The sequence below is a fragment of the Bidens hawaiensis genome, unplaced genomic scaffold (assembly GCF_021521415.1).
Source record: "Bidens hawaiensis isolate Kalapana, Puna unplaced genomic scaffold, B.hawaiensis_p1.1 tig00002414_1, whole genome shotgun sequence".
NCBI classification, from domain to species: domain Eukaryota; kingdom Viridiplantae; phylum Streptophyta; class Magnoliopsida; order Asterales; family Asteraceae; genus Bidens; species Bidens hawaiensis.
The window spans coordinates 3,117,651-3,189,739 of NW_027491131.1; the positions used below are offsets into that span (position 1 = coordinate 3,117,651).

The 72,089-nt window shown below is 40.4% G+C and overlaps 1 protein-coding gene across 1 annotated transcript; it reads right to left on the bottom strand.

The window, feature by feature from the left end:
• Positions 1-21,675: 21,675 nt before the first annotated feature.
• LOC143619171 (protein RICE SALT SENSITIVE 3-like) lies at positions 21,676-47,597 on the bottom strand. The gene is made up of 7 exons (XM_077091170.1): positions 47,387-47,597; positions 47,253-47,306; positions 46,914-47,081; positions 46,642-46,747; positions 46,018-46,059; positions 45,864-45,920; positions 21,676-22,137 (listed from the first exon to the last, which is right to left on the bottom strand). The coding sequence occupies exons 1-7, from the start codon at positions 47,521-47,523 to the stop codon at positions 21,676-21,678; spliced, it is 1,026 nt and encodes a 341-aa protein (XP_076947285.1). The 5' UTR covers positions 47,524-47,597.
• Positions 47,598-72,089: the final 24,492 nt, after the last annotated feature.

The following is a 72,089-nucleotide window of genomic DNA, read 5'->3' on the forward strand; positions in this document are numbered from 1 at the left end:
AAGAGGCTGGGTTCGTGTTTTATGACCGAAAAATTGTAATGTTTAGAACATGCAAATATATGCTAATTGTGACGAACCCGAAGACCAAATTTATTTGAAAGTGTGTGAATGGATGACGGGCCAAGACGAGTAGGTTGTGTGGTCGCAGTGTCAATTAACATGTTAGAGATGAAACATAATCCACAAAAACTTATTTGTAGGAAGATATGGTCAAAAAACGGGTTCCTGAACTGCCCTGATACCAAACAAAACCAACATTTAGTATACCAGTTCACACTTTGGAGACTCAAAACTGGTTCAAGACACAATTCGAATTGATTTGATAGGTTTGAACATTTTTCTCAGAGTAAACTGCGGTTTTCGTCCCTGTGGTTTGTCCAAATATGTGGTTTTAGTTAAATAGTTTCAAATTAGCGATTTTTGTCTTTGTAGTTTCATTTCACTTGTAATTAAACCCAACCCCACTAACGTCGTTAAGTCTGGTTGTTAAACCCATCAGTGTGCCCCCTCATGTGAGGGACAGTTTTGTCCTCCCCCCCCCCCCCCCGGATACACCCCAACCTCTCACGTGAGGAAGGCTTGTGAATTAGGGTTGGGTTTATTTGGGGAGAAAAAGGACAAAACTGGCCCCTCATGTGAGGGACACGCTGATGGGTTTAATGACCAGACTTAACGGGGTTAGTGGAGTCGGGAAAAATTGCGAGTGAAATGAAACCACAGAGGCGAAAATTACAAATTTAAAACTATTGGACTAAAACCGTAGATTTAGACAAATAACAGGGACGAAAACCGCAGTTCACTCTTTTCCTCGTAAACCAGTTTATAATCTGGACCGGTTTGAGCCAATCGGTTTAGACCGGTCATTGACTAAACCGGTCCTGTTTATAAGTGAAGCGGTTTGGGCCCGTTAACTGATTTGCACCTGTATTTGTGGGCGCCTATAACCTCGTGACATTCTATAGGTTGGTTCTGGCTTTTGTTTTGTACTTTCTCATCTTCTATGAGCTTTAAAAAGTTTTATAACAAATCTTAAAAGCTCATTAATAGGTGTCGACGTCCCGATCAAAACATATAATTTCTTACGTTTTTCGATTTTAAGTCGTAGACTGTAAGAATATGTGTTTAGATATTAACGTTCGTTAATAAAAAGAACTTTGTAAAGTTGATTAAATGGCGTGTTTTTACACACTTAACCGCATAAATAATAAACTGAATTCATAGAGTTATTTCGATTATTAGAGACTGTAGTCTCGTCTATTGATTTAGCTACATAGAGATAGTCTAGTTTAACTCGCCACTATCCTATAGCATATTCCATGTACTTACGCACCAATCGTCCATCTCTTAACTAAACTAACATTGGGCGTATCAGGTGACAATGTGACACATAATAAATTGTTTACAACTAGTTATAATATCAACAATGAAAATTACAAAAATCGTTATTACAATTGAATAAAAAAATCTTTCATACCGTTGTTACTACGAGAAGATTAGCCGAGCATGACGAAAGAATAAGAATAAGCAAAATCTCATTAACAATAACACAACGCATTGTGAATTGGGTGTTCCCTAAATCTTTGTCACACAATTGGTGACTTCCACTTTTGCCCCCCAAACAACCGAGCCCTCACAAACAGTGTTTTAAAAATCGTTAGTCGAGCGGTGGGGTGGAGACTAGCTATTAATCGAGATTAATCGGAATTTATCAGGGCTAGTCGAGATTAACTAGGATTGATCGACAACTATCGATTAATCAATTAATTAGTTATTAATCAACGTCTAGTCGGAATTTGTACAAGACTGCTCACAAATCTCGTTTAAACCTTATTTTCCTTTTTTCTTGGGTTGCTGGTTTTTGTATTTTGTAAATAACATTTGCATTTCACTAAAATAATTCAGCCCACACCTTTGTTTTTCTAATGGCCCAATTATCATTTTTAATTTATAATATGTTTGGGTTATGCTATTTTTAGTTTAGGTTTTTGTAAAACTAACTATTTTACCCTTTGTGATAGTAAAGATAATATAACTACGGTTTTCCCACGAAGACCACCATCGCCGTGGTTCACCAATTGAAACACAGTGTCGCCTTCGAATTGCACTATTGAACATCCATTAGTCGTTTCAGATATCAAAATGTTGAAACGAGTTTTGAATTTGCAACTTTAGTAACACGACTTCAACCCATTTTATATCATAAGGAGACTAGGAGTGTCGAGTGTGCTCCTCGATCGAATCTCTAACCCTCTCCTTTTTCACTTGTTTTGTGATTCTCCGATAACCGTTCATATACGCCATAACTTCACCTAACAACGATCTTCTGAATTGAAGTTTTCGTTTAGTATACACACGGGTATACGTGTTTTTGGTATGGTAAAACAATTGTAGGCCACAACTAAAATCTTTGATCTACATGTCTCACTTGATCCAATCACATATATATGTTTTGTTTATGGTGTGCTATTGCAATTAAACACATCTTGAACGCATGTGAGACCAATCACATATATATGTTTTGTTTATGGTGTGCTATTGCAATTAAACACATCTTGAACGCATGTAATAAGATTATTGATTGTGGTTTCTTCGTTGAATTTCTAGGTTGCTTGAATGTGGCCTTAATTAACAATAAAATAAAATAAAGAAAAAAGAAAAAAAAGACAAGAAGTGTGATATGGGGGCGAGTTGGATATTTTTTAAATGGAAAATTCTCAAAATAGCCAATTATAGAGAGAGAAACCCTAAAATAGCTTAAAAATCTTAAGTATTTCTAAAATAACCCAAATAATTTAGACTGAGAAGACACATTGGGTAGAAGATATTTAGACAGAATTATAAATTTTGTCCTTTAAAATAAGACGAATTACGGTTCGTGTCCTTTTCTAAGTTTCCTTGCAGGCGGTGTACTTTAAACTTTTTTTTCTACAAGTTATGTCCTTTACGCTAACTGGGTTAGAAAAACTCTGTTAAATCCCATCACGTGAGAAGCATGTGAGGGTAGTTTTGTCTTTTTGCCTACCCTGCAACTTCTTCTTCTGTTTCTGTATCTATTAACACACACACTTTGGATTCAAGATTCCGACCAAAAATCCAGAAAAATGAACCCAGAAAAATGGTGCCAGAAATTAACGATTTGCGGCTGAACCGTCGTCTCCGACGGAAATATCGCCGGAGTTTCAAGATTCCGACCAAAAATCCGGTAAAACATACCCGAAAAGAACCGGGTCCAATGCTTAAGAGTTTTTCACAAGCTTTTATCTTAAAAAGAAGAAAAGAAAACAAAGACAAAGAAGTGTAGACAATTTAGACATTCTTTTACACCATTCACAACCTCCGGTCAACACCCACCTCCCGCCGCCGTCTCCGCCACCACCGCCGCCGCCACCACCACTACCACCACAATCAATCCTCAACAACTTATTCCCATCCAAAAAAGAAAGACGAAAAAAACACCACCGCCGTCGCCTCACCGCCCGTCGATTACGCCCAAAAAATAGTAATATTGCTTTTGAATACCTGTATGGCATAATTTGAATCAAACAAGTTTCTTCTGCAAATACATATTGTAACACGTCATTCATTATATACATCAAATTGGATGAATTAGGAAACACGAAGCAGTTGTTGGAATCTAAATAGAACATAACAAATAATAATAATAATAATAATAATAATAATAATAATAATAATAATAATAATAATAATAATAATAGAAACGTATATAATACCGATCGCCGATATTGCACTGATTGGTTTCGTCGTGTGCCATGAACTTGGAGGTGCGCTTGACATAGCGATTGTAAAGCTTGTTATGGAAGAGCCTGTCGACGGCCACCACCACCGACTTCTGCATTTTGTTCGACACCACCATTCCCACCACCGATTTCATTTTCGTCACCAAAACCCTAACCCCCAATTTCGCAGGCGAACAAAACCCTAACCAGTGGTTTATTATTATAGAGAGAAGTGGTTATGGTGATGGTGTGGTAGAACATAGAGAGAGAAGTGGAAGTTGCAGGGTAGGCAAAAAGACAAAACTACCCTCACATGCTTCTCACGTGATGGGATTTAACAGAGTTTTTCTAACACAGTTAGCGTAAAGGACATAACTTATAGGAAAAAAAAGTTTAAAGTACACCGCCTGCAAGGAAACTTAGAAAAGGACACGAACCGTAATTCGTCTTATTTTAAAGGACAAAATTTGTAATTCTGTCAGATATTTATTATAAGGGAGCATGCCAAACTTTTAAAAATATTAAGGGAGCAAACCAAATATGGAATAATGTTGATGGACACAGCTAAAATTTTGAAGGAGTGGGCTAGGGGTGTTCATCGAATCGAATAACGAATTTTCAAGTTAAATCGAATCGAATAATCCGAATAATTGTTTTTTCTGCCGGTATTCATATTCGATTAAAAGTTGAACTATTCGATTTGTATTCGTATTCGTATTTATTTGAAATTCGAATTCGAATCGAATTCGAATAAATTCGATTTTAATTCGAATAAATACAATCTAACTCAAGTTTACCTATGCCAAAAATTCGAAAACCATAATCATAATTGCAAAAGAAACATATAAATTTAAAGTAGCTACAATACCACATGATAATAAATTCAAAACTAAACTACAAATAGTATAAATTCAAAATATTCAAAACGAGAAATAAATAACACCCATTTTAGTATAGGCTATGAAACAATAATATGGCATATTGGGTTTAATAATTTATAATGGACTATTATTTATGGATTTGACACAAATAAAAAAAAGTATTATATATATATATATATATATATGTACATACATGTATATATAATTTAAATTCAAATTTCAAATCGAACCGAATAATAAATTATAAATTCGTATTCGATTAATATACTCGAATACGAATCGAATTCGAATTTTTTAAAACCGAATTCGAATCAAATGGAATTTCGAATGTTTCGAATACGAATCGAAATCTGAACACCCCTAGAGTGGGCCATATTTCTTTCTTAACTTTTCTTCTTAAAAACCAGTCTCCTCAGACGATATTTTTATGTTTCCTACCTGATCCATACAAATTTTCAAAAATGTTCCTTTTTAATTTCGTCTACAAAGACGCATTTAAGAGAAGTTTGTTCTAAAGAGACGAGATTTTTATTTTCTTCAAAATCCTCATCATCTTCTTCTTCCATTCTTCATGTTATACACACACACGTTAAGTTTATTATTGTTACACGAATCGTTTTGATTGTGTGATTAGTTCTATTTCCGCTCAATGTTTTATTCGAATTATTTTGTTATTCTTGATTTCAATGTTTCATCAATTTGACCAATGTTTTATTTTGATCTTGAAGTTTCAATTATTTATTCTTGATTTCAATGTTTTATCAATTTGAGACGAATGTTTCACTTTGATCTCGAAGCTTCAATTATTTATTTTGTAATTCTTAATCTCAATGTGATCTTTATTCGCATTGATATTTTATTGAAAATTTTGTTTTGTTTAACGAGTTATTATTGACTCCAAGAACTTATAAGAAGAAAGGACGAAGAAGAACGTTGACAATGTTGTGACAGACAAGGGGGAGAGGGGGTCTTCTTAAACCCAAAAATAGACCAATTATTCCGTGCGTCATAAGATGTTTAACCAAACGAAATTCTTGAGGGGAACTTTACCAATTCCAATTCAAGAATTCTGTAAACCAAATGGCCCCTAAGTTTTAACGTGGCTGATAAAAGATGATGATTTTATGACTTAAAACAGTTTTAATATCAGATTCAAAAAGGTAACCAAAAAAATTGTAACAGTATCCAATTATATAAGCTAGCATATGAAAGTCAATTACATCAGCAAACAAAAGATGATAAATAGAATACCAAATTGTCAGTAATTAGTTCATAAGACTCCACAAAGAACATGTTGGTGAATGATCTTGAAACTGGCACATGTCACAACAGCATAGCAAGTTAAAGATGAGACCAGAAGAATAATTTGCTCTGCCAAAAGTTAGATACCATGACAAAGGAAATGAAAGGTTAAATTTAGAATAGTAGCAAAATGCAAATAAAGAATTGCGAAAACATCACAAATGGAAAATTTTCATGGTATGCAAGAAACTCGACAAGTATAGTATAGCTAGCAATGTATTTGCAGGTGCATCAAACATAATATACAAAGTCAAAATAACCTTTCATCTCAGACATAATAGGTTAATAACTATCATTTAATTTCTCAAATTCTGTATCCGCGCTAGATTTATTTGCTTCAGCTGATATAGCGGACGGTGGAGCATCAGCCCAGGGAACATTTGCAATGATCTGTGAATATTGGTAATATTAGCAGTAGCAGGTACACCATATATAATACGTAGGAGCTGAATATGCAGGTTAGCAGAAGATACCCTATGCGTTGCAGGTGGACCCCACAGAACCGGATTACCAGAATACGTTGCAGGCGCAGGTGGATTACCATGCAAGATAACACAACAAATGATGTAATCCGCTTCACGGCTTACTGCTGACCCAACCGCCATAGATTTCTGATACTATAGCTAGGTTGACTGCTAAATATTTCTAAACATATGAATTGATCATTTGATACTGTTGCTGTCAAGTTTTATCACTCGGAATTAGGTTTATTTATCGAAAAGAATATTCAAACCACCCATTTTAATTTATTTCAAAATGACAACAATTTAAGTCTAAAGGGCCCTAGAGTGAGTGGTGGTTGGACTACACGGATTAATGTAGTATTTAAACCTCTGCTTAATTTAGCATTACGAATCTGCCACGACTGTTGACTTTGAACGAATCAGAAGAAGCTTGTGGTTGACTACTCTCCTGTTAACTATGTCCTAGTTGGTAAAACATTTGTTCGTTAGTTGTACACCCCGGCAAAGGGGACTAGACGTAATGATGATTGATATCAAACTTAAAGCGATGAATACAAACTTTAGTTAAATAATATATTAATTCACCAGTAATGGGTGAAACAACAACAGTATCAGACACTGCAGCGCTTTTCTCGAACCTCTCATGACTCTCCAGGATCAATTCAATAAGGAATTTGCGCATTCCTGCATTTCTCAAGATTTTCTTCTTGCTATCCCTATAGATGGGTTAGGCCAGCATATGTCTCCTGTGGAGTATCGTAGTATCCTTAAGTATCGCTTTATGATTCCTCTATTTCCGGTTGATGAGATATGTCCTGTTTGTCGTAAGGCGTGTTTAGACTCATATGGGGAGCACGCGGTGCACTGTAAAGAGCTCCCGGGGTTCAAGTACCGACACGATCTGGTTAGAGATGTGCTCTTTGATATATTCAGGCGAGCTGGAATTTCTGTTAAGAAAGAAGCACCTGTGAATTTCCTGACTGACCCGTCGGAGGGAAGATCATCTCTTCGACCGGTTGACATTTTGGTGTTTGGATGGATAGGAGGAAAACACGTGTGTGTGGATTTAACAGGGGTTTCTCCTTTGGTGGGCTTAGGGAGTAGTGGTTTCGCGGTCGGTCAAACCGCATTAAAAGCTGCTTCAGGTAAGGTGGCAAAACATGAAAAGGCGTGTCTTGACAACCAACATGTATTTATTCCTTTTGCTTTTGACACTTTTGGTTTCCTCGCGCCTGAAGCTGTGGAGCTACTTACCCGTGTTCAGCGGGTCATGCATAGTAATGTTATGACTCCAAGATCAGCAAATATAGTTTTTAAAAGATTGGGTTTTGCGATTCAAAAAGGGGTAGTGGCGCAGCTTGTTGCCCGCTTGCCTTCTGTTTCGATGTAATCCAAAAGACATGATTTATGATCGTTTAATTTGTGACAAACATTTCTCAAGGCGAGGTTTGATAATGACACTTGTAAATATATGTGGTCTAAATGAATGCCGATAAAGGTAAATCTTTTTTATTCAAGGGCTGTCATTCAAGTCCCAATCAAAACTATATTAACACTCATAACCTTAATCATAACTTTCATCAGGCTATATAGTCATCATAACTCGGTTACAATCGAATTCCAACTCCTAATAAAGGAATTGGGAATGATTTGATGAAGGATTTCAATTCTTTCTTTTATAACACCAACTATACAATGAATGAAATTCAAATTATAATTCCCTCAACATTAATACATTTCATTATTGGAAACGAACGCACCCTAAGTTTTTTATAAACCGGCAATCCAAGCACACAATACAATTGACAGAAAGTAAATGTGTAGAGAGTTGTTGGCTAATATTCAAATAAACTGACGAATTACATGAATATAAAATACTAAAAACAACTAGCAAATAGGAGATTAACTTAGAAGCATAAACCCACTACCAACTTACTTTTTACTGAGTCTAACATATTTATTTTACTAAATAAAAATAACACCAAATAACTAAAAAGAAAACCTGAGATTAGCATGTAGCTCAGGTGCACTTCCACTTACTTCAACATTTGATATTGCAATTTAATAGTATTTTTAACAACAAAATAAGCATAAATTGTTTAAGTATATGAGTCCTAGTCAATATATTTACTTTCTGGCCATATTTTGTAGGCTACATAACCATGAGTGCATGCAATCATCATCATCATCATCATCATCATCATCATCATCATCATCCATGAGTGCGTGTAATCATCATCATCATCATTATTATTATTATTATTATTATTATTGTTATTATAAGAGCAAACAAGCTGTTAATTATCTCGTTACAACTCAAAACAATAATGAATCAAGTTTACCGTCCTAGTACGTACAATATCAAAACACTAGTAAGTAATGGTTTTATATCATAAGGTTGCCTATATATCCTTCTGATCATCATCATCATGTATGTTTCTGCTGCATCAAGATTTTTCAGCTTCACTATCTCCCTCATCTTCATCTAGATTTTCAATCTTTTCCTTTGTATCCATTTCATCTTTAGACAATTTTACGCACCTTTTAAGTATCCGACTTAGCTCCTCCGTCCATGGTGTGAATCTTTATTCTTCTTCAGAACTCATACCCGGTTTCTGGATCGTTGTTAGGTCGTCCACCAAACAAACACATAAACTGCTACTTGATATCTCTGATTGGTAGAGGACGTTGCATGCTTCCTTATATCTGTATATCGTGTCTTTCCAGTCACAATAACGTCTGGTATGTCTTCTTCTTGTCTCCGAAATACTCAAGCGATCCACTTCCTCTATAATCCTCTCTCTTGATCTAACTTTAGTAGTAGAGTTGAAAAATCTTTGCTTCAAGGCTTCTAACCTTTGATCTTTATCGTTTATTTCTTCCGTAATACCTTGATGGTATCCTCCGATCTCTGCAATTTTTGTCTCGCGTGATAATTTTAGTTGGCTTTATATTCCTTGTATAAAGTTGAGGACAACTCTCCATGTGGCACCATGCGTTCAATCTCAGCTAGACATTCAAAGTAGTGCTGATTTTGTCAGAATTTCCTTGTTTTGCTTTCGGGTTCTCGCGTGTGCTCATGTCTTCTCGTTTAATGCTCGTTTCTTGCACATTTTGGACATTATTACCTACAAACACACACGAACATTAAGTACAATCAAACACAACAATAACACAAACACAAAGACTTAATATTTATACAAAAATTGGAATATAAACGTGGGATATTTATCCACGCATCAGTAGGCGCTTAACTGGTCAACAGATTGATTCAAACACTGTACCTATGGGGTAGAGGAAGAGGAAAAAACCGAATATTTCAGACAGTGCTTTTAATCAATCTGATTTATTCCGTACCCTTCTCTCAATGAGAAAATGAGTCAAATTCTAAGGGATCAAACCTATGGAACTTAAGGGATAATATAAAAAAAGATAGGGAAAATTTTCATATTAAATAAATCAAAATCAATAAAATAAGTAAATAAAAATGAGGTAGAGGAAGTCAGATTCCAAATGAACAAATTCAAACTTGAAAAGGATCTTTCTGAAGATAGACACGAGATAATAAATGAAACGTTGATAATGGAAAACTAAGTTGTGCTCTTGATTGACAAAAGTGCTTGATTGACAACTGCGCGATTGACAAAAGTGCGAGATTGACTATTGCGCGATTGGCGTACTCGATTGACCAATCACGTATAACTGTGCAGATCTGACGCAACAGATCGTATTTTTTTTTGTTTGACAAAAATTGATCCAAATTTGATGTTTTGACCCAAAAAAATGATAGATCTAAGTAGTAAAACACTAGATGATCATAGATCTAAGGTTTCCTAAGTTTTGGACCGTTAAAACCACGTTTTTGACACAAAACGTGGTGATTTTTGGATGAAAAGTAAATTTTGAAGATTTTTTTTGAACGTTTTTGTAAGATTTGGACTTGAAAAATACAGAATCGGTGAACGATTATTTAATGAAAAATGTACCAAATGTTGAGATCTACTTGGTTTTGTGCTCGGTTTTAAAATGCGACACTTTCTCTTTCTAAGCGGTTTCTCTCTCTAGAAGGGTGGAGGTGAAGATGATGAAAAGTAAGGCTGGGTTTATATAGTGAGAGAAATTTGGGTTTGGGCTTCTATTAGGCTCTAGGCTTGAGTCCATAAATATTTTTTAATAAAAACTAACATTTTAAACACTCAAGTTTTGTAAAATCATTTTAAATAAATATTTTGCACCAGAATAAAATAGAATAAATTTTCATAAAATATTTTGAGATGAAAATAAGATATTTTGGAGAATTGCTAATGCACGATGTCGTGGTCGGGTAAAAACAATTGCAGTTTGTGAAAATATTGTGGTATAGATAGCTCATTTTTGATTCATCGACAACAACTCATTTTCAAGCAATTGCAGTTTTGTATCATTCTTTTTGGAAAACAAAACCGTAAGAACTGTTGGGTTCGTAGGCCTTGTTGGCCCGGTTTATTATATGAAGTCAAAAGAGGAGACGGGTGTGGGCGGTCGGGCCCAAGCCCGGCCCGGTTTAGATTTCTTGCATAATAATTTACTAACCCTAGTTCAGTCTCTATATAAACAACATTATGTACTTGTAATATTCGGTCACTCAATAAAGATATACCTAGTTGCCACCCGTGGACGTAGGTCAGTTTAGACCGAACCACGTTAAATCCTCGTGTTCGTTTATTGCTTTCGTGTCGTGTTCAGTTTCGTGTGTGCGTTTAATCCTAACAAGTGGTATCTAGAGCTTAGGTTCGGATCACGCGAAGAACACGTTGAACCAGCCGAGTCGCCGCCAAACCATCCAGCCGCCGCCACCCTACTGCGCTAGGGTTCCGCCGCCGCTACGGTTCTCCGATTGTCGTTAGGGTTTACGCCGCCGCTGTTTCGCCGCCACTAAACCCAGCCCGACGATCGCGACTAGGGTTCAGTCCACCGCCATACACCACCGTAAGCCAACGCTTGTTGTTTTTTGAGTTGCAGAAGATAGGGTTGATCTAGGGTTTCGTTTTTTGGCAGCCGCCAAATTAACCCAGCGGTCACCGGGTTCGTCTTGTTGGTCATCAGTTCGATTAGGGTTTGCCGGCAGTAGTGCCACCCTATTACCGATTTGTTCGATCGTCATTCAAGAAGCATCAACCGCTAAAAGTCGTGTCGAGCAGTCTAGCCGACATAACTGAGTAACCAGCTGCCGTTACGGGTTTGTGGTCGAAGTATAAGTGTGGTAGCCGAGCAGTGAAGCCGGCCTGATTACCTGTTATCGCTGATCAGCCTAACCAAACCAAGAACAAGTTGAATCAGGATTCTATTTTTCATTGAAGAATCGTTGTCAAGTCAGAAGAAGCGTTAAAGAAACGGAGAACCAGTGCCAACCGCGTTTGTCAGGTTTTATCGTTTCAGTTTAAAGTTTCAGTTTTCTGATTTTTAGTTCGTTATTCCGCTGCACGTTTAAAATAGGTTGATTTTTTTTAACAGAGTTCAGTAGAACAGTCGTTAAGTTCAGGCTCGTGTTGCTGTGTCTGTCTCTGTTTTTTTATCTAGTTTTTCGTTTTAGTCATTGTTATGGCAGAAGACGGAAAGGTTTCGATACAGAAGTTTGACGGACAGAAGTTCGGTTGGTGGAAGATGCAGATTGAGGCACTACTTTGTCAGAAAGACTTGGATGTAGTGTTTGAGGATGAAAAACCAGAAAAGTTGTCAGAAGCAGATTGGAAGAAGTTAGACAAGAAAGCTAGGGCTTGTATTACTTTGTCGTTGTCGGAAGATGTAGCGTTTAACATCATGAAAGAAACCACAGCCCGTGGTATGATGGACGCACTATCCAACATGTATGAGAAGCCTTCGGCAGCGAATAAAGTCTATCTTATCCGAGAGCTAGTGACAACAAGAATGAAAGAGGGTGGGTCAGTTACAACTCATATCAATAATCTTAATTCGATCTTGTCCCGCTTAGTGTCAGTTGACATTAAGTTTGATGATGAAGTTCAAGGCCTCTTGTTATTATCCTCTTTGCCCGACAGTTGGTCGCAAACAGTGACTGCAGTTTGTAGTTCGTCTACAAATATTACTTTCGATGGGATTCGAGATCTGATTCTGGGAGAAGATTCAAGACGCAGAAGTTCAGGTGAATCATCAGGCAATATGCTAGTCACAGAAGGTAGAGGTAGGGGAAAACAGCGAGGCAGTGGGAGCAGGAAGAGGAGTCAGTCTAAGACTCGTAAGGATATTGAATGTTGGGGTTGTAAAGAGAAAGGACACTTCAGGAATCAGTGTCCGAATGGTAAGAAAGAGGTGAACGTTACAGAAGACGACACAGATGACGGGGTCAGTAGTGATGAGGCTTTGGTTTGTAGTGTTGAGAGTAGCGTTGATGCTTGGGTGATGGATTCTGGTGCATCGTTTCATGCCACTCACTGTAGTGAAACGATGAAGAATCTTAAATTTGGGGATTTTGGAAAGGTTCGACTAGCGAATGATGATATTTTAGAGGTTACGGGTATGGGAGACGTTGATTTGATAACTTCAGCCGGTACTTCTTGGACTTTGAAAGACGTGAGGGTTATTCCAAGTTTGAAGAAACGTTTGATTTCAGTTGGGCAGTTGGATGACCAGGGGCACGATGTTAAGTTCGGGAATGGGCAGTGGAAAGTAGTCAAAGGGAATCTCGTTGTTGCTCGTGGCAAGAAAATGGGTTCGTTGTATATGGTCGATATGTCATCGAAAGGAGTGGATCCAGTTTTGGTGAAAGACAAAATTCGGTTCACAGAATCTCGTGGGCAGAAGAAGGTTCGTTTTGCAAGTAACAAACCCAGAGCCAAAGTGAAGATTCAGGATGAACGAGCTAGGAAGGTTAAATCAGTTGGGGGACATCGTGACAGTGGGAGCACAGGTCGTGTTTCAGTTACAGTTCCAGGTCGACAGTGGATTAAGAAAACCAGTATTCCAGCTGTAAAAGTCTCTCCAGTGAATTACTTGCTGAATATGGAGAGTGTTTGTTCTCAGAGTATCTCGGGATCCGGTAGTTTGTTTCAGTGGGAGCCGGTAGGGACAGAGAACGGGTCAGGGGCAGTTTTAGCCGTGACTGACGTGTTGGAGCTCCGGGGAGCTTCAACGGGCCTTCAGGTTAATTGATGAGAAGGCGGTGGCAACTAGAAGAAGTTTAATGTTCAGATTACAGAAGTACAATCAGGAGTGCAGACGAGAGTACTCAAGGCCTCCGAGTGGGAGATTGTTGGGTTCGTAGGCCTTGTTGGCCCAGTTTATTATATGAAGTCAAAAGAGGAGACGGGTGTGGGCGGTCGGGCCCAAGCCCGGCCCGGTTTAGATTTCTTGCATAATAATTTACTAACCCTAGTTCAGTCTCTATATAAACAACATTATGTACTTGTAATATTCGGTCACTCAATAAAGATATACCTAGTTGCCACCCGTGGACGTAGGTCAGTTTAGACCGAACCACGTTAAATCCTCGTGTTCGTTTATTGCTTTCGTGTCGTGTTCAGTTTCGTGTGTGCGTTTAATCCTAACAAGAACATCCCATGCTTCCTTTGGGTTTGTTGAGTCGCGTATGTGTTCGAGCATCTCGTCTTCTATGGTTGTCTTCAAAATGAACATTGCCTTTCTAGCCTTGATGTTCCATTTCCTTAGGGTCCCTTGAGCATCTTCCCTTTCCGGTTGTGTTGTCTCAGAACCATTTACAACCTCCCACAGATCTTGCCACTGCAGATACGAACTTATACAGGTAGCCTAAGTGTTGTAATTCTGATGGTTGAGTTTCTTCACACAGCCTACTAGTTGGAGATCACTCATTGTGGCTTTGATACCAATTGATAAACTGGCAATGGATCAAAACCAAGCACACAATACAATTGACAGAAAGTAAATGTGTAAAGAGTTTGGCTAATATTCAATGAAGAATTACATGAATATAAACTACTAAAAACAACTAACAAATAGGAGATTAACTTGGAAGCATAAACCCACCACCAACTTTCTTTTTACCAATTCTAACATATTTATTTTACTAAATAAAAATAACACCAAATAACTAAAAAGAAAACTTGAGATTAGCATGTAGCTCACAAACCACATAGCCCGTAGTTGATCGCTTAGTAACGGGATCTCGGGCATAATCGGCGTCACAAAATTCCACCAACTTGACATATCCGGCTCCCTCTTGAACATTACCCCATAACCAATAGTGGACTTTATATAGTACCTTAACACTCTTCGAGCGACGTCAAGGTGCGGTTTTCTTGGGCTTTGCATAAACTGGCTAAGCACACCCACCTTCCGGCCTTGTTAATGTGAGATAGATGAGACTTCTAACAAGCTTTCTATACATGATAGCATCAGCAAGAAATTGCGCATCCACTTCCATAGGAGTTGCAGTTGGCTTACAATCTGACATCCCAAACCTTTGCAAAAGTTTTAGTGAATAATTGTGTTGGTGTAACATTATACCTTCCTGCTTGTATTCCAACTCAAGACCAAGGAAGTGCTTCAACACACCTAAATCCTTCATGTGAAAACGTGTGCTCAAATTGATCTTCAACTGCTCAATAACACACTCGAGGTCACCGGTTATGATTAGATCGATCGTCAACATAAACGAGCACTATTGCCACCTTTTCTTCCATAACTTGAACAAAAACACTGGCATCAGCTTCGGTCATTAAACAACCATTGTGTTCAATAAACTCACCTATTTTACCATACCATGCCCGCTACGATTGCTTCAAACCATATAATGCCTTTTTTAATTTACACACATGATTCGAATACACCGGATTTTCAAAGCGTTTGTCCTTTGGTCCTAACCCATTTAGTTTTTCTCGTTAACTAGTAATATATGTCTATTTAATTATTTTGCATAATGTTGGGTCGTATTTTGTGGTTTATGCTTGTAGTTTTGGGTTTAGTTTTGGGCTTTTGATTGTAAACCGAGATCTGTTGATCTCGGTGGGCTTTTGGATGGTGTTGGGCTTAGATGGTAGAATATATATAGAACATATGTTAACGGTTTAGGGTTGTTCGTTCATTGTCATTATTTTCCACCCGTGTAAGTTATTAAGAGCTTAAGCACCCAACGTATAATATAAGTGTGTTTTGAAGCTTCTTTATTGTGTTTGGTGTGTTCTTGGTTGTTTTACACAGAATCAACATAGTGGTTAGTTTCCGCCTAACTATTAAGTATATTGATATCACATTGAAAGATCCATCACGGGACTTACAATTGGTATCAGAGCCTATAGACCTATTCTAGGCTTGGTTATTGGTGATATCAAGGATTCTGACGTTGATCTAAGAAGGTTTATTGTGTTGAAGGTTTCTGGATCTCGAAGAAGGGTGTTCTTCGGCTGGTGAAAGCTGTGTTTGGAATAGATTTTGGTATATCTCATATTTAATTTAAATCTCATCATTCTCGGGATTTAGTTAAATATTCAAGATTTACCATATCTTGAACTATCTTTAGTTCTCTGGTTGATTTTGAAGTTCTCGGGAAGATTTCAAGATTCACAGCCAGCATTAGAAGTTCTCGGGAAGATTTCAAGATTCACAGCCAGCATTCAAGGTTTTCGGGAAGATTTACAAGTTTTCAGGGTGATTTCATCATTCTCGGGCAACTTCGTGTGTCTTCGGATACTGTTGACAGTTCCTTGGTCAACATTCCGTGTTCTCGGGCGAAATTTGTAGTTTTCGGTCCTTCCATTTAGTTTTCGGTCAAGGATACTATGGATCAATCAGGTGTCAGTACGTCTTCAAATGCAACGCTCCATCATGAGCTTGATTCCATCATGGGAACTACTACTAGTGTGCCTCGTTTACTGACATCAGACGGGTTTGCTGAGTGGAAGTTTAGGTTTGAGAAGTATGTGAAAGTGAAGGATGCCAAAATGTGGAGAAGCATAATCAGAGGTCCTCGGTAATTACCTATCAATGAGAAGGCTCAGAAGAAATTGAGACAAAGCCAGTTGAGTTATATACAAATGCTGACTTTGACCTTGTTGAGGAAGATGAGAAGGCTTTAGCTACCTTGACCATGGCACTTTCACCTGAAATTGCCTTGGGATTTAGAGAGTTGAACTCTGCCAAAGTACTCTGGGAGGCTCTCATTGAAGTGTTTGAGGGTAATGAGGACATGAGGAGAAGTAGGCAAGATCTTTTAAGACAACAGTTTAACATGTTCAATCATGTGTTAGGAGAATCTTTGGAGAAACAGCTTCACCGGTTCATCTCGTTGATCACGAAGATTAGATCTGCAAATATAAATCTCACTTCTGCCGAGATCAACAACAAGCTGGTTAACTCACTACCTCAGAGCTGGGACTTGAATGTGGCTGTCATTAAGGAGACCAAGGATCTGTCCAAATTGACTCTGTCGGAGGTTATGGCTATCATCGAGGCTTGTGACATGGATGACAAGCAACGTTCCATTAATCATGTTAGTACTTACAACATTGCAGGTTATGGCACTCAAGCAAATAATGCACTGGTCTCTCAAGAGAACTTCTCTCTATTCAAGAGTCAGCCACCTCAACCACAGCGGCCTCAATAGACTTTTTCCATGTTTAGATCTTCACAAAGTCAACCCTCTCCTCATTTTACACCAGCTATGTAACATTTCGGTTTTTATCATATTTGTTTATCATTGTCTGAGCGTTATTCGGATCTTTATATTTTATAAAACCTTGCATTATGAGTTATTAAGTTTCCTTATGTTCACATCTAACCCTCCATGTTTTAATTATTGTATATTTCTAAATATATCCAAAATAATTCATAAAATTATCAATGTTCAAACTAGAGGGACCAAAACTACCAATACATGAAAGCTGCCCTTGCTGGTCGCCGGAGCGCTGCGCGGCGGCCCTAGGCCCGCTGTCGCGCGACGCGGTGGGATAGCTGCACAGTCAGCTCGTTTATATTGTTTTCTCAGTTCGTTTTTGGCATAAAATCGGTTATTTTCTGCATGAATCGCGAGAATTAAGGGCCAATGAATCGTTTTATAACTGATATACATGTTATACCTCGTTTCTTATTCACCAAGATTAGATCTTTATGATATATGCTGTGATTCTTTCATTAATTACGTAATTTCTTGCTTAACGGGCCAAAACGACTATAATTGGCTCGGTTTAGATTTTGCTATATAAACTAAACTTAAATCACTTGTCACAACTTTACCTAAACCCTAATATTCATCCCTAAGCCGTCACCCTCTCTGCCTCTCTCAAAAATCTCTTCGGTTTTTGGTGTTTCGTTGAAGAACCATTCATTAAACGGTTGACTTTGCATGCTTAACGACCTTTGACTCGTTATAACTCCTCATTCGTGCACTTTTCGGGTAAGTTGTAAACTGAGTTTTCGTTCATAAACATTCACTAGTTGATAACCTTCAATCAATTTCTGAGATTGAAGGGTATTGACTGGTCAATTGCTTTAAAACCCGATAAAGGGTAAAACAGTCAACATCTTTGACTTCTCATTTTCTCACACTTCTGGTCGGATTCAATGTTCGGTCCAGAAGACTTTTCTTCTCGTAATTAAATTTTAAGGGTTTTGACCAAAACCCGACTCCCGAATCGAAGTTCGGATTCTGGTCAGACTCGACTCGTTTAAACGTTAAAATTGACATAACTTGAGTTCTACTCATCCATTTGGATTGATTCCAGCGACGTTAAGTTCGTTTTTACTTATACTTTCACACCGTTAAGTTTTAGGTTCTGTTTATTATCTTCATTCGGCGCGTTAATCGGAAGACTCGTTGTTTATTTCTTAATATCATATTAACTCGCTTATTATAAGGTGAGTTTTATCATTCCCCCGTTTTCACATATTTTCAAACATTTTGGGGGCGTATACGTACTTATAGTATTTCGTATTATACATATCTTAATCATTAGCAAACGTTGTATTGTGTGTGAATTGCTAGACTTATTTGCTAATTGATTACTTGTTTAATTTATGCATTCGGAGAGGTCTACCATGTTCTCATTATAGTATGATCATACGACCGTCTAGTTTTAACCGGCGCCTGATTCGCTTGGCAATGGTTTACTTGACACTTATTTGCTCATTGGTTTGGTTTATTTACCGCTTTACTTACGTTTTGCTACTTTTCATATTATGTATTATTGCAAAACTTAGTGACTTGCTCACTCAACAATATTTTTGACAAACCTATTGTATGTTCTACGTATATGCAGGTTTTTGCATGAACTAAGGACTTGAAGTATTGGATTGCTAGTCGAGACTTTAGGAAAATATAAAGACAATTTACTTAAATTTTAACCTGGATTATTTCTTTATTTGTTATGGATTATTGTTGGAATTTATTTGCTATTTTTGGATATTACTGTTTTATTTGGAATAAAATAAATTATTAGATATTGTCACCATTATAGTATGATAGTTACCTCGAGCTATGAGCAATCATGCTCATGCCACGGCATTTCCGCCTTAGGTTGGGGTGTGACAGATTGGTATTAGAGCCGGAGGTTTAAGATAAGTGGTTAGAAATTGTCCTAGTCATATGTTAGGAACCCCATATGTGCCTATCTGAACTGTTTAATTGCTCCCTAATTGTTTATAGTTTATTTAGGTAATTATCGAGTGAATCTTTTATCTTTGGTAGAAATTGCTATATCTTTTTATTTTTAATTAGATATTATAGATCTTTTATTCTTAGTAACTATTTGCTATATCTTCTATTTTAGGAAATAATCTTTTATTTTTAGTAAGTATTGTACACACCAAATCTGAGGCCTTCCTTACTTTCAAAGATATTTTTTAAATCTTTAAAAATCTTTAAAAATCCTTAGAAATATTTTAAAAACTTTAGTAGATTTACTTTTTACTTTTAGGAAATTCCTTAAGAATTCCCAAGATTTGTTTTAATCCTTCCTTAGGGCAGGGGGGTGTGACATGTTCGGTAGTAACTGTAAGGGGTACGATAACTGTGAGTCGGGCCTTGGCAAACCGGTTCCGAGAACCCAAGGTAAGACGTTATTCCTTACCTGGAGGATAACCTGACCACAGTATTCGAGCCCCTAGACCAAAACTGGACAGTATGTCATACCATCGGACCTTAAGTGAATCCAACGTGACCGATCAACGGTCGCATTCCTTTAAATAAAAACCAAATTCACCATGGTTCGTGGCTAAATTCGGAAACTTTCCAAAATTGTGTTTTAATTATTTTAAATGTTTAGTTGGGTGAAAATTCCATGACAATCCATGGGCACTCCAACTATTCATTTCACAACCCGTTTTAATTCGATATTTGGTTGGGGATATCATCGTGGTGGTTCACGAGATATTCCGGCTACTTTCTTTTTGTTCGTTTATTCGATATTTGGTGGGGTCAGTTAAAATGCCATGTAACGCTCATGGGCCGACCCACTCCATTGAATTGATAATTCGTTAATTAGTTGGGTCAGTTAGAATGCCATGTAACGCTCATGGGCTGACCAACTCAAATTGTTTGTTAATCATTATTTAATTGGGCCAATAAAATACCATGGAACGCTCATGGGAAGCCCAGTTCTCAATATTTAAGTCCCGTTATGTAATTGGGGTCATTTAAACTACCATGGAACGCTCAATGGAGGCCCAATTCCCGAAGCTAATTTTATGATTTAGTTGAGCCATTCAAATTGCTATGGAAAACTCATGGGAGGCCAATATTAGTGTTGGTTTTAACAACGATAAGTTCCAATATTAGTGTTGGTTTTAATAAAATAAAGATATACATACATACATACATACATACATACATACATACATACATATATATATATTTATATATACATATATGTATACACGAAAACTAGTAGTGAAACTAGTTGACACGAAACGTTTAACTTTAAGATGTCGGTTGAGATAAAATATTGTTTATTTAATAGTTAATATTAATTATAATATATTATATATCATTAAAATAAATTAAAACATTAAAGACCATAAATAACCAAAAAGACACAGCCGGCCGAACTCGAACCCGCGACCTCAGCCAGAAACAGAATGGAACACACACACACCAGCCAACTGAGCTGGTGTGTCAGTTGATTAAGGATTGTAAACACTTTGATATATGCTGAAACTAATAATACCCAACTTAATCATAAACCCTAATTCTATAATTGATCAAACCGTTCTATGTTTGTTTAATTAAGGTTAGGGTTATTGTTTACAGATATTAGACGAGTAATATGCATAATTTAATTACCTTAAATGATAACGAAACCACAGAGAACAACCACCCCATCTTGACGACCAGAAACAGAGATCGAATGGAGGTTTACAGCTAATTTAAATGCAATTAGGTTTAGGGGTTTAGGTTGCCGGATCATAAGGAAGGTGCAGATGAGAGCAATTGAGTTATAATCAAGTCTAAGTTATATAGATGGATTTTAGTTCAAGTCGGTTTAGTTAATGAATCAATACACGTTATAACGGATCTCGTTTCCTAATTAACTTAGTCAATTAGACCGATAATAGTAAAAGGAATCAAAGACTGGATTCAATTCCTAACTTAGATCGTTAATTTAGGCTCAAGTAATCTATACGGGTCAAGGTTTCGGGTTAATGGGTTACGGATTTCGGATCTGGTAAATGGGTTAGGAAGATAATAATTAAAAGTTGCATTTTAGTCCCTGAAGAATTGATGTGGATACAATAAGGGTTAAAGTTTTAGTTTTGGGCTATAAGTGTATATTTTCCAAAGTTTTATATATATATTAAATAATTTTAACAAACAAATATAAAATTTCTCGATAAACGCGATATTTTTCAGTGTTAAAACTTCCCGAACATAAAACGGGTCGGGTAATAAGTATAAGGTTGTATGTGGAAAACCCGAGTTGCTATAGTCTCCCCTACTTTAGGGAATTTCGTCCCGAAATTAAGAAAAACTACAACATCATCGTTTTGAAAACAATTATACTTGTAACGAAAATATCATAACATAGAACTTATAATAACCGAAGCAACGCTTCAAATGACAATCTGATAAGGGCACTTATATAGTTGCCTCAACCTACGTAGAATCTAAACAGTTACAAACTTTAATCATTTTCAAGTCAAACATCAAATGGAATTGAACTCAATTCCCATGCATTATTTTTGTTATTTAGATTTAAGAAAAAAAATAAATCACTCAAGCAAAAGTTATGATCTATATAAAAAGCACACACTAATATATGATTAAAACTAACACATAAGATTAGATTCTAATTAGTTACTTATTATTAACTACTAATAAGTAACTAACTAGTACCTATTATTGGTCATGCAACTGCTTACATTTAAATCATGATGTAGATAATGCTGATGGTGATGACCATAAGAAGACATAGAGCTACTACACTCTCCCACATCCTTAATCTCCTCGTCTTCCTCCTCCACCGCCTCCTTCTCTGGTGACACTGTCACAAAATGTGACTGTGTCGCCTCACAATATGGTGGAGCCGATACTGATGAAGAAACTGGCACCACTGATGGGAGTTTAGATAGGAGAGCCTCAAGGCTAGTCATTGAAGGAGTTATGTTCGTTGGTTGAATGTAAACCGATGGTGAATCGTTGTGGAAGGGCAATGCTTCAGGCATGGTGCACCCTTCGGGTTTATAGGGATACAATGAGGATGATGGGTGTGGTAGTAGTACCCCTGGGATGCTCTCTATGTAGCTTAATTTCTTTCTTAGCATCACCACATAGTTCAAATCTTCAATCACCTTTTAATTAGTGACATAAAGAAAATGAATAACATTTAGACAAGTAACATAAAAAGGCAAGAAAAGAATATATTAAGGTATGCACTAAAACGAATATCACCGACGTTATACAATATATTGTATGTTGATAATTTGTTGGTGAAGAAACGTGTATCGACTTACTTGTATACGATCAACATTCATCGGGTACGAGTGTGCTATATCACCGATGGTTTTCCGAGATACAAGTTCTTCCACCTACAAAATGAACAACACCGTGAGCTTACCCCTCAGAAAGGGACAGAGGGGTCCTCTTTGGGGTAACACTCCGGTGTGAGAATCAGGTATTGTAGGAGAAAATAATCAGGATGTAAAAATGAGTAAAGGACTTAGAATATATTTTCTTGCCTCCCCTTGCACTGTTGAGGTGGTGTGGTATTTATAGTATTAGGGTTTCCAATGATTGGGCTCAGACCCAATTAGGGCCTTTTTGGCCTCCTCCTATTGCTTCGCGCCACGTGTACTTAGGACACCTGGTGCTTTTTCATTGATTATTCTCTGACCAAGGTATTTCACCTGACCCATGTGCCATCACGTGGTGGCACATGGGCTTTGCTGAGTTGTCCACCCTTCATTGGCAGCTGTCAACATCAGCACATTCTTTATTCCTTAAAAGATACCTTCTGGAAGGTTGCCTGATGAGTACAATCATGGTTGTCCTTATCCTGATTTGGATTAGACTATTGTCTCATTTGTTGTGTGTCGCTTACGCGCGGCCTTTATGCGCCTATCCCGGGGATGCGCAAGGTCTTCTCTTTATTCTCACAGATGTTTCATGCGCTTGAGCGTACGTCATATGCGCCACGCGCAGATGTTTCATGCGCTTGCGCATAGGTTTTGGCTTTGTGTCTTCATGACATCCTGATTTCAAGCCTCTTGTCTATATCTTGTGGGTTGACCCGCCCCGCTCGATGTTAAGGCGGGTGCATACCCCTTCAAGCCCCCCCAGTCTAATGTGTGTCTTGTCTCGCGCGAGCGAGGTAAGATAGATATTAGACTTAATAGTTTGCTTTTTCAATAGGGCTTGTTTTTTCTTTTTCTTTTCTTGTACGCGCGTTGCGCGAAATTCCATCCCTTTGGTTAAAATGCATCGTCAATGCACGTGGTTGGTTGGTGTTGACATGCATCAGAGATAGAGACGTTATGTGTCAGACCTTTCGTGTGCTCGAGGTGCTACAGTGGCCTTTCACGTCTCCTCATGCAGTGTCAGGAACACGTGTCGCGCTTATGTTGACCTACGCCTGCGAGTGGGGGCGCGTGAGCGTAGATCTGATTATTACTTGTTTCTCTCTCTCTCTCCTGGGCCTATAAAACCAAACCTTTTGAACGGTTTTTTCTTCATCTCCATTGTAATTTTCAGAGCTTTTGCCTATCATTTATATTTCGATTAAGAGCTTTCGTCTTTGTCCCTGAATTCCGTGCTTAATTTAACCATATTGTTCGATTCGCAATTGTATGTCTGATAACCCAGACACCACAATTTCCCCTAGTAAAGGCCGTGTAAAATCAGTGGTTATGTCTACTTTGAAGAAAACCGGCAACAGTACTTGGGTTGCCGAGGCCTCGTCGGAGGAGGGAGGGAAGAACAAGGCGGTGAAGAGATGGGATGAGATTCCCTGCAAGTTGAAACAACCTGATTTTGATAATCTCGTCGCCTCTCAGGGTTTTCTCCCTGAGTATGGTTGTCTGCTCCCGGCGACCGGGCAAACGGCGACGGATCCTCCCGCCTGCTATATCTCTGTATATTCTCACTTTTTCACCCACTGTAATCTTCGTCTTCCGATGACGAGGTTTATAGGTGCGCTCCTCCAATTTTACGGGATTCATATATCTCAAGTCCATCCCTGTGGATTAGTGCGCATGACTTAAACAAAATATATAAGAGGTTATTGGTTTAACGATTGGTTTTTATGTCTTGAATATATGCAAGTCACTTAAACAAAATATATATTTACCGAGATTTCTGGGCAGAAAAGAAGAGAAGACGGATTGCAAAGAGGGGAGTGGAGGCGTCGCTGAGGATCTTCGGCTGAGAGTAAGGGAGAAAGATTTTGGGGAGTGTTTAAGTGTTTGAGTGTAGTGTTTAATTATCCAAGAAATTAGTTTTATTTATAGGAAAACCCTAGGGAACACATCCCTTGAATTGGGGAAAAAGATCTTATCAAATCAAAGCAAAAGATATCACAAGCAAAAGATATGGTGGCAGCTGCAGGGGATGGGGAAGGCTGACAGGTTACTGTTCATAGCATGGGAGGGGTCAGTCAAAGTACTGTTCAAGACATGGAAAAGAAGATTTTAAAAGATTATGCCAGTTACTTTTTCTGACAACCAAGAGGGTTGGTAAGCAAGCTGCGCCGAAAGTGACATTTCAGACAGATGTCAGATCTGGCCTACTGTGCCCATACCTTGGCAGGTATAGCACAGAAGATAAGATATTTCAAAAGCATACAGGCTGGCTTAAACTGGAGAAAAGACTTAAGTGTCTAGCGCGAGAAGGCTTGAGTGCGCGAGGGCGAAGGCAGACAGAACAATCCTTAGCGCGCCGCGGGAAGAACTACAATCCTTTGCGCGCCGCGGGAAGAACTACAATCCTTTGCGCGCCGCGGGAAGAACTACAATCCTTTGCGCGCCACGGGAACAGTTCGCCTCGCGTATCGCAGGAATAGCTGGTCTTCACGCAGGCTTCCTTGTAAGGAGTCTGGCGCGTGGAGCTGCGCAGACATCCTTAGGCGGGAAGAACCAAAGGACAAGCAAAGAGTTAAGAGAAAAAGGGGTTCAAGGCTTAAGGGTTAAGCAGAGGGGCGGGACGGCGAAAAGGAATTATTATTATTATCATTATTATTATTAGTAATATAAATATATATATATATATTTGATAAATTTATAAAGATTATAATCAAATTTTAAATCTTAAAATCGGATCCGAAAACGGGTACCTGGGTCGGGTCGGATTTGGGCAGTTGTCAAAGTCTTCCCTACTTTAAGAAATTTCGTCCCGAAATTTATCTCGAAGTAGGAGGCGCAGAGAAAAGGTGCGGGTATTTGATCTTCAATTGATCTTCCCTTTCCCAAGTGAACTCGGCTCCGCGCTTGGACTCCCAGCGAACTTTGACAATAGGGATGCGACTGCGCTTGGTTTGCTTCACCTCGCGATCCATAATCTCAACAGGCTTCTCAACGAAATGCATAGACTCATCAACTTTAACTTCATCAAGTGGTATGTGGAGGTTCTCGTCAGCTAAACATTTCTTGAGATTGGATACATGGAACGTTGGATGCACATTGCTGAGCGCGGGCGGCAGGTCCAGTTTGTAGGCAACCTTTCCCACTCTCGCAAGAATCTTGAACGGACCAACATAACGAGGTGCAAGCTTACCTTTCTTCCCAAAGCGGACAACACCCTTCCAGGGCGACACTTTGAGGAGAACAAGATCACCAACTAGAAATTCGAGAGGCTTCCGCCTGCGATCTGCGTAACTCTTCTGTCGGCTTCTGGCAGTCAGCAGATGATCACGGACCTTGGCGATTTTATCGGTTGTCTCTTGAACTAGTTCGGGTCCTGTGATTTGAGCTTCACCCACTTCGTTCCAACAAATCGGTGAGCGGCACTTTCGACCGTAAAGTGCTTCAAATGGGGCCATACCGATGCTGGAATGATAGCTGTTATTATAAGAGAACTCGATCAGAGGTAGGTGTGAATCCCAATTACCTCCAAAATCAAGAACACAAGATCAAAGCATATCCTCAAGGGTTTGGATGGTTCGCTCAGACTGTCCGTCAGTCTGAGGATGATATGCAGTACTCATGTCCAAACGAGTTCCTAACGCAGATTGGAGAGATCTCCAAAAGCGAGATATAAAACGGCCATCGCGATCGGATATTATGCTCAAGGGAGTACCATGACGGCAGACAATTTCTTTGACATATAGATGCGCAAGTTGTTCAACACGGTAGGTTTCACGAATGGGCAGAAAGTGGGCAGACTTGGTCAATCGATCCACTATTACCCAAATGCTATCATGTTTGCTTGCGGTCAAGGGTAACTTGGTAATAAAGTCCATTGCTATACTTTCCCATTTCCACGTAGGAATTTCTGGTTGTTCGAGCAAACCAGATGGGCGTTGATGTTCAGCTTTTACCTTAGAACAAGTTAGGCATTTAGCTACGAACACAGCAATATCCTTTTTCATACCGGGCCACCAAAAAGTAAGGCGCAAATCTTTGTACATTTTGTCAGCGCCAGGATGAATGGAATACCGAGTTTTGTGCGCTTCACTCAGTATGTCAGTGCGAAGAATCTCATCATTGGGAATCCAGATGCGATTGAGATAACAGAGAGTTCCATTCAGGTTAGGGACTAGATGCGCTTCCGCACCACACGCTAACTCAGCGCGTAGGTTGCCTTTGCTGATCGATGCGCGCTGCGCGTCGCGAATGCGCGATTCAAGATTGCTTTGGATCGGCGCGAAGTGAAGCTGCGTGCGCGGCAAAATACAGTTGAGTTGACTGGGTTTGCGGCTGAGCGCATCGGCTACCACATTAGCCTTTCCAGGGTGATATCGGATCTCACAATCGTAATCGCTGATGAGTTCGCTCAATCGGCGTTGTCTCATGTTAAGTTCCTTTTGATCAAAAATGTGCTGAAGGCTTTTATGGTCGGTGTAAATGATGCACTTAGTACCATAGAGGTAGTGTCTCCAGATTTTTAAGGCAAATACAACTGCGCCAAGTTCGAGGTCGTGAGTCGTATAATTCTTTTCATGAATTTTGAGTTGCCTTGACGCGTAAGCGATAACCTTGCCTCGTTGCATAAGTACACAACCGAGACCTTGTGTAGGACCGGTGACGATCCGAGCAGGTTCGGGACGGAAGGTTTCAACCACAGATCAAAGATAAAAACAAACACTTTATTGATAAACGCGAACGGTTACATGCTTGTTTAAACAGAGAAATCACGATCTATGGCAGGGGGAGGTCGAGCATGGCCTCCCCCCTCATCCGGACAGCACCTGGGCTCCGGGCACGCAAATCCTTAAACTCTTACCTGTTCACGACTGAAAGCTGGTATTTATACCCGCTGCCATTCGGTCAGGACTCATTCGATCGAATGAGTCCTATTCGATCGAATGGCAGACTCATTCGATCGAATCAGAAACTCATTCGATCGAATGAGTATCCATTTGAAAATGCTCTTTCAAATGGATCACTTTCAGCGTGAACCACTACCTAGGTGTACAGCATACAACATAAACATTCTAAACTATTCGCCAAGCGACGGCCACAAAATGTGCACCAACAAATTCCCCCTTGGACGTTGCTTGCGAATTGCTGTAGACACCTCTTGCAATCTTCAGTCAAATCTTCTGCTTTATCTTGATAATCACGTTGAAGAATACCATCATTGCAGCAAGATTCCCCCTTAGACTGAACTCTCGGTTAATGATGCAAAGTGTTCTCCATTGCTGACATCTTCAGACTAAATAATCTGTTTAAAACAACCAACTGTAGAAATTCCCCCTCAGACGTTGACGTGTATCCCAATATATAGACATGACAATACATGCACGCTTCCGCTGCGCGACTTACTATCAGCGAATCTTCACCCACACGGTTACTTCACCAACATGTATTGGACAAATGACAGAGGCTTCCAATCCACAGCTACTCCCCCTAAACAGATTAGTTTGTATGCAGATTCATCATCGGAGACAAAGACACATCATTAACTTCGTGATTGCGAATCACCAATTTTCAACAGAATTCCCTCCACAAAGCGGAATTCTCACATGCGGAAAATAAATATTTAACATGATTGGCCCATAAATAGTCAGATGCTCCTGACTACCCCACAATAACTCAAACTCAGATTCTCTCCACAAAGCAGAATCTTCAGAATGCGGACAATAAATTAAACTTGGTTGGCCCATAAATAGTCAGATGCTCCTGACTACCCCACAATAACATCATACCTCATCAGTAATCACTTTTCTCTGTTCTTCTGTGTTCTTATAACAATCACCACTGTAGAAGCTCAATGAACAAGGGGTTATCCATTAAACTTGTAGACGATAATTCCTTCAGGTAATTGTGCTTTGTTCATCTTCAAATTTGCCGCTTTAACCGTTAAACATTTAAACGCTCTGACTTTGCCGGCAAATATCAGTGAAAATTTCACTGTCACCAAACTTTTTCTGGATAGTAATCAACTTGTATAGGATGTCCAGAAAAATCTTCATCACTGACCCGAAAATTAACCGAAAATTTCCCGGAAATTTTGTCGAAAAAATTTTATTTTTGCCAAACTTTTTCAGAAGGCTTCCTGACTGATAAAAATGGCTTGGGCAAATTTTCGTGTAAGCGGGCGTTCCAGACTCCTTTTTTTTTTTTTTTTTTTTTTTTTTTTTTTTTTTTTTTTGGTCTGGAACACGTTCGATCGAATGAGAACTGGTTCGGTCGAATGAAGCACAGATTCGATCGGATGAAGAACTGGTTCGATCAGCTATTTGAATTTGACACTTTGAGCGGGAAAACCAGTTCGATCGAATACAATCTGATTCGATCGAATGAAGAACTGGTTCGATCAGCTATTTGAATTTGACACTTTGAGCGGGAAAACCAGTTCGATCGAATACAAACTGATTCGATCGAATGAAGACATCTGGTTCGATCGAATGAACAGGCTGTCTGGGCGGGAAAACTTGCGTTTGAATTTGACACTTTTGAGCTGGAAGACTGATTCGATCGAATCAGTCAATCGAATAGGCCTATTCGATCGAATGGGGAACTCGTTCGATCGAATGTACTGATTCGACTCCTTCAACGCCAGCCCAGAAAACGCGAAGAACACGAAGAACACACCAACAGTTTAACGTCCAGAACGCAGAAAATCAAGAGCTCGGCTTGCTAGATCGGTTGTTAGACCTTTCTAGCGGTAACCGTGGCTCTGATACCAATTGTAGGACCGGTGACGATCCGAGCAGGTTCGGGACGGAAGGTTTCAACCACAGATCAAAGATAAAAACAAACACTTTATTGATAAACGCGAACGGTTACATGCTTGTTTAAACAGAGAAATCACGATCTATGGCAGGGGGAGGTCGAGCATGGCCTCCCCCCTCATCCGGACAGCACCTGGGCTCCGGGCACGCAAATCCTTAAACTCTTACCTGTTCACGACTGAAAGCTGGTATTTATACCCGCTGCCATTCGGTCAGGACTCATTCGATCGAATGAGTCCTATTCGATCGAATGGCAGACTCATTCGATCGAATCAGAAACTCATTCGATCGAATGAGTATCCATTTGAAAATGCTCTTTCAAATGGATCACTTTCAGCGTGAACCACTACCTAGGTGTACAGCATACAACATAAACATTCTAAACTATTCGCCAAGCGACGGCCACAAAATGTGCACCAACACCTTGGTTGGAGGCATCACAATAAACGACAAGGTCGTCAGTACCCTCTGGTAACGTTAGAACAGGAGCTTCGCACAACTTTCGCTTGAGCGTTTGAAAGGCTTCTTCTTGCTTCGAGCCCCAAATATACGGTTTGCCTTTGTGCGTTAATGCTGTTAAAGGCAAGGCGATTTTTGAGAAGTTCGAAATGAATCGCCGGTAGTAACCAGCTAAGCCCAAAAAGGAACGGATTTCGGTAGGAGTGGTCGGTGAAATCCAGTGCTTGATCGCTTCAATTTTGGATGGGTCGACATGAATACCCATCTTGTTTACAACATGACCAAGAAACTGTACTTCGTCAGACCAAAACTCACACTTGGAGAGTTTGGCATAGAGTTGTTCGGTTCGAAGCTTTTGCAACACCAACAGAAGATGTTGTTCATGCTCGGCCTTGGTTTTGGAATATATCAGAACGTCATCGATAAACACGATCACGAATTGGTCCAAGAAAGGCCTACACACCCGGTTCATTAGATCCATGAAGACAGCGGGTGCGTTGGTTAAACCGAAGGGCATGACCAAGAATTCAAAATGACCGTAGCGGGTTCGAAAGGCAGTTTTGGGAATATCTTCTTCGCGGATACGCAACTGGTGATAGCCAGAACGGAGATCGATTTTGGAGAAACAAGAGGCACCTTGGAGTTGGTCAAAGAGGTCGTCAATACGCGGTAAGGGGTACCGGTTCTTAATGGTGAGCTTGTTCAGCTCGCGGTAATCGGTACACATGCGAAACGAACCGTCTTTCTTTTTAACGAACAAAACCGGAGCACCCCACGGCGAAGAGCTAGGGCGAATGAATCCTTTATCGGTCAACTCTTGAAGTTGACTTGCTAATTCTTGCATTTCAGTGGGTGCAAGTCGATAAGGAGATTTGGCTACGGGGGATGGACCAGGAACAAGATCAACACGAAACTCGACTTCCCGAGCGGGAGGTAAACCAGAAAGATCTTCGGGAAAGACTTCAGGAAAGTCACGCACGATGGGGATTTCATGAAGTTTCTTCTTTCCTTCATCGGGTTTGACCACATGAGCTAAGAACGCGACACATTTCTTTCGTAAAAGTCTTCGGGCTTCAGTGCATGACATAAGTTTAAGACCGTTAGATGGTTTCTCGCCGTAGATATGAAGATCTTGACCATTTTCCCGAGGAATGCGAATCAATTTCTTGGCGCAGATTACTTCGGCGCGATTTTGCGAGAGCCAGTCCATACCAATAATAACATCAAAACTTCCAAGAGGCATGGGAATGAGGTTGATTAGAAAATCGTGTTCATTAAGGTTAAGCGTGCAATCTTTGATCACGGAGTTTATTATAATTGTTTCACCGTTAGCCATTTCAACTGTAAAGTTTCCGTTTAAGTTTATTCGCGGTCGCGCAAGTTTTTGTTCAAATGCGCGAGAAATAAAACTCCTATCGGCGCCAGTATCAAAAAGTATAGATGCATATTGTCCGTTAAGTAAAAATGTACCATTAACCACGTCATTATTCGCTTGCGCTTGGTGCGCGGTTATATTAAAAGCTCGTCCGCGCGCCACTTGGTTTGAAATTTGGTTAACCGGATTAGCTTGCGTAATTTGTACTTGCAGTCTCGGGCACGCGTTCCGGAAATGACTGGGGTCACCGCAGTTATAGCACGACCTGGGTCGTGGATTATGGTATGTTGATTGTGGGTTTTGCGGGTAGGTTGGTGGTGTTTGCGCGATTGGGTTGGAGGGAAGGACTCTACAGTACTCAGCAGTGTGACCAATACGGCCACATCGGTTGCATTGTCGACACGGGGCTTGAGTTGGGTGATGAAGTTTACAGGTTGGGCAAAAGGGTTGGTTTCCTGTGTAAGGTTTCTTAGTTGACGAGGCAGGAAGCGCGGAATTGGTTAAGGCATAGTTATGGACTACAGGGGGTGTTGGGTAGGTTGACAGTGGGTTAGGAGCGTGTACTGGAGGTTGGTAGGCGGGTTGCTGGACAATGAGCGGGTTGGTAAGCGCGTAGGCTTGATGATTGGGTTTGTGCCTGCGTTTGAGGTTGTTACGGTTTGAGGGTTCTGGCTTGGTTTCTGTTGGTTCTGGGACAGTCTTGGTGAGTTTGGTCTTCTCGGCTCCCCGCAGGAACAGGGTTCCTGCCCTGACATGGTTGTCGCTGAGCACAGCGGCCAACTCGATGGCGTCAGAGAGGGTTACTGGGTTCCTGGCCCATACAGAATCTTGAATTTCCATGGGGAGACCCCCAAGAAACTTTTCGATGGCGCGGCGGGAAGGGGTAACTAGGTGCGGGACAAGCAAACTTAGTTCGTGAAAGCGCGTAGCGTACTCGCGCGCTTCGCCACTGTACTGTTTCAAGTTCCAAAATTCCTCCTCAAGTCGCTTTACTTCGTTGGGAGGGCAGAATTCTCGAGTCAAAAGATCCTTGAATTCCTCCCAGAGCATGCTAGAAGCAGCCTCTGCGCCACACGCGTGAGCTACTCCGTTCCACCATGTAAGCGCCCTTGATTCCAGGACACTTGAGGCGTATAAGGTTCGTCGGTCTGGAGGGCAATGGGTATGGAGGAAGGTGTTCTCAATTTTCTCGAGCCATTGGAGCATTACGGTGGCTCCTTCGAGCCCTGTGAATTTCGGAGGGTTACCCGCATTAAAGGACTTAATATTGTATCCGGAGGGGTTGGTATTATTTTGATTTAAGGCTTGGGCTATTGCGGCGGCCATTTCCTGGGAACGACGCTGCATACGTCTGCGCGAGGCTTCTCTCCTCTGATGACGGCGAGCTGATAGCGGAGGCATTCTATAAAAGTTTTAGTTTTTGTTAATATCTTGGTATGGGAAATCGTTTTAGTGCAAAGTATATCATTGTAAAGCTTGTTTCGCGGAGTTAAATGCTATCAAATTTTGAAGTAAAATATGAATTTAAATGCAAACTTAATACAGGTAATGAATTCGAATTGAAAATCGACAATTCATGCATCACCATGACTTTTCAAATCTTCAATTTAAAATATACGAGTAAATGAGTATTGGAGGTTGACAATTCATGTATCACCATGACTTTTCAAATCTTCAATTTTAGAACATAAAGTTAATGGGGATTGAAAATCAACTATTCATGTATCACCATGACTTTTCGGATTTTCAATGTTAAGTCCCAACAACAAACGAATATGTAAGTAAAGAAACGAATTGAAATTTAACAATAAAAATCGAAAGATCGCGGATAAAACATGAAATCATGTGCTGCGTATGCGCAAGCATAATTTATAAATATCGAGTAATTAACAATTAGCGCGCAATCATGAGATTTTTCTCATGCGCGAGAAGGGACTCTTAGGTATTCTAGGTCATTACGTCTAACCACCTAATCCTAGAGTCACGGAGCTCTGATACAAATCTGTAACACCCCGACCGATGGCGGATTATACATCGGGGCGCTACGAATTGTTTCATTACTCGTGACACTATTTGGGTGTCAATATTTAATAAATACATTTCATTGCGCATGCGCATAACACACCATAAAGTAACATAAATCACATATCATAACTCATAATATTCAAATACATAAATTTGTCTTGTTATATTTTAAACTAGGTCCAAAGTAAAAGAAAACATCCTACGTGTCCTCGAGTTTCCAAAAGCAGCTACAGCAAACCTGAACAATGTGTTAAAATAAAACGTCAACACTTGCGTGTCGGTGAGAAATCAAGTTTAATAGATATAAATAGATAATAACAAAGCACTGCGCGCAACATGTGTATAACTGGTGTTCAACATAGTGTGTAAACAGATTGTTATCAAGCCTAAATAGATCATAGCTCATAGTTCATAGCGTGCTCCAAATCGAGCAAAAACAAATAATCATTCGTGTATGTGCAAACAAACCAAGAAAAATCGTAACAATAGGTCTCCCGTGTTTATCTAATGGATCCATGAAAACTTCGGAATAGGCCGATCAAAGCGGTTAATGATCAACACATACAAATATACAACACTAGTAAACGTCCATAACACATGGGTTTTGCGCACATAATTTCATAAACAAGTTTAAGACTCAAGTTGTACGAACACATGAACATCCCAAAACGTTAAAAATAAAAGGGGATTAGGTACGAGATTACTCACTTGTAAAAGGTGCGTTGAAAGATAACGTAAGAACCAACTTTTTAAACAAGCGAAAGTTAACCTATAAATAAGAGGTTATTGGTTTAACGATTGGTTTTTATGTCTTGAATATATGCAAGTCACTTAAACAAAATATATATTTACCGAGATTTATGGGCAGAAAAGAAGAGAAGACGGATTGCAAAGAGGGGAGTGGAGGCGTCGCTGAGGATCTTCGGCTGAGAGTAAGGGAGAAAGATTTTGGGGAGTGTTTAAGTGTTTGAGTGTAGTGTTTAATTATCCAAGAAATTAGTTTTATTTATAGGAAAACCCTAGGGAACACATCCATTGAATTGGGGAAAAAGATCTTATCAAATCAAAGCAAAAGATATCAAAAGCAAAAGATATCACAAGCAAAAGATATGGTGGCAACTGCAGGGGATGGGGAAGGCTGACAGGTTACTGTTCATAGCATGGGAGGGGTCAGTCAAAGTACTGTTCAAGACATGGAAAAGAAGATTTTAAAAGATTATGCCAGTTACTTTTTCTGACAACCAAGAGGGTTGGTAAGCAAGCTGCGCCGAAAGTGACATTTCGGACAGATGTCAGATCTGGCCTACTGTGCCCATACCTTGGCAGGTATAGCACAGAAGATAAGATATTTCAAAAGCATACAGGCTGGCTTAAACTGGAGAAAAGACTTAAGTGTCTAGCGCGAGAAGGCTTGAGTGCGCGAGGGCGAAGGCAGACAGAACAATCCTTAGCGCGCCGCGGGAAGAACTACAATCCTTTGCGCGCCGCGGGAAGAACTACAATCCTTTGCGCGCCGCGGGAAGAACTACAATCCTTTGCGCGCCGCGGGAACAGTTCGCCTCGCGTATCGCAGGAACAGCTGGTCTTCACGCAGGCTTCCTTGTAAGGAGTCTGGCGCGTGGAGCTGCGCAGACATCCTTAGGCGGGAAGAACCAAAGGACAAGCAAAGAGTTAAGAGAAAAAGGGGTTCAAGGCTTAAGGGTTAAGCAGAGGGGCGGGACGGCGAAAAGGAATTATTATTATTATTATCATTATTATTATTAGTAATATAAATATATATATATATATATTTGATAAATTTATAAAGATTATAATCAAATTTTAAATCTTAAAATCGGATCCGAAAACGGGTACCTGGGTCGGGTCGGATTTGGGCAGTTGTCACAGCGAGTGGGTTAAAAAATTAACTGCTGAACCATCCCCCGCCAAGAATATTTGCGAGGAAGCGTTGGTGGGGGTTGGTATGAGCAAGAGGTGGACTGACAGCGAGACTGAGCCTGTCATCCATGTTGATGGCTCAGGTGGGTTGTTTGTTCATTGCATTAATTTTGCGCGAGTATAATTCGTTTTGCTGATATCACTTGTCTTGTTTTATGCAGAAAGCAAGGAATACATCCACGCCACCTATGACGAGCATACAGAAGGTGGCTCTGTCGCCCTGAACGCTGGGGAAGTTGCTTTTCCTGATCGCTTCAATGATATGTTCATCCCTGTCGACTTAGAATTTTGCTTTGACAGTGATGCGCCTGGTAAGCCCTTGTATTTGTGTTTAGGCCCTTAGAATACCAAATTTGGTTTTAACATTTCTGTTGCGCGTATTGTAGATGCGCTCGCTAATTATGAGTTGGAGCCTATGGAAGAGGAAAGGGAGGAGGAAAAAGCTGAAGCGCGAAAACTCAAGCGCAAGGCTAAAGGCAAGACTGGCGCAGGGGCCAGTAAAAAACAAAAAAAAAGATGATGCCTCTGTTGCCCAGAATCTTCCTCCTACTCAAGTGAAGGGACTTGAGAAAACCAAGGGTTTTACTTCCAAGTTTTCCTCGTCTTCTTTGCCTCAAGGTGTGGGCAGTCCTCCAGTCCACACGAAGTATGGTGTTGCCACCTCATCTCTGCGCGCGGCGGACAAGGGAAGCGGTGCTGTGCCTGCTGTTTCGTCTTCTCCAACAGGTATACTTTGTTTATATTTTGTGGTTTTATGAGCGTGATTCCGATAGAGTTATTAATGAAGCTTTGTTCACTCAAATGTTTGTAGAGCCGGCAACGTTGGTGGCTCAACCTCGGGCGCAGCAAGGTGCCAAGGCTATGCCGAAGGTTGTTTTGAAGTCCTCTGTTTTGCCCTCAAAAAGGGGGAAAATGGACTTCATGGCGATGCTTAATTCGCGGACTGCGGTGCGCCAAGGTATTTATTGCGCTTTGATTGTCTGATTTTTTCCTTTAGTTCAAGTCATGAATCATTTCTCCTTGTTGGTTTTTTCATAGGAATTATAGTTGGCACACAAGCTGCTGGTGGTACTGCTAGCGCTGGCGCCGTTAGTTCTGCTCCTGCTCCAACAAGTACTGAATCTCCCCTCATTGGGATCACTAAGGAGCAGGAGACTATTTTTCGCGCTGCTCTAACAGCGTCAAGACCTCCCTCACCTCCTCCTGCGCGCAGCCCTCCTCGTGAGACTATTTTTGATTCTTCCAAGTCGCAGGAGAAGAGACCTGTTATAGAGGATGATGAGGAGGTTAATTTTGAAAATTCTGATGGTGGCCGAGTAAGCCCTATAGCGCCACGAGATTTCATGGCGCAGCCTTTTTCTCATGGGGCAGGCAGGAGCTCATCAGCTGGCGCTAATCTTTCTACCGGTTCTCCTCAGGTATAAGTTTATTTTGCTCCGCTGTGCAGACTTCCAAGTTAGTGTTTAGATAACTAAAACGTTTCTTTGCGTTGCTTTTGTGTTTGTAGGGAGCCGATCACATATACCGCCCGAGCTGGAGTATCACTGAAGAGAGCTCATTCCAATCCTTGGGCGTATGTGAAGACTTTTGGGCTCACTCTGTTCCTCCAGCTGAAAGGAGGTTTCAAGAGGACCGCGCTCGCGTGGATTTGCTTAATGACCACCTTTTTGCTGGGTCTGCGTTTTTTGCTGCCTCCCAAGAGCTTCGCAATGATTATATAAAGGTACGTGATGCCCTTGCGGAGGCCAAGCAAGAGGCTAAGATTTCTGCTTGGAATCTTTCTGATGCCCGAGAGAAAGCTGAGAAACTCCAAGCAGAACTTAGCGAGAACCGGGAAAGTTCCAACGCTGCTTTTGTGAAGCGCGGGCTTGAGCTACAAGCTGCGCGGGAGAAACTGCAAGTAGTAGAGGCAGATGGGGCCAAGTACGAGCGTCAAGCGCGTGACCTGGAGTTGGCAGTGGAGGCGCGTGACCAAACTATTGCGCAGGTTAATACTGAAAAATCTTTATTGGAGACTGAGGTTGCGCGCCTGAAGAAAGAGCTCGATGCTGCGCGAGCGAAAAAGAATGAAGCCTTGGCGGCAGCAGCGTCTGACAAAGAAGAGCTAGAACAAGTCAAGGAAACTGTTAAGTTATTAAACTCTCAAATCCCTGCTCTTGAGACGTCTGTTTCTTCCCTCGCGCAGGACCGTCAATGGCTGATTTCACAGGGTGTGACTCGTTGCGCTTATGCCATGAAATACTCAGACGAGTTTCAGACCCTTGTGATGGACTATAATGCGGCGTCGCGCTTGGTGGGTCGGGCTGAGGGGTTTAAGGATGGTTATGAATATGGCATGCTAAAGAAGAATCCATCCGACTTCCCTTATCAGCTCGACGCTGTCTGCGCTGACATGGCTGAGGTGGGGGAGAAGTACTTGAATACTCCAATTCCCATCCTTGAGCAGGTATTTTAACCTTAATGAGTTTACTTGACTTATTTTCATAATCTTTGGTACTTATACTGTTCCTTGTGACTTGCAGATAGCCGCGCTTGCTGACCAGCCCGATCTTGGCGCTTTAAAGAATTACTTGATGAATGTGAAGGGACTGGTGGCAATGATGATGGCGCGGGCAATGCTACCTATGCCAGCGGCTCTGGCGTGGCCAAAGGACCTACTCCTGACGCTATCATGACAGAAGACGACTATATTCAAGACGAACAGCTTGATTATGGTAAGTTTGGAGATGACGAGGAGCGGGTTGCACCAGATGCTGAGGGAGGAAATAATGATGAGGAGGATGAAGAGGCTGATATTAACATAGAGACTTGAAAAGCCCTTCTTGTTGTTGTTTTTTTTTTTTTTTTTGTGTTTGTAGTTTCTACCTCATCATTTGTAAATTTGTAAACTTCTATGTTTCGGAATGAAATTTTGTTTTTCCCTTATTCGCATCTTGCGCATTCCCAATTCATCTCTTTATATTGCATGTGTGTGCTTGTTGAATATAAGGTATGCTTACACATTGAAACTTGAACAACGTTGTAAGGAAATTATTTTTACTTAATCCTTAACAGTTGTCATATTTCAAGTTATTTTGCGATATTCTGAATATGCTGACACGTGCCTTGGCATTTCATTATTCCTCTTTTGCGCGACGTTATCGTGCATTTATTATAGGGAATTATGAATGAGTTTTTTTAGCCTTTACGTGTCAGTATGTGTTACTCTGCCTATATCCATTATAATCCCATGCGCGGCCCCGACCTGAGAACTTAACAACTATGCTTTGGCATGTGCTTTGCCTTAGTTGTGCTTAGGTATTTTTATGGTCCAGCTGCGCAATACGTAGGATGGATGCTATGAGTAATTTGAGCTAAGGCTCATATTATTGGGCTAAGGCCCTGACGTTTTAGAGTTAAAACTCGTTAACGCATCTGAGCTTGAAGCTCGCGCATGTATGCTTTACTTCGTTTTATTTTTAGTTGATGTCAATACAATGTTGTCATATTGCTCAAAATTAATAAAGGGAAGTGTGAAACATGTATGCAAAAGGTAATAGAACGCATATTAAGAAAAAGTAGAGCGTATCATTATTCGTAATGGCTTAAAAAGCCTTGATTACAAACTTGACAACTTTTACATGAAACATTTTCTAAGTTGTGCTGCGTTCCATGTGCGCGGGATCTTCTTTCCATTTAAATCTTTTAAAGCGTATGCGCCTTTTCCCAATTCTTCCGAGACTTGATAAGGTCCCTCCCAGTTGGGAGACATCTTTCCCGGGGGTATTGCGCGACTAGCTTCATTGTTCCGAAGGACAAAATCATTCTTCTTGAAGTGGCATTCTTTCACGCGCTGATTGTAGTATTTTTCTAGCTTTTTCTTGTATTTGGCTTCACATATGATAGCCGCCTCTCTGCGTCCCTCAAGTAAATTGAGATCCAACCTCCTTTCTTACTCGTTATCCGTCTTACTCATCATGAGCACTCTATAGGATGGGCATCCAATCTCTGCTGGAATCATAGCCTCTGTTCCATAGGTTAGGCTGAACGGGGACTCGCCATTGCTAGTTTTGCTTAATGTCCTGTGCGCCCACAGGACATTAGGTAACTCCTCGACCCATGCATGGGACTCTCCCTCCAACCTTTTCTTCAGCCCATTCAGCAAGCTTTGGTTCGCGCGTTCCACTTGACCATTCCCTTGAGGGTGGTATACTGAAGTGAAGACCTGATTGATGTGCAATTCCTTGAACCAACTGGATATCTTCCTGTCAGTGAATTGTTTGCCATTGTCGCTCACGATTTCCATGGGCAGGCCAAAACGGCATACGATGTGGCTCCAAATAAATTGCTTCATTGCCTCGGCTGTGATTTTTGCCAGTAGCTTGGCTTCAACCCATTTTGTGAAATAGTCTACTGCCACTACCAAAAACTTTACTCGCCCTGGCGCTTGTGGTAAGGGGACCCACAATATCGATTGCCCACTTGTGGAAAGGCCATGCAGAGGTCACCGGGATCAAGTTGTTCTTTGGCCGCATGGTATTTGGCGCATAGCTCTGACACGCTTTGCATTTTTGGATCTCTTTTAACGCGTCCAAGTACATGCCTGGCCAATAGTAACCTGCGTTCATTGCCTTGGCGACCACCATGCGCGGGCCAGCATGTATTCCACAGATTCCTTCGTGTATCTCTCTGATCACATAGCTTGCTTCCTCAGCGTCTAGGCATTTCATGAGGGGTCCAAGATAAGAGTGTCGATATAGCGTACCATCGAGCATTTCGTAGTTCTGCGACTTGTGTCTTATCTTCCTCGTCTGTGCGCGATCGTCTGGTACCTTTCCCTCCTTCAAGAATTCCATTATTGGAGTTATCCATGACGAAGGTGTTGTATGAATTACAAGAACAGACTTCGCTCCCACTGACGGGTTGCTCATTACTTCCACCCTGACATCTTTGCCAAAATGATCGAAGCTGGTTGATGCCATCTTGCTTAGCACGTCGGCAGACTTATTTTCACTGCTCGGAATGTGTATGATTCTGAAAAAGTCAAATTGTTCGGTGAGTTTCTTCGCCTGCTCTAGATACATAGGCATGGTGTTCTCCTTGGCATCATAAAGGCCATTGACTTGTGCTGCTACCAGGTATGAATCTACATGAGCCTCTAGCTTTTTAACTCCGAACTTGTGCGCGATGCGCAAACCAGCCAGCAGGGCTTCATACTCAGCTTCATTGTTGGTGCTCTTGAAATCCAACCTGATTGCGTAAGTATACTCATGATTTTCTGGATCCACCAGTTTGAGGCCTGCGCCGGACCCTTCGTTGTTTGAAGCTCCATCAGTGAATAATCTCCAAACGTTTTCTTCATTATTGGCTTGCGGAGGGTCTACTTCGCGCTGAGCCTCTTCGACTTTTCCTTCAGGGATTTCTGCGATGAAATCAGCTAAGACTTATCCCTTGATTGCTGGACGAGGCTTATAGGTGATCGTGTGCTCCCCTAATTCCAGCGCCATTTTGTCAGCCTTCCTGAGAGCGCGGGACGTCGCAAGACTTGCTGGATGTTGTAATCAGTCAGGACTTCAATAGGATGACCATTGAAATATCTGTGAAGCTTGCGCGACGCATGCGTTAGTGATAAAACTAACTTTTCTATGATGGTGTAGCGCGTCTCAGGATCTTTCAGCACCCGACTTACATAATAAATTGGTGTTTGGATTCCCTTGCGATCCACCAATAATACTGCGCCAATGGTACAACGTTAAAGTTTCACCAGGTAGTGGAGCTGTGAGCGCAGGCAGATTTATCAGACATTCTTTTATCTCACTGAAAGCTTGCTCGGCCTCAGGCGTCCACTTGAATTGGCTTTTCTTTAAGCAATTTCTCAATGTGTTAATGAATGGGGTAGATTTGCTTGCATGGTTTGCTAGGAACCTGTTAATTGATACCAATCTACCATTCAACTTTTGAACTTCCTTCATGGTGGATGGTGAGGGCATGCCGAGGATAGCCTCCACCTTCTCCGGGTTCACCTTGAAACCATCCTTGGTGACCATTACGCTGAGGAAATTTCCCTTCTTCCACGCCGAATGTGCATTTGCTCGGGTTGAGCTTCATGTTTACTTCCTTTAGGCGCCGAAGGGTTTCTTCGATGTCTTTGAGCATTTGTTTTTCCTCCCTGCTTTTAATCACCAAATCATCCACGTAGACTTCTAAGTTTTTTCCAATCTGCTTGTTGAAAATTGCATCCATGAGTCTTTGGTAAGTGGCTCATGCATTCTTCAAACCAAAGGGCATTTTTGTGTAACAGAAAACACCCTTGTCAGTTCTGAAAGCAGTCTTGTCTTCATCCTGTGGTGCCATTTGAATTTGGTGATAGCCCTTATAGGCATCCAGGAAACATTTGAGCTTAAACGGCACCACAGAGTCCACCTTCATGTCAATGTTTGGGAGGGGATAACAATCTTTTGGACACGCCTTGTTGAGGTCATTGAAATCAATGCACATTCTCCATGACCCATTGCTCTTCTTTACCATCACAGGATTGGCTACCCATGTTTGATATCGTATTGGGCGAATGATATTCGCGCGCAGTAGATCTTTTACTTGCTCATTCATGGCCTTTGTCTTCTCGTCTCCCATGACTCTTTTCTTTTGAGCAATTGGCTCCACGGACTTGAATGTGTTGAGAGAGTGCTGCGCCAGGTCTCGCGGAACCCCAGTCATATCAGAATGTTGCCACGCGAAGACTGACATATACGTTGTGAGCAATCTTTTCATTCTCACTCTTGTGTCATCTGATATCGTAGCTCCGATTGTGATTGTTTGTTCTGGGAATTTTGGGTTGAGAATCCATTCCTCTGGCGCGTTGTTTGCCACTGGAAGCTTCATTCTCCCCTCTCGAGGTATACTTATTACTGCGCATAAATGATCTCGGTACACAAATGTTACTCCTGTTGGTGTTGGGAACCCCAACGCGCCATGCGCTGGTGACGGTATGGCGTTGAATTGGGCAATCGTTCCTCTACACAAGATCATACTATGGCATGAAGTGGTGGGCAAGACCAGGAAGTTGACAATTTCAGCTCGCTTATGCTTCTCATCCCCCATAGTTAGTTCGAATTGTATCTGACCTAGGGGGTGAATAATTTCGTTTGAGACACCCGAGATTGGTGCACTCACAACTTCAAGCCTTGCTTGGTCTGCTGGATCCAGCTTCCTGAAACATTGCTCATACATGATGTTTGACTCACTACCGGTGTCCACCGGGACTCTTGACACCTTATAATGAGCGATGTGTGCAGTGATGACTAGAGGGCTGCTGATAGACGGGCCTCATCTGATTCTTGGAAAGATTACTTGTTGCTCGCGCCAATCCCCTTGGATTTGCGCGCTTCTCTTCCTCGATCTTTGCCCTTGCCTTCTTCCTTCAGCTACACAGATTCTTTTGAATTTTTTACTGGCTGAGGCTCCGTCTGGTTGTTCGTTCTCTGGTCTTGGATTTTTTACCAGGTGAGCCAACTTGCCTGATTTCACATCTTTTTCGATCGCATCCTTCAAATGATGGCATGCATCAGTGTTGTGCCCTGTGGATTTGTTAAACTCACAATATTTGCCACTGTTCGGTGGTCCCTTATGGAGTAATGGCCTGGGGTTTTTAAACTGGACATTCTCAGTGCTTAACACTTGCGAAGGCGTTTTGGTGATGGGAGTCCATATTCTTGGTAGAGGTCTGTTAGGCTCTCTGCCGCCTTCCTTCTTGTCACCTTCTCCGCGATTAAGAATGTCTTTTTGGGGTTGGGGTGAACTTTGTTGCGCTTGCTTTTCTGTAGGAGAATAATTGGTTTGTTGCAACCTGGACCATACGGAGTTTTGTTTGCGCCTCTTTTCATTGTTGCGTGGTGCTTCTGTTTGATGCCCTTTATCTCTTGCTCTGTCTTGGGCAATTTGTTTTTCATTTCGCGCGAAGACTCGCGATGCTTCCATAAGCTTAGCCCAAGTGGTTGGCATGCCTTCTCTGCTCACGAGAGCTCTGCGGAGTTGATCACTGCGCGCACCTTGTATAAAGGCCACGCGCAAGAGTTGTTCAGTGATGCCTCCAATTGCAAGAGATTCCTGATTGAAACGAGTTATGTAGTCTTCAATGGTTTAATCATTCCTGCGTACGCAGTGCATGATGTCATCGGGGTCGCGCGTGTGTCTGCGCTGCTGTACAAAGTGAGCCTGGAACTTTTCCAATAGCTCTTCGAACCCATCGATTTGTCCTGTCGACAAGCTTTCGAACCAGACACGCGCTGCGCCCGTGAGGCAGCGAGCAAACATGTGACACCATGTTGGCATCGTCCAGCTTTCTAAGTTTCCAGTGTTATAAAAACCTTGTAAGAAATCATCTGGATCTGTTGTACCATCGTACTTGCCTAAACCACTTGGCATCTTGGTTTTGTGTTGAATGGGAGCCTTCGCAATGCGCTCAGCGAATTTTGAATGTTTTACCAAGATGGCTGGCCTATATGGTGTGGTTACGTCCACTTGCTCTTTCGCTTGTGGGTTGTATGGTGTGTATAAATCCATATCAGCTTTGGCTCCAGGTGCTATGTGCATGTGTGCGCGAAGCTGTGAACCTCCTGCATGAGTATCTCGCGTCTTCTTCATGTTGTGCACCTCTTCCTCATCACTAATATCAGCTTGTTCGGTGTGAACAGAATGACCGTCTTCCAGCGCACGCGTCTTTTTTGTTGTTCCCTGAATGGTTTGTTTATCAAATGCGAGCCTTTGTGTTAAATCGGCTAACTTTTTGTGTTTTACCAATTCATTGTATTTGTCCATTAAACGCCGTTGTTCGTTTATGAGCCATTCTTTAGGGTCATTGGTTTCAACTTCCGGGCCCATTGGTCCTTTTTGTTTTGCACCAGTCAGATTTTGGAACGTGAGATCGTCTGGGGGAGTTTCAGTTTGACTATGAGGTGTTGTGTTGAAGGGATGGTTACTGGTGGTGCGCGCAGTGTCACGCGGCGCCCTCAGAACCTGATGTCCCTCATTAACATCCTCAAGCTCATTATCCTCCAGAACTTGATCATTGTTTCGAACACCGGAAACCATGGTGAAGAGAAAATTGATGAAATAGTAGTTTTGTTGCCGTTGTAACAGGTGATGGCGCCAATGAAGAAACGTGTATCGACTTACTTGTATACGATCAACATTCCTCGGGTACGAGTGTGCTATATCAACGATGGTTTTCCGAGATACAAGTTCTTCCACCTACAAAATGAACAGCACCGTGAGCTTACCCCTCAGAAAGGGACAGAGGGGTCCTCTTTGGGGTAACCCTCCGGTGTGAGAATCAGGTATTGTAGGAGAAGATAATCAGGATGTAAAAATGAGTAAAGGACTTAGAATATATTTTCTTGCCTCCCCTTGTACTATTGAGGTGGTGTGGTATTTATAGTATTAGGGTTTCCAATGATTGGGCTCAGACCCAATTAGGGCCTTTTTGGCCTCCTCCTATTGCTTCGCGCCACGTGTACTTAGGACACCTGGTGCTTTTTCATTGATTATTCTCTGACCAAGGTATTTCACCTGACCCATGTGCCATCACGTGGTGGCACATGGGCTTTGCTGAGTTGTCCACCCTTCATTGGCAGCTGTCAACATCAGCACATTCTTTATTCCTTAAAAGATACCTTCTGGAAGGTTGCCTGATGAGTACAATCATGGTTGTCCTTATCCTGATTTGGATTAGACTATTGTCTCATTTGTTGTGTGTCGCTTACGCGCGGCCTTTATGCGCCTATCCCGGGGATGCGCAAGGTCTTCTCTTTATTCTCACAGATGTTTCATGCGCTTGCGCGTACGTGATATGCGCCACGCGCAGATGTTTCATGCGCTTGCGCATAGGTTTTGGCTTTGTGTCTTCATGACATCCTGATTTCAAGCCTCTTGTCTATATCTTATGGGTTGACCCGCCCCGCTCGATGTTAAGGCGGGTGCATACCCCTTCAGTTGGTGATGTTGACACGATGGTCAACCGATAATTAATATGCATGTGTGATCCATTGATATGATGAAATTTTTATTGGATATGATAGTAACTGCCAGTGATCCGTCAATGAATTCTTTTTTCACAGCGTTTCACTACGGACTACCGATTGAACATACTTCACCATGATAACCAAAATATTATTTATCCCTTAATGAAACTAATCAAATGTGGATTGTAATTTCAAAGATGCAAGGTAGGAAATTGACATATTTCAAGACTTTTTATTGTGCATATTGCAAGGGTATTTTTGTAAATTCACCAAAGTGTTCTAGTAAAATAATATCAATACATGTAATAAATTGGAAAGTAAAATTTGACATAAATGCACTGTTGGTCTGTAAAAAGTTTACAAGTTGTTATTACTGCCTGTTTTAGTAATTACAACTTAATGAAAGTACTATTCATGCTTATCAACATCATATTATAACTACATTTATTATATGTCATGACACGACACATGTGTTGATGATGTTTCAACAATTAATAACTGTGAATTGACGTACGTAGGATACATCAATCATCTTCAGGTGTCCATAAATGTATCATGTTTTTAAACATTCATGTCTTACATATTGCTACAACCTTTCATATTTTTGGTTCATGTTTATTTAAAGTCTTTTAGGGTTTTTGTGAACACTTGTGAAAAATTGAGATTAATACACACACATATATATATAGGAGAAAGTTAGCGTACAAATTAAATTATCGTGTTAAATTTGAGAATCAAGTAGTGTAATTACACTGCGTTATAATTACACTATGTTGTATATATAATTACACTATTTGATTCTTACAGTTAGCATGTTAATTTGATTTATCTTTTATATAATATATATATATATATATATAGATAGATAGAGAGAGAAAGAGAGAGAGAAGCAACCTTATTGATGGATCCTAGTTGAATAACACCTTCTCTAACAGCAACCAAAGCAATAGTCTGAAATTAAATAAGCATTTTATTAAATACCATATATATATGTGTGTGTGTGTGTGTGTGTTGTTGTTGTTGTACATTATGCACATTGTACTTTTACCTTTATACCAGCTTGAAACTGAGCCTCCCATGTCCTAGGATGCTGTTATATATTCAAGCAAATAATTAAGAAGTACCCAAAAATAATGATGTTAAATGTAATCAATTTAAAACCCTAGCTAGAAAAAGTTTGGCTAGTTATATATTTTAATGAACTTAGGTACTTATTAACATCTTGTTAATCTGTAATCACAAATTAGATGTGGGTTCATAACTATTTTAATATATTTATAACTTCCTGTAATGAAAAAATGTTAATTGTTAGAAAATACATCACAATGATTTACTGAGATTAATTGTTAAGCAATCAAACACTTGAAATTCAACATAGTTAAAATACTAGTAACACCCTAGGCAGGTTGTTTATACAATTAAGTTGATCGGGCGAGGTAATTCGGTGATGGATGATAACATCCAGAGAAAAAAAAACAACGAAGATGTGAGCTTTTTGTGGGCAAAAAAGAATAATATTGGTTGATATAAGGTAACATATGTTACAAAACTGTTTAGTTACAAATCATCTAAAGAGTGATTTTATCATAATCTTAATAATCTAGTGGGAGCAACTTAATAGTTATTATTCAAAAAATTTTAGGGGAACTAATATAAAGATATATGAACTTACTGAGTCGGCTGAGTTATTCCAAGTGGTCAAAAAATTAATTTCTTGATCAGTTGGTTCTTTGAAAATCCACTTATGACTGTGATCTGCTGCTACTTTTCCAATTAACCTGTAAATATATATATCTATTAAAAATGTTTTAAATAACCCTTAATAAAGATGTTTTTATCATTACTAATTACCAATATTTAGCATGCACCCAATGTTTAGTCACTCTTGATAGAATAAAACTAAGTACAAAAAAAAGTTAAAAAGTAAGTAAATTCTAAAAATACCCTTCGCCGTAATTATAAATTTCATGAGACATCTTGAAGAAAAGCTCCGGTTGAAGGCCTTGGTTTTGTTGGTATTCGTGGTTTGGATATGCCGTACAGTTTCCCGAGCTTGTCTCGCCGGCTGTTGAGGCTGCAAAGTTACAGAAACCATCTTCCCATGCTAATATCCTATTTATTTAGAAAATCAAACAATTAAATATTTGGTTGAATAAGAAAATTAATAGTTAACTAAAGAATGTTAAGAAAGTGATAATGATACAAATATATTATGATATTAGGTTGGATCAAATTAAAATATTAATTTATTATTGTAATATAAGATTAGATTAGTTAATGTACCAGTTTCTTCTGTTGCCTCTTGACCTATCATATGCTCCACCTTGAGTATCCCATCTATAATTAATTAAGAGAAGATGAATAATTAATTTATTTGAATGAATAACAAATAAAAACTAAATAAATAGATTATTTACTTGGGAGGAGGGTAGTTTCTAGGTAAGATCCTCCAAAAAACAGCATAAACCCATTGTGAGTTTTCATGATTGCAAAAGCTTCTCAATGTGTGTTGAAGAAGATGAGTTATAGTTGATTGACTTAGTTGCTCCTCCATTCTCCTTTCTCTCTCTAAAACACACACATATATCTCTCTTTTTTTCTCTAGAAGGAGATAAATGAAACCAAATTAACACCCTTTTCTCCCTTTATATAATGTCTTTCAAAATCTCTCTTTAAATATATATATATATATATATGTATGTGTGTTTTTTCTCACACAAACATAATCTTTCTAGCCTCTCTTAGCTCATTTATCTTTATAATTGTTAGCTTGATAATTGATATACAATTTCATTTTTCATTATGGATAATATTGGGTAATGCACACACATATAATTTATGTGATTGTATAAATATGTGAAGAGAGAAGGATAAAGAAAAATGATATTTTGAAAAAAATGCATTTGTTTAATATGATATTTTAAATATGCCTATATAGTATTAATACAAGTAGTTATGGATACTTCAATCACATCAATTAGTGAACTAACACTCTCTTAATTCTCTATGAAATAATTTGTCTTTTCTATATTTATATATTTATTCAAAGGATGCCAGTGATAATCCAACACCGATCGACATCATTTTCAGATGGTCATTCGAGGATTTGTCAAACGATCGTTTGAAGGTTAGTGCATCAGACCATAGCCCCATAGTACTTTTAAAGGGTCGTTAAAGGATTTGTCTTATAGAAGTCTGAAAATTAGAGCATCAAATTATAGCCACCCACTATTAACCGGTCATTTAAGGATTCATCAAATAGCCGTGTGAGTTTGGTGGTAGTGTATATTTTTGTTCCAAAATATAAGAATTTTTATAGTTAGAATAGGATGACGGTTTAGCTTTTTTGGAAGTCTAAAACAAACTTTAAAGTTAGAGTCTATAAAAGCGTATATATTCCATAAGGTACTAAATGTAGTGAATAATAATATTGAACAAAATGGAAAGTGACTAATTATATTCAAAAGAAAACGCAACAAAATGTGTGTACCTTAGAATTGTAATGATGATCGTCTGATTTATATGCCTCAATACCGTCATTCAAAAGATCACCTTTTGAGCACATAAAGATTGACACATGGGTTAGAGAACGGGAGTACTTCGTCGTAGAGCACGTGAAGATGAGAGTGACAAACATCAAAAGAAAATTAGAAATAAATTAAAGTTGTCTTCAAATCAAAATCTAGCATTTGAAGACAACTTTTATAATTTTCTTTACTTTCTTTATAGATGAAGAATGAAAAATAGTAGAATGTGAGAACTTGATGAAATGGACCAATCACAATGACAATAAAGTAGTATTTGATTCATAATTATAACAGGTACTTTAGAGTTTTGACCATTCAATTCATCATTTATGTCACCCAGGTACCCTTATTCTGTAAAAAGCTAGAATATTTTTTTTATCTAACTAATATTATTAGAATTGTATTACAGAATTGTAGTGCATAACTTAACTTTGTCATATTAAAACTCCCTAAAACTGTTATAAAAGATTATGAAAAGTCTTTTAACTAATTATAAAGGTCATAAGTTGTAAAAACATTAAAAAGAATTTGTTAACTCTTAATTAAATTGTTTTGTAGGTAACAAGGCATTGTATTAAAAACAATGTGTGCCTACTATATATTTGGATTGTTCTAGCATAGTGCATGGGGTGATGATTAACGCTAGGGATAAAGTTTCACGCTCGAAACCTAACTCGGTTATTGGGTTTTTTCCACAGTGGTATGTTTTCTTCTTGATGGTGTTCTTAGGTGAGTCGTGTTTGGAGCGTCAAAATCAGTATGGATTGTTGACATCTCGTCTTAGAAAGGCTTACTCAGGTAATTTGGGGTAGTTTTAATTGTTATAAAAAACATAGATAAATATAATACAAAAGAATAGAACAAGAAATTTCATCTTTCACTTGTATTTTTGTACTGGCAACATTGTTTTTATCTCTTGGTGAAGCATGCATAAAAATGGTATTGTGGGTTTTGTCTACTTTTTTTAAAAAAAATTGTTGTCACTTTAAAATCACTTCTCCATCTGTATCACTTCAACTTATTTTTTTCTTCTATTATCCTCACTTTTAAACCTTGCTTTGTGCTTCTTCACATTAAATGGTTATTTGATAAAACTTTTAACTTTGTTATGATTTAAATGCATTATTTTTATATAAATTTGTGTGCTTTCAAACATATTATAATTTATGTATGTGTAAAGTGATAAGGAGACAAGAAAGGAGGCAAAAATCTCAGTATCTAACACTTCATCTCCAAAGATTCCAGCATAATCCTCTCATGCTTAGGATTATGGTTTTTTCTTCTTTTTTATTAATTCTAGTCATATAATAATATTTTGGAATGTCTGAAATTGTATTAAATTATTGTCTTCTTCAACTTTATGTAAATCTTAATATAATATGAATATGTAGTTATGTGGGTTCTTCTGATTAAAATCCAAATATATAAAATTCAGTGACTTCTTGGAGTGCTAAAAATCACAACCCCTATAAACATAAGTGATTGGTTTGTTCCTAATTGTTTATTATTTTCTAATATACCAAAAATTGGTCAATTTCCAACATAAGTGGTGTTCCTGCAACTCTTGGCACCTTCTAAAATCATATGGACATAAATGAACACAAAACACACATAGTATATAGATAGCTTGATATATATTTAGTAGATTTTTTATAAACATAAGATACGATTTTTTTAACAAGACGAAAGATTGCTGTAATTTCTTGTTGTAAGTTGGTTTGTAGTACGTTTTAGCTTTTAGCACTTTACTAGTTTATTTAATAAAGTTTGTCATTCTAAAAAAATTTAAAAAACTACTAGCATAATTTTACAACTGATTACCTTCTTTAAACAATTATAGAAGAAATGAAAATTCTAAGCTTCTTATATGTGGTATCAAGAACAAAGACAATAGAAGATTTTAGTTGGGATAATTGGTTGAAGAAACACTAAGTGACCCGGTACAGATTATAGATAATCTGGGGGTTAAGTAATGTTTCCCACGGATGAGGTCTAACTGAGAAGGCTGTTCTTCAGGAGACCTGCAAAACAAACACCGTAAGCTCGTCACTGAGAAGGGGGGAGTTCCTCCTTGTGACCACCCTCCGGCGTGAGAATCAGACTAGGTTGCTCTGAATATAAGTGTATATTAAGAGATTGCTAGATAACTGGATATCAGATGATCTTACCATTCCAAGATATTGGAGTATTTATAGCCGAAGGTAGGTTTCCAAGAAGGTACAGCCGGCTGAATAGTATTCCTGTTCAACCAACAGTGGACTATGCACAGGCCATACTGGTTGGTGGGTAGGTTACGGCCAACAGTAACAAAGTCGGCTGCACTATTCCACCAACTGTAGTTTATGCACGTCCCACTTACTGTGGATTGTACGCAGGCCATGCTGGTTGGTGAATAGGTTACGGCCAACAGTAACACTATTCCACCAACTGTAGGCCGCGCATGCTCCTCAGTAAGGGTTGGTGAGTAGGCAGCGGCTAATAGTGACAAACAGTACTAGAGGGTGCTCCTCCTCGCCCTGTTGTCGATGAGCTGTCACCCTGTGATTGGCTCATGGGCTGTTCTGGTCAGATCGTCTGTCCTGTCCATACCTTGGTAGGCATGGTACAAAAGATCTTTCAGAATCAGACTGGCTCATTTAGGCGGGATTGTTCCCGCCTTGCTCATTTCTTCATGTGACTACTGAAGTAGCTAGTGTCTTGTGCGTGTAGCCCTGCTGTCTGCGGGTAGCCTTCCCTGATGGCTTGTATCCGCAACTGCGGGAACAGGCGGGGTACTTCACCATTGGGAGGCTTTCCCTGCGTGTTCAGCTTGTGTACTGCGCGTAAGATCCTATGAGCATGGTGGGTCCTGCGGGAGCAGATGGCCTTTGCGCAGACGTCCCTGTTCAAGGTGAGTCTTGCGAGACCAACTGATCTCTGCTGGGACCTACCTCTTCAAGTCCCCCCAGTCCAATGTTCTTCTCATGAATGTTTAATAAAGTGAGGTGAACTTTTGGACTAATGTCACTTGCAAAGGGGTTTTGAAAAGGGGTTTCTAGTTTTAAGGTTCTCCGTGGGGATTCTTCCCGCGGGTTTCCTAATGTCACTTGCAAAAATTCCCGATTTTTTTGCTTGATCTTTGGGTATGATGCGGGTAGGTATGTAACTTTCTCGCAAGTCAGGAGCGTTGAGTCTCACTTGTGTGGATTCTCCTTGAGGTTTTAGTGGTTTTGAACATAGTGATCAATTATGTTTAAACCACCAATTCCATCCTGGAGCCTCAAACAATGTATTTCTCGACGTTCCCGCTCTGCGGGGATGTTATTTCCGTTTCCACAAGCATTGCCCAGAAGATCCTTCCTGGTTTCAATTCCCTGCCGGGCGCTAGGTATGTTAAGGGTTTTGCCTTAACACTGTACCCGCGCTCGTCTTACGGTTACTTTACTTTCAAGGTACTCCTGGCGTCAATTCCCTGCGGGTGCTAGATACGTGAAGGGTTTTGCCTTAACACTGTATCCGCACCCGTCTTATAGTTACTTTGTTGCCGGGGTATTCTTGGCTTCAATTCCCTGCGGGTGCTAGGTATGTGGAAGGTTTTGCCTTAACACTGTACCCGCATCCGTCTTATGGTTACTTGGTTGCCAAGGTAAGGGGTATTTTCCCGCTTACCTTTGAATCTTTTTGAATTTTGAATTTTGAAATTCGAAAGGTTGGTGAGGATAAGAACAGTCCAAACATCTGAAACGTCGTGTGACGGTTTCTTCTGACTGTGTCAGGACGTGCAGGAAGTTATGGTGACGTGACAGAACATGGTCATTCCAGTCGCTTTTTCAGGCGCGTGGGCATGATTTTTCGGGCGCGTGGCCGCGAAATTACTGGCACACGTCCTTTCAGCAGCTGTTGCCAGCTTGCTTTTTGCCACGTGTCATAGTTTCATTGCACCCTTGATTTCTCTCTCATCCGCATTAAATTCACCGCATTAATTGCGATTACTATATAAAGGGGGAGAGGGTTATTTGCAATTCACACTTTTCACTCTTCTTCTTCTTAGTGATTTCCGGCAAATACTCCCCTTTTTCAGGCAAGCATTTTCCCGAAATCACTCTTCTCTCTGCAATAATGTCCTCTCGTGATGCTGAAGCTATAGCTGACGACAGGGGTACTGCTGGTGAGTGCCAGTGTGCTCTGCCCGGCGATCAGTACCGGTATGTTGTCAGGAAGTTCATGCTCGATCATCTCGAGCCTGAGTTTCCTGAATCCCACCAGACCGTGTACGATTCCCCCAGTGGCAAGATCGGGGTTTATGCTGCATTTTTTGTCTATGGGAATCTTAGATTCCCATTGACAAAATTTGTTTACCGTGTCCTTGAGAGGCACGGTGTCCATTTGACCGAGCTGCACCCCATGGCGATCGCCAAGATTCGCCATTTTGAGTGGGTGTGCCGGATTTTGGGCATCGATCCCCATGTGGACCGCCTGATGACCTTCTATACCTGGAGGTGCATCCAAGGGTGGTACACCCTGACGACCCGTATTAAGGGTCTGAAGATATGCGACACCGAGCGCAGTCTTCGCGCGTGGAAGCAGGAATTCTTCTACATTTCTGCCCGCGCCATCCCCCTTGCCATGAAGTTTAAAAATGGCCAAGCGATACCGAGCCTTCACGCCCCCAACTACCAGGAGGCGGAATGGTTTTCGAAGATATCCCGGATCCAATCTCCGGTTTACCGGTTTGCGGAGTCCGGGATGGTCATGTTAGGGATGAGCCGGGTGTGGAAAGATGCATCTCTGGTTCCCATCCTCCTCGAATACGGTTTGAACTCTATTCCCTATGGTATGTCTTGTTTTTCTTTTTTGATACAAGTTTGTCTTCTAACTGTTTCTTTTTTTTTCAGAGGGAAATGATTTGGAGTCGCTTCTGTTTCCGCGGGAAGCCGACGGTCCCGCGCGGATGGGTACTCGTGCTTTGGACGAGGGCGAGTTGCCCATCCTGGAGCAAACAGCGGATCGGTTTGTGGAGGTCTATCCGCTGGGCCACGAGATCCTGAGCCAACGGCGGCCAGGTAAGGCGATATTCCTTCCTCAACCCCTTAATGCTGTACCCGCTGTTGGAATTCTTGACCTGTCTTCTTCTGAGGAATCCTCAGATGCTCCTCCATTGGTGCGGAAGAAGAAAGCTGCTGCCGGCGGGAAAGGGAAGGAGAAGGCCTCCACGGCTGGTCCGGTGGTTCTATCTGACTCGGAGTCAGATAGTGAAGAGGTGGCGGGGAAGCCCGGTGGTGAGGAGACCACAGTTCCGGAGGCTGCGACCGTTACCGCCGGAGAACCAACGAAGACGACGGTGACCGGGACCAAGAGGCCGGCTCCATCGGGTTCCTCCCCGCCCGTCCGTACGTTCAGGGTCAAGAAAACCCGTAAGTACAATCATAATGTCTTTGCAGATTTATTACTTCTTAAATTTAACACTTTGTGCAGGCGTGTATGTTGACGCATTCCGGGGTGAAGCGCAGGGGGGTACCTCCCCGCCAATGACGGTAGGCTCGGTCAGCCTTCCTGAGGCGTCGACCCAGGCGCCTGCGTCTGCATCCGTTGGTCCAGTTGCTCATTCATTTGGGCCAACTGTTCCGGTCGAGATGACGTCACCGCCGGCCGTGAGTGCGATTTTTACAGCATCCTTCACGGAGCCGGCGGTTACTGCTGCTGCTGATGAGGCGGCGACCGCGGCGGCGACCCCAACGGCGACCACGGCGGCTGCCACCATGCCCGCGCCACCGGCACCAATGGCCGGACCATCAGGTACGCGCAGGGCTTCCCGCCGATCTTTGCCACCTTCCCGTCTGCCTGACCTGTTGGATGGATTTCCTTTAGGTTCAGGTGATGGGTTTGGCGGTTATCGGCCTGTCATTGACCCTACAGGTGCGTAGGGTTCCTTTCTTTTTCCCTTATGTTTTTTATCATCTTTTCCTTACTGCCTTTGTTTCTTTTGCAGTGACGGATTCCAATGAAGTGTATGTTCCGCGATGGAACATACGCCGAGGAACAACCCTTCGCACACCTGTGGAGTGCGTGGACTGGGTTCGCCACGCTGCTCCCCCGGGTGCGTTGGGGGAAGCCATGGTTAGCTACCAGGAGGGTAGGCTAACCAATGAGCTTCGGGTTCTCCAGGCCCGGATGCAGCCGCGCGTCGAGCTGCTTTGTCGTGAAAACGACAAGTTGAAAGCAGCTCGCGCCAAGGACGTATCTGAGGCGCGTGCTCTTCGGGAGGAGAACCAACAGCTGGCGGCAGCTGCCGCCGACAAGGAGAAGGCCTTCAAGGCCCTCGAGGTTGAAGTTCAGGCGCGACTCGAGGCCCGCTCCAAGGCTGCCCAAGCTGTGAATGAACAGCTTCGGCTGGCCAGGGAGACTGCGCGAAACGCAACCGAGAGGGCTGCCCAGGCTGAAGCCGTTGCTGAGCCTCTGCGTGTGGAGAATGAGGAGCTGAAAGGCAAATTAGAGGCTCTCCAACGCGCTCATGATGCCTTGGCAATGGAAGATGCCAAGAAACTCCAGGAAATCCTGGACCAGAGGGGGGTGCTTGACCAGACCCAGCGGAAGCTTAAGGGCGTCGAAGAGGCTGGCGCAAAGGAAGTTTTACTTGCCAACCTTAACAAGAGCGAAGCCGAACGCGCCCATAACGAAGCTCAAGCTGCCCTCCAATGGCTTCTTCGAGAAGCGTTGCCTCAGGTATGTTTAACTTTGTCTTCACGCTTTTCTTTTGTAAGAAAAGGTCCTAACACTTGTATATTTTTTTTTTGTAGGTTGTGCGTCGGGTCTTTTCAGAGACCTCTTACGATGATGCTATGACCGCAGCCCTCAACGCTTCTCATGAGGATGGGGAAAAGGCCGGCTTCCTGCTTGGTCTAGGGTTTGTTGAGAAAGGCGTCCCGCCTTCCAACTTCCCTTTGTTCGATGTGGATACCGAAGCCATTTATGACCAAGCATTGAACCAATACGCCGCCTTCCCGCATCCAGTGGTGGAAAAGGTGGACGAAGTAGCTGTTGCTGATGATGGGTTAGCTGTTCTCAAAGCGTTCCTCGAACCACCCCGTTCTTCTGACGGAGCGGGTCCAAGTGGAAGCGGCCCTGAAGCTTGATCCTGAAGATCCCTTTCCATTGCTAAGATAGACTTGTATAGATTTACTCTTTCAGGCGGGTAGTAACCCGGCCATTCTTGTAATATATCATTGAAATATAAATCTTTTTGCGGATAAGATTGTTATTTCCTTCTTTGGATTCCTTGCTTTATAAACTCATAACTTGCATACTTAGTTTTAGCAATTTTCCAAGTGTTTTAGAATAAGTTAACCTGTTGAACGTGGTTGATGATGGGTTAAAGTTTCGCTTCCTCCTTCGTGATTGTGCGGGTAGAACCGTCACTTGCACTTGGTAGGATGGCTAAATTTTAACTGTCATCTGACCTGCGTGTAGGTTTTCCTCATTTTTCCTCGAAATTTCTAAGTATTTAGGATAAGTTAACCTTTGAACGTGGTTGATAGTGGGTTAAAGTTTTGCTTCCTCTTTCGTGATTGTGCGGGTTGAACCGTCACTTTCACTTGGTAGGATGGCTAAACTTTACCCATACCTGACCTGCGTGTAGGTTTTCCTTATCCTTATTTCTAAGTATTATATATATATATATATATTTTTTTTTTTTTTTTTTTTTTTTAGGATAACCTTTGAACGTGGTAGATGATAGTTTGAAGTTTTGCTTCCTTATTTGTGATTGTGCGGATAAGACCGTCACTTGCACTTACAAAGATGGCTAAACTTTACTTACATCATACCTGCGTGTAGGTTTCCCCTATTTTTAACGTTGTGTTTATGCGGGTTTTGCCGCCTTCCACACGCAATGACTTCTCCTCATTTATGCGGTAAATACCGGCACCAGTGGGGAGTTCATAAGGATAAAGGTAAACACATTATGAAAGGAGAATCATTTCCATTAGAAGTGGCTCTTGGCCTTTTCTTTACAAGTTTTGGAATTGATCTACATATAACATTTGCGTAATTGAGCTCCATTCCATGTTCTTGGGATGGGAGTGCCATCGAGCCTTTCGAGCCGGTATGCGCCCTTTCCCAGAACCTGTTTGATAACGTATGGCCCTTCCCAGATCGGGGCCAACTTTCCTGGGCGTTCTTGGTTCGAAGCCTCGTTGTTACGCAGTATGTAGTCTCCTTCCTTGAAGTTGCAGAGTTTTACCCGCGTGTTGTAGTACTTTTGCATTTGTCGTTTGTAGTTCTCTTCACGCACTGCGGCTAAGTCTCTGCGTTCCTCGGTTAGCATAAGATCCAACCGTCTTTCCGCATCATTGTCTTCTGGCTGACTCAAGACCCTTGGTGAGGGTAGACCAATTTCGACCGGGACCATGGCTTCAGTGCCATAAGTGAGGCTGAACGGGGTTTCTCCCGTACTGGCCTTCTTCAACGTTCTGTTTGCCCAAAGGACGTGCGGAAGCTCGTCCACCCAGCCGGATCTGTGTTTCAAGAGTCTTTTCTTTATGCCTTCAACGATGCTTTTATTTGCTCTTTCCACCTCACCATTTCCTTGCGGGTGTGCCACTGAGGTAAAGGTGTGGGTGATTTGAAGTTCTTTTAGCCATTGTTGTAGCTTTTTGTCAGCAAAGTTGGTGCCGTTATCGCTCACCAAATTCTGTGGAAGTCCAAAACGACAAATTATAAATTCCCAAATAAATTTTTTGATATGCTTTGCGGTTGTTTGGGCTAAAGGTTTTGCTTCTATCCACTTGGTGAAGTAGTCGATGGCTACCACTAGGAACTGAACATTTCCTGCTGCTGTAGGAAATGGGCCTGTCACATCGATGGCCCACTTCTGAAATGGCCATGAAGAAGTGACTGGAACCAGTTCGTTTTTCGGGCGATACGTGTTAGGTGCGTAAAGCTGGCAAGACCTGCATTTTCTGATGTATGCCAGTGCATCCGTATGCATCCCCGGCCAAAAGTATCCCGCGTTGTTTAGCTTGGCTACAACAGCGCGGGGACCTGCGTGTACCCCACAGATGCCTTCGTGTACTTCCCTTAGGAGGTAGTTGGCATCTTGGTTGTCCACGCATCTCAAGAGTGGGCCAAGAAAGTTACGTCTATAAAGGATGTCATTGACGAGTTGATAATTCAGTGCTTTACAGCGTAGTTTTCTTGCCTGTGTTTTTGACTCTGGTAGTATTCCAGCTGCAAGGTAATTTATTATTGGTGTCATCCACGTTTCTGTACTGGTTTGGATGACACAAATTTCCTTGTGCGGGACTGATGGCGCTTCGAGGAGTTCAATGCGGATGTCCTTTCCCAGGTGGGTGAAGGCTAGTGATGCAAGCTTGCTTAACGCATCCGCAGATTTGTTTTCGCTGCGCTTGACATGTATGACTTTACAATCGCTAAAATCACGCATAAGGGTTTTTGCCTGGGCGAGGTACAGGGCCATGGTGTCGTTCACAGCCGTGTATGTTCCATTTATTTGGTTGGCCACCAGCATGGAATCCACATGGGCTTCCAAGTTTTTCACTCCCATCTTACGCGCAATTCTCAAACCGGCCAAGAATGCTTCATATTCGGCTTCGTTATTCGTACTTGGAAAGTCCAGCCGAATAGCGTAAGTATATTCTTGGCCCGCTGGGTTGGTTAATTTTAACCCTGCGCCTGAACCCTCGTTACTGGCTGCTCCATCAGTATAGAGTCGCCAGACATCATTGACGTCCTGTGCTGGGGAGGGTTGAGCCTCCTCCTGGCACTCTTTCTCCCGCGAAGCGGGGATTTCTGCAATAAAATCGGCCAGGACCTGGCCTTTTATGGCTGGTCTTGGCTTGTACTTAATTGCATATTCTCCCAATTCAATTGCCCATTTGGCTAGACGTCCCGATAATTCGGGTTTGCCTAGAACGTTTGAGAGTTTGAAGTTGGTGAGAATGGTGATTGGGTGGCCCTGGAAATATCGTCTTAACCTGCGTGAAGCATGTATAAGTGCTAAGACTAATTTTTCGAGGGTAGAGTACCGGGTTTCTACGTCTGTTAGTACACGGCTAACATAATAGATTGGCATCTGGACGCCCTTTCGTTCTACTAGCAGGACTGCCCCGGTTGCTCTATCTGTTGCGGAAAGGTATAGGATTAACTCCTCTCCCGCTTGTGGTGCTGTAAGTGTTGGGAGTTCGATCAGGCGTGACCGAATCTCCTGAAAAGCTGCTTCCGCTTCTGGTGTCCAGCGGAAGTGCGTTTTCTTCAAGCAGTTTCTCAATGTTGACACGAAAGGAAACGACTTATCTGCATGGTTTGCCAAGAAGCGATTAAGTGCGACTAGTCGTCCATTCAGTGTCTGAGCCTGTTTGATGGTGGTAGGTGATTCCATTTTAACAATGGCTTCAACCTTTTCAGGGTTCGCTCTAAAGCCATCTTTAGTAACAATGACTCCCAAGAACTTCCCTTCTTCCATCCCAAATGAACACTTGCTCGGGTTGAGCTTCATGTTTATCTTTCGGAGCGTGTTGAAAGTTTCTTCAATGTCTTTCAACATCGCCTCAGGCTCGAGGCTTTTGATGACCAAATCATCCATATAGACTTCCAAGTTTCTCCCGATTTGGGCATGAAACTCTTTGTCCATTAGTCGTTGGTACGTGGACCCTGCATTCTTAAGTCCGAATGGCATCATTTTATAACAAAATGTACCATCGGGCATCCGAAATGCGGTTTTGTCCTGGTCATCAATGGCCATGTGGATTTGGTGGTACCCCTTATACGCATCCAAGAAGCATTTAAGGCGGAATGGTGCCAACGAATCCACTTTGAGATCAATTTCTGGTAACGGATAACAATCTTTGGGGCATGCTTTGTTCAAATCTTTGAAATCTATGCACATGCGCCATTGTTTGTCATTCTTCGGTACCATTACGGGATTTGCAACCCATGTTTGATATCTATTAACGCGTACGATGCCTGCGTCAAGGAGTTCCTTGACTTGGGTTCTACACGCGTTAGTTTGCTCAGGCCCCATCACTCTGCGCTTTTGTACGATCGGCGTAACAGCCGGATCGCATTTGAGTTTATGCTCTGCCTTACTTCGGGGTACACCAGTCATGTCAGCTGGTGCCCAAGCAAAGATGTCAGCGTTTTTCTGCAGTAAGCGTTTGAGTAAGGTGCGGGTGGGATCAACGATTGTAGGTCCGATGGTAACGGCCTGGTCGGGGTATTTGCCATTGAAGGCCCATTTTTCTGGTTCAGTGATGGTTGGTTTAGCCTTTTTCGGTTTGGGTTTAGATGAAACAGATGCAATGCATACCTGGGGAATGCCAGAGATCATTGCTACACCCTCAGCTGTTGGCCATCCCATCATGCCATGGACTGAAGATACCACGGCGTTGAATCTTGCCATCCCGTCTCTTCCGAATAGGATGTCGTACGTATGATGTGGCTTTTTCATTACGACAAAATCCACGTCTTCTGTGCGTGAATGATTCCCATCAGTAAGAGTAACGGGGAAAGATAGGATACCCAGGGGTGTTTCTGTACTTCCGTCAAACCCTTCCATTGAAGCGTAGACCGTTTCCAAGCGTTCTTTGTCTTCATCATCCAGCTTATCAAAGAACTGTCTGTACATCACTGTCGACGAAGCGCCGTTGTCAGCAAGAGTGCGTGAAGTGATGTAGTGCCCCAGCTGGCTTCTGATGACGATGGGGCCTTCTTTGCTGGGGCCTCCTGGCACTCTCGGGAAGCGCACCTCAGCTTCTTTCCACGCGCATGGTTCTGCCACCCGTCTTTTTCTTCCTCTGACCTTGCCATGAACCATGTTGATGCTGATATCGACGGGCTTTCGTCCGTTACCTCTGTACCGGTTGTCATTCCTTCCTCCCTTCCTGATCGATGCCACAAGATGTGCAAGCCTTCCGTCCTTGACAAATGTCTCAATAATATCCTTCAAGGATGTGCACTCTTCAGTACCATGACCCTTTGTCCCGTGGAAATCACAGGATTTGCTTTGATCCGCATTAGGTTTCTGCCGGATCAATGGGGCTTTAGGCCATGGTAATTTTTCCGTGGCAAATATCTCCGTGACGCTCTTCGTGAGTGGCGTCCACCGGTGTTTTCGGTTTGAAGGGTGTGTGTTGTCCCTTCCGCCAACAAGAGGGCGAGAGCTGGATGAGGTGTCAAAGTTTACCCTTGACTGCCGAATACCTAGCCTCCTCTTTTTGTTTTGCCGGGCGATCCGGACATTGTTCTCTCTGGTCCTCTGCGTGTAGAGGTGTGTACTCTGGGGAAGATCTCTTCCCAGTTGCTTTTCCGTCTCGGCAAAGCGCTTTGCCGCCGTCATGATGGCATCCCAAGTTGATGGCATGCCATCCTTACCCGTCAATGTGCGGATAAGTTCTGGGTATTCGGCGCCTTGGATGAAGGCGGCGCGAACCAGATCTTCACTTATGTTGCCGAGACTAAGCTTTTTGGAGTTGAAGCGAGTGATGAAGTCTAGTAGAGATTCATCCTCCTCTCTCACGCAGTTAAGGATCGTCCACTGCTCTTCAGTGTACTTCCTCTGTTGGCTGAAATGCTGGCTGAACTTGTTCTGAAAGTCCGCCCAGTCATATATGTGGTGGATCGGTAAACGATCGAACCATGCCCTGGCCGCTCCGACCAGAGTCATCTGGAACATGTAGCACCACGTGGGTTCCGTCCAGTTGCTGACGGTAGCCCCCGCAATGAACCTGTTCAAATGGTCGTCTGGGTCGGATAGACCATCGTAAGTGCCAATGTTGGACATTTGTTTGGCACTTCTCGGGGCGATTGCTTCCGCAATGTCCCTTGCGAACTTTGACTTCCCTGCATTTGTAGCAGTTGGTCTAAAGGTTTTGGAAAAGTCACGCGGGTTTCTCTCCACGATTGGTTTAAAGGCTTCCCCAAAATTCCTTTTTGGTTGGACGTCCGTTTCCTTACGCTTCCCTTTCGCCTTATGGCGAGGGTTCGCGTCGGTGTCGGACTCCAACTCGTCGTCTGAGTACTCGCAGTCACTGCTCATATTGAGGTGTTGGCGAGTACTGGCGAATTCGTCAGCCTGTTGAACTGAACGCAAGCGTTCGTCCAATTCGGCTTGGAATTCTCTTTGCCGTGCTTCGGCCCATGCCTTCACTTGATCTAGTGTTTGGCGAGGAACCTTCGTTCGTTTTTCCAGTTGGGTATCGGAGAACCCCAATGGAATATTTACTCCACTTGCCCCGGCTTGGGTAGTCGGGGTAGTGTTCGTAAGGATTGTATAACCGCCGGTGTTTCCCCCAGTTGCTGGGGTTGTTACCGGGGTTTCTTGGTCGGTTACTGGCCTTTGAACCGGAGTAACGTTAACCATTTCTTCAGAAATTGTGAAAAAACTAAAGTAGTTCTAGCTTTTATACACGGATGGCGCCAATGAAGAAACACTAAGTGACCCAGTACAGATTATAGATAATCTGGGGGTTAAGTAATGTTTCCCACGGATGAGGTCTAACTGAGAAGGCTGTTCTTCAGGAGACCTGCAAAACAAACACCGTAAGCTCGTCACTGAGAAGGGGGGAGTTCCTCCTTGTGACCACCCTCCGGCGTGAGAATCAGACTAGGTTGCTCTGAATATAAGTGTATATTAAGAGATTGCTAGATAACTGGATATCAGATGATCTTACCATTCCAAGATATTGGAGTATTTATAGCCGAAGGTAGGTTTCCAAGAAGGTACAGCCGGCTGAATAGTATTCCTGTTCAACCAACAGTGGACTATGCACAGGCCATACTGGTTGGTGGGTAGGTTACGGCCAACAGTAACAAAGTCGGCTGCACTATTCCACCAACTGTAGTTTATGCACGTCCCACTTACTGTGGATTGTACGCAGGCCATGCTGGTTGGTGAATAGGTTACGGCCAACAGTAACACTATTCCACCAACTGTAGGCCGCGCATGCTCCTCAGTAAGGGTTGGTGAGTAGGCAGCGGCTAATAGTGACAAACAGTACTAGAGGGTGCTCCTCCTCGCCCTGTTGTCGATGAGCTGTCACCCTGTGATTGGCTCATGGGCTGTTCTGGTCAGATCGTCTGTCCTGTCCATACCTTGGTAGGCATGGTACAAAAGATCTTTCAGAATCAGACTGGCTCATTTAGGCGGGATTGTTCCCGCCTTGCTCATTTCTTCATGTGACTACTGAAGTAGCTAGTGTCTTGTGCGTGTAGCCCTGCTGTCTGCGGGTAGCCTTCCCTGATGGCTTGTATCCGCAACTGCGGGAACAGGCGGGGTACTTCACCATTGGGAGGCTTTCCCTGCGTGTTCAGCTTGTGTACTGCGCGTAAGATCCTATGAGCATGGTGGGTCCTGCGGGAGCAGATGGCCTTTGCGCAGACGTCCCTGTTCAAGGTGAGTCTTGCGGGACCAACTGATCTCTGCTGGGACCTACCTCTTCATTGGTATACATTTGTTTTGTGAGCAATCTGTAAGTTATGCTCCTTGTTTGTTTTGGTGACTAGACAGTTGTCGGTCCCTAGTTTATATAATACCGTCTTTCAAAAAAAATTCTCACTATTTTCTTATCGTAAGTAGAAATGTATTGGTCTTTATCTCCATCAATACTTAATTTGTAAAGATATTGGGTTATGTTCACTACAAAAAAAAGGCCATTTAGTGATATACATTTTCAATGGCATGTAGCTTTTGTGTCATTAATTTAGGGTTTTAATGGCACTTTGTGCATGCCATCTTTACTTATGGCATCCTTTTAGAGGCATTTAGTTTTAGTGCCACTAATCTATGATTTTGGTGGCACTTTGTGTATGCCACTAAAGATCTAGTGTCACACATTTTTAATGGCAATTAGCTTTTGTGCCACTAATTTAGGTTTTTAATGGCATTTTTCGTATGCCATTCTTGCTTATAACACTATTTTAGTGGCACTTAGTTTTAGTGCCACTAATTTATGATTTTAGTGGCACTTTTTGTATGCCACTATAGATCTAGTGTCACACGTTTTTTTATGACAATTAGCTTTTGTGCCACTAATTTAGGTTTTAATGGCACTTTGTGTATGCCATCCTTGCTTATAACACGCTTTTTGCGGCACTTAGTTTTAATGCCGCTAATTTATAATTTTAGTGGCTCTTTGCGTATGCCACTAAAGATATGGTGTCATATGTTTTTAATGGCATTTAGCTCTTATGCCACCAAATTAGGTTTTTAATTGTACTTTGCGTATACCATATTTGCTTAGCACAAAATTTTAGTGACACTTAGTTTAGTGCCACAAAATTTATGATTTTAGTGGCATTTTACGTAAATTTTAGTGACTTATTTTAGTGCCACTAGTGGCATTTTGCGTAAATTTTAGTGACACTTTGCGTATACCATATTTGCTTAGCACAAAATTTTAGTGACCCTTAGCTATATACAGGGGCGGACCCACATAGTGTGGATCGGGGTCCCGAGACACCAATGTTTTTTAAAAATTTATTAGAAGCGGTATATTAAATTTTTTGAGGACCCCATAAGATTTAATACTTGGAACCCATGCTATTAATGTTGATGTGGTTTGGTGGAAAGTCCCTTGTTTTATCTTTGAAAGGTCATGGGTTCAAGTCTTACAAGGCTCAGTTTTTGGTTTTTTGTGTTAATTTTTAGTGTTAATCAATCATTTGATTGCTAATGTTGCAATGATAACTTTGGAAACATTCAAACACCTCTAAAATACATATCATTGTTTTCAACTTTATGCATGGTTTTCTTTAGAAACATTCAAACACTTTAAAATATCAGTTTTATTTTTCACTAGTTTAAGTTAATGGTTTTCAACACATGCTTATGAAAGGGTGGATCTAGGTTCTATCTCAAAAATGTTTAAGAAAGGGAAAACAAAGTGTTTATGTGTCAACCCGACCCATTTTGACCAGTTCAGGTAGTGATGATTGAAAAGAAAGTTTTATTATGATATTGTTTTTTATTATGTTCTTCGCCTCGACCCGACCTGAACAACGACCGACCCGAAAAATTTGAACACCGAAAATATGGGACCCCATTGGCAAAAAATCCTGGGTCCGCCACTGGCTATATATATAAAAGCTAACCGCGATTATAGCAAGAGTTCCTCAAATTATTATATATATCAAATTGTAACTTTTGTTTGTGAGGGACAATCACTATTTATTTTCGTTACAATTTATTATTATTTTTTTTTTTTGGTTTTTTCTGTTGGTTGATGTTGTTAGTGTTGACACAATACGAACTAATTTAATGCTGGCCAAATTCTGTTGTGTTTCTGTCAGGGTTGCATTAACTGGTTCCATTAAATCATAAAATTATTAACAAGTGAATTTAATAATAAATAAATTATAATATACAATCAATAACATTATTTAGACCGGGTTATAGATGCAGTTTAACCTACTCTCCATCCACACTGGAATATATCATGCTACCGGAAAACCCTAACTCAGAGTGAACATAGACCGTAGAGGAGGTGCAGGTTCACTATACATTCAAATCTCAATTGAAACACACTCTGGCGGAGCTCCTGTTCACAACTCCGGCTAAATCTTTGATTTCTTTGTCAAGGAAGGTAATCATTCGTCGATTTCACTCTTTCGTTTCGTTTAAGGACTTCCCGTGGAGTATATTGATTTCACTCTTTCGTTTTGTTTCTACTTCTGCTCCTTTTCCTCTATGAGAGTATATTGACATTAGTTTATTACCTTTACATGATTTCTCCAATACTTATGCATTAGGTTTTTTGTTTGTGCTTCAGTTAGCTTCTCACTTTAAATGCAATTGAATAGAATGTTATTGAAATAAAGTTTCCCATGGTGTCAGCAAGCTTACTGTTTATATTTTTTACAGTTAACATTATGGTTTTCGTAGTAATAGAAATTGTATCATCTGATAATCTACCGCTACGCGTTGGTAAGATTGATAATCCGGATAAAGAATTACATTGAAAAGAGAAATAAATTATTACATCTCATGATTTTACAAGAGATGTTAGATTCGGTGAAACATTACGAAAAAAAAAAGAAATCCAGACTGTTTCGACCCTAAACCCGCTCTGACCTGGACCTACAACTTAGAAGCCCAAGATTGGCCAATTTGTTGGGATGTTGCTATGAAGGAAATCAAAGATTGCTAGTGGCAGAGTTCATGCTTCATGAAACTTCATCCAAACATCTCATTGTCAGTCTTTTATAACTTGTTAACTTTCATTTCAAATATTTATAATTTGTAACAAACTTATAATATATAACGTAACTTAGGGGAGTGCCATGGCCTTTAAAATGGGCAATGCGGTTAAGACTTCCTTTGTAGCTCTGCAATTAGCACAAGCATTAGATTACTGCAGCAGCAAAGGATGGGCTCTATATCACGACCTTAATGCTTATAGACTTGTTTGATCAAGTAAAAGAGCAAAAAAGGATGTGCTCTGTATTACGACCGTCTTGTTTGATCAGGTAAAAAGAATATTAGAAATATTAGTTTTTTAAAGTTGTTCTTATGTTTTGTTGTGTCTTGTGTTCTTATTATTGGATTGTTTAGGAATGCAATCCGAGGCTCTCGTGTTTTGGGCTAACGAAAAATAGCCGAGATGGAAAAAGCTATAGCACGAATTTAGTTTTCACGCCTCTAGATTATATGAGAACAGCTATATAACAAATGTTCATAGTAAATAATTCAATGAAATTTTTAGATAAAATTAACTTATTTTATTATGTAATTTTGTTGCTTGGCAGGTAAAGTGATGGCTGAAAGTCTACCTTACAGCCCCAATACTATATTACTCTATCTTTTGAGCGGGAAACGTATTTCCCCGAGCCACGTAAGTTCATTTAAGTTCATGAACCATTCAGTTTTATGACTGTTATTTAATAAACGAACGAACCGCTCGATGGAAAGTTCGTTTATTTAATAAACAAACAAATATAAACAAATTTTTTTGTTCATTAGTTAAACGAACGAACATGAACATGCCTCGTTCGTGAATGTTCATTCAACCAATAACATATTCCAATGAAAAATTGTCTTATATATTAACATTTTTTAATTTATATCTTTTATGTGCACGATATTGGTCATCGAGAAAAAAATACCTCATCCCTAATAGTGTCCATATTGCTTGCATATTGAAAAGTCTTAATTTTATTTATTAGGTACCTCGCATGAAGATTGAAGATGTGAAAGAGGTTCATGAACACAATGAAGTTTTTAGTTTTTGTTCAGATATTTGTTAGTTTTTCTTTTTACATGTTTGATATTTAGACTTAATTTTGAGACTTATTGGGCATTTGGTATATATTTGGAATATGATCAAACTTTTAAATGTTGTGTGATTTCTATATATGATATGATAAACATCTATAGTGGCCTTTAAAAGTGCCATTAAAAGCAAAAAAAAATTCAGTGTCAGAGAAAAAAATGCCACTAGAAAATCCAAAGGTTTAGTGGCAGATAAAAAAGATGTCCAAAAAGTTTGTAGTGGCAAACAAAAAAAGTGCCATTAAAAGTCCATATATAAGTTTTAGTGGCTGACAAAAAAATGTGACACTAAAAGCCTGGAAAGTTTTTAGTAGCAAATGAAAAAGTGCCATTAAAATCACCAAAGTTTCTAGTGGCATATGAAAAATGTGCCACTAAAAGGCCAGAAAGTATGTAGTGGCAAATGAGAAAAAGTGCCACTAAAAGTCTAAAAGTATGTAGTGGCAGACGAAAAAAGTGCCACTGAAACTCCAAAAGTTTGTAGCGGCAGACGTAAAAAGTGCCACTAAAAGGCTTTAGTGGTAGCACTTCTAGTGACATTTTTTTTGTGTGTCACTCATTCCAATAAAGTTCTTTAGTGGCACTTTTGTGGTTTCTTGTGGCACTATTTGTGTGCCATTAGATGGCTTTTTGTTTGTAGTGGTTGTTGAATACTTTCTCATTCCGAGCTCTCCAAGTATATCACATATTCACATGTATTAGTTTCTTAAGAATGATTATCGAATTGTTGGGGATCCGACCTATTTGAGTTACTCTGAAATGCATTCATTGTGAATATTTGACATGAATCATTTTAAGAGAGCAGTGGGAAGAGGTTCTTATGATGAGAACCTTGAAGGATGGTTCAAACGCTTTCTTAGCAAAGAGTGCAAGGATGACTACCCTAACTTCACTCTCAATAAAGGTAGATCGTTCCTTCATCCTACTGAAGTAGACCTCAGCACCGGCAAGAGAAGAAAGTCATGGCGGTACAAGATGCCTGAAAACCATGGTGAGCCAATATACCATGGTGAACCGTTCACTCCCAACATGTTGTATGATTTTGTTGCATAGTTGTTTGACAACGGCACGGGGGAAGTGGTGATCTACTGTGAGACCATGCACACACATCATTTCTTCGACGAGCATGAGCTGGATGGTCTCGACAAGGAGGACTTGTTGAAGCTCAACAACTCTCCTTTGTCCATGGTGGAAGACGTTCGAAGGGACAACACCGAACGAATAGTTGAAAAGTTCAACAAGTTCGTTCACCATCTTGTTGACAATCAACTATTCGACTATTCATCCCCCTTCGAATATGAGACCGACTGATGAAGCTAGAAGATATAATACTAAAGACTAGAGGGAGATTGTTAGGCCCTATTTTGTATGTTAGTTTTTTGTATTATTACGACTGTATCACGATGTATTTTATTAGCCTGTCGGTTTCGTTTATGTATGTTTGGGCCCCATGTAAGCTTGAGCCCATTGAGCCAGGTATAATGAATAGAAGCATGGAATGTCTTCTACTATAAATAGTAGAAGACATACTCATACAAATAATCTTTTGATACAAAACATTTCTATCTTATCCTCACTATCAGCTCTCTCCTAACTCTCTCTTCCCACTTCTCACAGCTATAAGCAAGCACCATCAAGATCCGAGATCTCGGTTGCTTACTAGTAATTTCCCCTAGCTCGTAAGTGAGATTGATTCAAGAACTTGTTGTTAGATCCGGTTACGGGACCTACAATTCCATTTGTAACCAATAGAAAGAATATAAAAGGCTCGTTTCTCTGACTTTATGGGATCCGCTATTAATTATCAATGGATAATATCGTCGACAACATTTAATCAGTGTCCAATTTTAACAGTGATTATCAATGGACTAAACTAGAAATTATAAATCATAATTAGCTAATTACATAGCATATACACACTTTTACTTTAAAAAGTACATGTGGCTTCATATATATGTTTGTATGCATTTTCAATTGTATTAAGAATTGATTGACTTTGACATGTAATGTTGTTAAATCTCCACAGTAAATATTATGGAACATGACTAATTGTCTTTGTACAATGTTCACCGAACCTGTATATATAAAATCATATGCTTGTTGTAACTTAAAATTTCAATCTTAAGTCGCAAAAAAGTTCAGTCGCGGTATCACTTCAAAATTTCCACCCGCAACTTTGATGCGCAACAAAGTTTGATCGTAACTTCAGTCGCATGAGTCATCCGTCAGTTTTAAGTCGAAATTTTGTTTGGTACGACCATCAAATCGGTCGTAAAACTCTCATTTGTGTATTAGTATGAGAGGGGCTATTATTTCTATACATCTGTATGTAACAAATATTTTGTATAGAAATAGTAAAAGCCTTATCCTCTAATGTAAAGGAAAACATGGGCGTCATTTAATTAGTTAGATGGCTTCATTTTACTTCGAGTGTGACTATATTGATATAATAAAGAGTTAATGCATTATGTATTTATATATTATAGTCATCAAAAGATGCATGCATTGGCATGAATGATTTAATAGATGTGTTCATCCTTTCTAAAAATGGAAAATGATGGACTTTATAAATAAAAAAATTGTAATTTTTAAAATTATTTATATATTTATGCAGCAACACTTTTGTATAGGGGTGTGCGTGGTGCGGTTCGGTGCGTTTTTGGGATAAAACCAAACCAAAAACCAAAATTTTAGTTTTTGGCTTTTTGAAACCTTTCGGTTTCGGTTTTTTTAGTTTTCGTTTTGTTTTCACTTCGGTCTCGGTTTTTACCATTTGAGCTTGAAAATTTTAGGCCGAAACTAATAGATTTAGGTATAAATGATTCTGTTGCTTATTAACTAAGTGATTATTATATATTTGGCCAAAAATATTTGACTTAATATTTATTAAATTCTTGTAAATTATTTAAAATAAAAATAAACACTTGCATCATATCCCCATTAATTAAAAAAAATGTTAGATCTCAATTTCATATTTACTTGTTTAATTAACTACAATTTTTAATAGATGTATACAATTGAATTTTCATAATTTAAATACTTGGATAAAGAAATGGCATATACATGTCATAAATATAAAAAAGGGTATATTTTGTTATATGAAATATGTTAAGTAAATAGATTATTGAGGGGTAAGTTTTAATCTATATTTTTTAGTGGCGTATATGATAGATGTCATTAGCAATTGATAACAACGCATCATTTTTTTTCATAATAGATAAAACCGTTTAATTTTTGCTCGAAGCATGCATGGTTTGGCTTAAGTAACTCACTCTTAAGCTTGTATAGAGTAGCCAGTATTTTGTATATTAATAGTCTGGTACTGTGACTTTATATTTTGGTAATTTTATTAACTTATATTGGTTTAATGTTTTTATAAAATATACTGTTAAACAATAGTAAAGCCAAGAAACACAAGTCAACTCGTCGAACCAGAAACTAGCTTGAGTTGGATGGAAGTCGAGTACAAGCTCATTTTTATGACTGTTGGAATTACCGTGTCAGGTTAACTTGTCATATTGTCGAGTCAAGTCAATTGTCGTATTATTACTGATTTAAACACGATTTAAACTTCTCTCAACTCAAAAACAACATACATGATAATGGTGGAAGAATGGATATATATGGTCAAAAGTTCATAACACCAATATAGTATTCATGAATTTAGTACATGAACTTAGTACATGATGATAAACACACTACCTTAATCCACTAGGATATTGTGATACCCTTTTGGACCCACTTCTGTTATCATGTTAGGCTTCCTTCCCATCATATTCTTCAATTTTTGGACTTTAATTATTTATTTTAACTTTATATTAACTTTATATCGTACAAAAAAGAGACGGATAATCAAGAATCTAAGGTAATGATTGTGCGTCTGAAAAGATACTTAAAATAATTATCCGATTATACACATGAAAGGCGTGGTGATCTAACATATAATAGACAAGTTTATAGATAGTCTACTTTATTGTATATGCGAGTATGTTGGTTAGAGACTTATGATAGTTTAAGACTCGTTTTAACCATAAAATTGTAACTATAAACAATTTTTGGTATATTTCAGTAAAAATAAAATAAAAACATAAAGCTAGAATTAATGTCAAAGAATGATCTACGCGTGACATGATTTTTTTGAAATAAAATATAATTTTTATTTTAATTTATTTTAACTTTATATCCAATGAAGTAAAAAGAGAGGGAAGATTAAGAAAAAACATAAAAGCTACTTTATTATACACGCCAATGTGTTTGATTAAGATACTTGTGATTGTTCATCCTAAGACTCGTTTTTAACCATATAATTGTACTAAACAAATTTAAGTTCTTTTCAATAATAATTATAAGGCAAATTGAAAATAATCTCACATTCTATGTATTGACTGATAATAATCTCACCTTTAAAAATCTCTGTTAACAGTCCAACATTTCGACTATTTTTCTCTCAATGGACATCCGCTAAAAAACACTTAAAAGTCATTAAGTTTTTTTTTTTTTTTGAATTTTAAACTGATGTTTTGACTTTTGATCAATAATGTAAATTTCATTCTATACAGTATTTAATTTAAATAAATAAAATATAATATAAAATTAAGGGAATATAAAAGGACTCAAAAGAACTTACACATGTTAAGATGGCTACATGTGTTGTACATTGGTACAAATGATTAATGTAAGGAAGCTTCTGATGCTAGCTTTTTGTGTGTCGTACAATAAGTCATGATAAATGGTCAAACTTAGGCTAAACAAATTTTCAACCATTTTTTATCATGATAGTATTATGAGAACAGGATGGGCCCACCAAGGACAGCCCACAAAATAACCAATGAATGAAAAGTTTAAAAGGTTAAAAAATAAACTAATAATTCTTTTTTTCATCCCTTTATTGACCATTAGAAAAAAAGGCCATTAATGACTTATCAAAATTAAAATGAATGAAAGCCATTTACATTAGTTTCTAAGGATAAATATACATATGAAATTATCACAATGTTTGTTCATATCAAATGATCAATTTACATAGATCAATGACAAAATTATACATGTATCGTAATTACCTTTTAGAGTACACTGTAGTTTTCGTCCATATGGTTTATTCAAATTTATGGTTTTAGTCCAATAGTTTTAAATCTGTGATTTCGTCCCTGTGGTTTCATTTCACTTGTAATTAAACCCGACCCCACTAACCCTGTTAAGTTAGATCGTTAAACCCCAAAACTGCTCCTCACTATCAAAATTAAAATGAATGAAAGCCATTTACATTAGTTTCTAAGGATAAATATACATATGAAATGATCACAATGTTTGTTCATATCAAATGATCAATTTACA

Coding starts and splice junctions, on each gene's coding strand:
- LOC143619171 (XM_077091170.1), bottom strand. CDS start 47,523: ATGGAGGAGCAACTAAGTCAATCAACTATAACTCATCTTCTTCAACAC. Junction 46,060..46,641: donor GGAATAACTCAGCCGACTCA/GTAAGTTCATAT, acceptor AATATATAACAG/CATCCTAGGACATGGGAGGC. Junction 45,921..46,017: donor AGTTTCAAGCTGGTATAAAG/GTAAAAGTACAA, acceptor ATTTAATTTCAG/ACTATTGCTTTGGTTGCTGT.